General features: G+C 37.1%; 1 pseudogene across 1 annotated transcript; it reads left to right on the plus strand.

The window, feature by feature from the left end:
* Positions 1–12,826: 12,826 nt before the first annotated feature.
* On the plus strand, positions 12,827–26,634 carry LOC308516889 (alcohol dehydrogenase class-3-like; annotated as a pseudogene). Its single transcript has 2 exons — positions 12,827–12,998; positions 25,547–26,634. The product of its transcript is annotated as an alcohol dehydrogenase class-3-like (transcript).
* Positions 26,635–72,089: the final 45,455 nt, after the last annotated feature.

Raw genomic sequence — 72,089 nt, forward strand, 5'->3', positions numbered from 1 at the left:
GAGACAGTCCCTTTCCACACTGTTCAGAATGATTTATGAACAATGAAATTAGGAATTTTAACTGGTGACAGGTCAATTGATTATTTTATATGAGATATAATTAATATAAATAAATTAATGTCTATGCGACTATCTTCTTAGATCAAAGAGTTATTTTAACACTAAAAATAACTACTTTAGGGAATTAAATGTTCAAAGAAAGGAAAGTATGGAAAATTGCTTATGGCATATATTTATATTTCTGCTCAACTTCTATATTGGGTGCACTTAATTTTGCTAACAATAGTATGTCATCCTACTATTTAAATTACTATAGTTTAAAATAAAATATGTTTTTTATTGTAATTTTCATTGCTTGGACTGTAATTTTAAAATGCTAAAGTAAGTAATGCTATGTAAAGCAACCTTGTACAAGATGAAAACTAATTAATGTGAAGTACTATTTGAAGATATATTTTTATGTAAAATATCAGATATAGAATACTCTCTTAATGCATCATTAGCCAAATAAAATCTGTGAAAACAAAAAAAATTCATAAAACATTGTTTGTATAGTAAAATAAATATTGGATTCCAAGGGATTATATAACATAAGAATATTTCATTAAAATTTTATATTATGTAAGTAATTTTGAAAATAGCATTGCTGTATTACTGTAAAATGAAAGCTAATCTCTACTAATTCATGTAAAATTACTCCTCTGTTACATTAGTGAATGTAAAATTAACTGATTTAGAAAAATCACAAAGAAAAAGGATAATAGACCATTCGGTGGTCAGAATCTGTTGAGTGCCTAACATGTATCAGTGATGGAGTCATGAACAAAACTCCAAAGTATTTGCCCCTGTGAAACTTACACTTTAAATAAAAAAATACAGAATAAAATTAACAAAATATAGTACATCAGATCGTAAGCACTAAGAATAATAGAGCAGGATAAGGGATAGAAAGTGATGGGTCTGAGGAGAGTAGTGTCCTATGTTAGGTAGTTTAATCAGGGAAGATCTCTCTGAATAGGTGCTCCTTAAGCAGAGCAGAATGAAATAAGAGAGGGTATCAGGTAGATATCCATAACAAAAATATTCCTTGCTAAGGAACAGAATATGCAAAGCACCTGAGAAGGGGGAGGCCATATGGCATTGTCATGAAACATAAAGCTAGCCAAACAAAGAGGGAGAGTGAAAACCAACAAAGGTAAAGAGTAGGGGTAGGGTAGGTGAAGATCCTGCAGGACCTAGAAGCCCATGGTAAAGACTGAAATTAATTCTCAGGAATATGGGAAGCCATCTTAATGTTTTGAGCAGAGAAGTGACATTTTGTCTTTGGTTGTAAAAAGATCATTTTGACTGTTTTGCATAATTAGATACATAATATGAAATTATATTGGTTGTTGGTACATAGAAAAGTAAATCCAGAATGTCTCATGCTATGAATCATTATAAGAGAGTAAGACAAATCTGGCTCAAAGGTTCAATTTAATAGGCCATTTTCAATGCATTTTATGGGTCTAATTATTCTCAATCTTGAGGCCTTATCATTATCATAAGCCCTAATGTCAAATATGAAAATTGGAATTTCTCATTAGGGAATTCTGAAAAGTTCTTGGATGATCTTCCATTAGCCTCACTTTTACTTCAATTTATAGTTTTGCATGTCTTTCAAGGTCTAAATTACTATTAATCTAGCTCTCATCCTGCTATAAGTAATTTCTAATAGACACATCCCCAGTTAGCTTCTGCATAGCAAAAAGCATGTGATGTACTAATTGAATCTCAATTAGCTTACATCATGTCTCTTCCGGAAGTTCAAAACATGATTGTTACCATATTAAAGGTTCAGAAGAAGAAGGACAAATATTTCTCTACTATATTGCTACAAAAGAAATCCAACCACATGTACAGGACTCAGAGTTTTATTTATATTAAAATGTAAAAAGCTTATAAATTAAAAAAGGTATAAGGTGTCCCCTTTTATGAGCTGTCAGAGAATACCATAGAGCACAAGGTACATTTATTTTAGAGTACAGGTTCAGGTAGTAGTATACACAGAAAGCCAAACCACAGACTCTCTTCTGTGCTCACATATGACACTATGACATGCTTCAGTTCCAAACTAATTAGAATGAATTGTGGTTCCTTATTGAAAAATTCCTCAGTTGGCTTACTTTAATCTCTTTTAGAGTTTGTTCATAAAGAAAACAACAGAGTAGCATTCTGGCTGACAATGGAACAGCCAATAAGTTGAGAGGAAAAATAAAGCAAAGCAAATCTCACTCATTTATGGAATATAATGAACAACATAAACTGATGAACAAAAATAGATCCAGAGACAGAGAAGCATTGATCAGACCATCAAACCTCAGAGGGAAGGTAGGGGAGGGTGGGGGTAAGGGGGAGAGATCAACCAAAGGACTTGTATGCATGCATAAAAGCCTAACCAATGGACACAGACAACAGGTGGGTGAGGGCATGAGTGGGGGCAGGGGGGCCATGGGGGATAAGGACACAGATGTAATACCTTAATCAATAAAGAAAGAAAGAAAATTAAAAAATTGAAAAGTTAGAGAAAATTAAGCATCAGATGATGCAAATTAATTGCAATTTACACAGTATATTGTACTCCCTATTAGAATTGATAGTTTTTTTTAAAAAAAGGTACTGTAAAAGGGGAACGTATTATTAAGCCTGATAATCTACAAAAGTTTAGAAATTCTTAAAGAAACGCGATGTATAGGCCTCAAGATATTCTCTATTGTTTGCTCAACTCCCCCAAAGTTTTTGGTGAGGTGATGCAATATTCTATTTTGTATATGAACAATCAGACATTTCCTATTAATAAAATTACTCACTATCACAAAAATAGTAAAACAAATAATAAAAATTCAGGCAGAATTTAAAACGAATTAATGAATAATAGCCTTATAAGTTAGTCAGGAAATGTGTGATGAAGAAAGGATCCCCTAACAACTACTTTGCAATTTAACTAACGTAAACATACATACATATATATTGACACTATTATTTGACAGGAATTATTCTGTTTTAGAAATACAGCTTTGAACAAGAAGCACTTGTTTTCATGAAACTCATATCTAGTGCAGAGAGACATATTGTAAACAATTAAATAAATCAATGAAAAAATATCTCAGAAAGAAATGAATGCTATAAATAAAGTAAAAATAGGGAAAAGTGGTGAGATTTATTGGTTTAATTAGGTCATACTTTATTTTATTTTTTAAAATATATTTTATTGATTTTTACAGAGAAGAAGGGAGAGGGATAGAGAGTTAGAAACATCGATGAGAGATAAACATCAATCGGCTGCCTCCAGCACACCCCCTACTGGGGATGTTCCCACAACCAAGGTACATGCCCTTGACTGGAATCAAACCTGGGACCCTTCAGTCTACAGGCCAATGCTCTATCCACTGAGCCAAACCAGTTAGGGCTAATTAGGTCATACTTTAGATTGAGAAGTCAGAGAAGGAGTTTCTGAGATGTCAAGCCAATTGAAACTATATGAGGTGAAGATAGAGTCATCAAGTAGTATTTTAGGCAGAGGACATGGTAAATGGAAAGACCTAATGAGAAATAAAGCTTGAAGCAATAGTAAAAATTGATTCAGAAAATCTTAGCAGGGATCAAAACTTGAATTTTATTTTAGTGTATGCGAAGCTACTGGAGGGATTTATTCTGAGGTGAGATCTGATTTGATATATATTATTAAAAAGTTATTCTGTTTCAGCTCTGACTGAGGTTGGAATATAAGTTAGAAGATTAAGGGCACAGTCCAGATGAAAGACAATGATGTCTTGGGCTAAGAAATTTAAATGAAGTGTCAGAAGAAAACATCTATAATAATAAAAGTGTAATATGCTAGTTAGACCGAACGTCCTTCCGGACATCCTTCAGGATGACCTTCCAGATAAAGCTGGGGCTGCAAGGGAAGCCCGGGTCCCAGGTGCCAGAGGGAAGCCAGTGCCAGCAGCTAAGGGAAGGAAAGCCTACTCTTGCATGAATTTCATGCATCGGGCCTCTAGTTTTTACTATAATAAAGAATAAAGTATTTGAAACATCCCTTAAGCACTTTAAAAGCATCCCTAACACATGTACTGTTGATGTGCTAATTACAGATCATTCTGAGCTTTTGATTAATATTGACTCCCTAAGGAATTTTATTAAGAAAATAGTTGTGCTGAAACCAGTTTTGCTCAGTGGATAGAGCGTCGGCTTGCGGACTGAAAGGTCCCAGGTTCGATTCCGGTCGAGGGCATGTACCTGGGTTGCGGGCACATCCCCAGTGGGAGATGTGCAGGAGGCAGCTGATGGATGTTTCTCTCTCATCGATGTTTCTAACTCTCTATCTCTCTCCCTTCCTCTCTGTAAAAAATCAATAAAATATATTTTTTAAAAAAGAAAAGAGTTGTATTATTAAAACACATTGATTTTCTGTTAGGCATAGGGGTTAGTTCTTTTTACAAGCAAATATATCAAACATAAGAGAAAGACCATGTAATGAACATTATCTATTACAGTTACCTAGACATCATCAGAGTCCTGGAAACTAGGAGAAAAACATATTGGGAGCATGATGTGAAATTACAATTACCTGTCCTTACTTTATCTTTAGTAATAAATACTTAAGAAACTTATAATGATGTTGATTATGATAATGAATGATGAATATGCTGTTGTAGTAACTTTACCAAGTGCTACCCATTCTGGTTTAGCATCTTGTTAAGCATCTTAATTTTTGAATTGTTTTCTATTAGTAGTGATAGATTTAGGCCAATTCATCTATCACTTTATTATAGTCTCTGTTGTGATAAATGGCAAGGAGCTTTGTGTTAGGAGTTCAAGATGAGACCAAGGAGTAGAAGCATAAATTTAAAGGAGACCAGGATCCTGATTGTGTGTGTGTGTGTGTGTGTGTGCATGCACACATGTGAGCTTGCAGGTGAGACAAAAGGGAAAGAGGCTATAGAGATTTTACCAAGTGCTACCCATTTATACTATTTCTTCACCTACTTGTATCATTCAATCAGAATGAGACAGATCACATAGATTGCAAGCATATCTTCAACCCAAGGCCAAATATATTATTTAGTGTAATTTCTATTCAAATTTTGGATTATTTTTTAAAGAAACAACTAAATAAAGGTAGGTAATGTGTCATGTCCTGATCCGCCTTGTACTGTAATCTGGAGAAGGGCAAGAAAGCATCAGCATACAAAAGAGTGACTGGCACAATAAATATCTGTTAAAAAGTTAACAGAATCAGCCCTCAGGCAAAAGAGAAGGAAGACTAGGGTGGTTGAAAGGGAACTAACCCAGTCTGGTTGCATACTAAAATCTCTTGCTAGCAACAACTGAACAGAAAGAAAAACCACTCAACAATAAAAATAATTTTTAAAAAAGAAAGAAAAATCATAACCACTGGATTTTGCTGTTGGAGGTGAAAGGAGTTTTAGAGATAAAATAGACAGGTTTAGGGAATCTTAGAGAATAAAGAGAGTTCATGGGGGAGGAATGCATATGTGAAGGACAGGGGTATCTCTGGCCTGAGGATTCAAAGCAATTATAAAGTAGATCAAAAGCAGCCCTGACCTAAGCATCTTGGAGATGCCAAAATGCTTATTTTACTTGTACAAAGGATAGAAAAATGCCACACAATAAGGGGGCAGGAAGTCATACATTCACAGAGGATAAAGGAAAATTACAGGATGATGGGAAAAAGGAAACGATTTTCACAGAGAATAGAGGAATGTTTCAAAATAAGGGGGGAGAGAAAGAGAGGGGCACCAGGTGGGCTTTGGCCTTTGAAACTGATATTACATAACAAAATAACCAATGAGGAGAGCATGGGGGCCCTAAATTAATGAAAGGTCCAATTAGAAAGGGTCAGGTTCAAACAAAGAACTGCAGCATATATAAAGTGGAGACAATGGGACATGAGGCAGGATTTTTTTATTTTTCCAAGAACAGGTTTTTCCCATTTGGGGGTCCCTCCCCAGGGGATCCCCTTTGGGATACCCTTGCCCACATGGAGTTTGTAAATGCTTCCAATAAACTTCTACATTTTTATTAAATAAATCTGTTAGTCCAAGATGAATTTATTCTTCATCTTTGTCAAACAGGAACCCTTGAGAAGAATTCTGTACCCCCAAACCCCACATTTCACAGGGATTATGGATCAGACACCATAAATGAAGTCTATTATTTCTTCAAACTATGATTAGTGGGTAACAATCACAAAGTTTTAGATCTGGAATATGCTTGAAGCAATACATTTAACACATGTACCATCCTTTACAAATTAGAAAACTGTAGTCTAGAGAGGTAATTCACCTTACCAAAGCTAACACAGCTGGTTAGTGATACCTAGACCTCTTGACTTCAAATTAATAAAATACTGTTTAAGCTACTATCAGCAACCTTATAATCAATAAAATAAGGCATCTATAATATTTACTTTCTTATATAGTGTGCTTATTGAGGCATTTAACTTATTTTGTAATTTTATAAATATAAAATACTCTAATACATTAAAAGATAATGAATATCTTTGATTTTTAGCAAATAGTGAAGAGTAATTTAAAATGATCAAATGGATTTACCAGTTCGGTTGAGTGGATAGAGTGCCAGCCTGCAGGCTGAGTGGCCCCAGGTTCCATTCCAGTCAAGGGCACATGCCCAGGTTGTGGGCTTGATCCCCAATAGGGGGCATGCAGAAGGCAGCCAATCAATGATTCTCTCTCATCATTGATGTTTCTATCTCTCTCTCCCTCTCCCTTCCACCCTGAAATCAATAAAAAATATTAAATAAATAAATAAATAAGTAAATAAATAAAATGATCAAAAGTCTACACTAAACAGTAATAATTATAACACCAAGTCTTTTTTTTAAGTCGTAGGCTTTTAATTTGTCTATTTTACTCTTTTTAAATGTTATGAATTGGCAGCCTTTCCATATAAAGTCAGTTTACTTATATTAGCATATATACTTCCTTTGTATTTGTTTTGAATTTCAAAATAGAATGGTAAATTTCTTATGGAGATATTAATTTAGGAATTAGGATCCTATTATGTTAGGTATACAAAGGTTATGCATTTCTCTTAGTATATTTCTGATATGAGATTTGAGATTGAACTAAAATGTTTAATTAATTAAGTGGTCTTAAGTAATTATTAATTTTTAGATATTTTACCAAAATTATCATCATGGCAATTTTCAAAAATGTTGCTTTCTAAAAAAAATACATTCTGCCTTCCTTTTTACCCACTTTATCCACATTTTTTATTTGCGATTGTATTATATATCTATTTGCATTTCTAGATACAAATATAATGAAAATTTCCCCTCCTGTAGAACAGTTTAGATCTCCATGAATAGAAAACACTTAGGTACAGCCATGGCTACACTGGGGTGAATAGTAAGTTCTGCCATTTACTCAGCAATGCCTCACTGAAACTGCTCAATGCTGGAAAATCTTAAAGCTGGAAAAGCACACGTGGCACCCAAAAGGCCTTCAGAAATCTTCCGTAAGCAGTGCTGCTCACCCACCACACTCAAGGAAGCAGATCACACTGTGTTGGCTGGATGATATTGCACATCACTCAAGTGCATTGCCAGGGCTCACTTCTATTTACAGTCTGCGAGGCTCCTTTATCAAGATTAATTCTAGAATTTATTAAAACAACACATGTTTTCAACATATCAATACAGTATATGAAAAAAAAGTGTTATTGCGTCCTTACTTCTGTTGAGGTGCGTCAGCTGTACTATATTGACTTAACCAGAGAGGGCTTATTTGCCCCTCAAGATAAAAAGAGTTGTGTCTGCCGAACCAGTTTGGCTCAGTGGATAGAGCGTCAGCCTGCAGACTCAAGGGTCCCGGGTTCGATTCCGGTCAAGGGCATGTACCTTGGTTGTTTGCACATCCCCGGTGCGGGGTGTGCAGGAGGCAGCTGATCGATCTCTCTCATCGATGTTTCTGACTCTCTGTCCCTCTCCCTTCTTCTCTGTAAAAAAAATCAATAAAAATATATTAAAAAAAAAGAGTTGTGTCTCTGGCCAGGTGATTCAATTGGTTGGAGTGAAATTCTGCACAACAAATGTTGTGGTTCAATTCTTGATTGGGGTGCCTATGAGAGGCAATAGATTGGTGGTTCTCTCTCACATCAATGTTTCTCTCTTTCTCCCTACCCCTATCTCTAAAAATCAATAAACACATATCCTCAGTGAGTCTTAGAGGAAGCAGTTTAGACCTGATAGAGGAGCTTCACAATGTCATCACAGTGGCTCTTTTTTGCTTTTAACCTCACTCTCCATGGAGTTCAGTACTTATCCTCCTGCTCACAAGACAGTTGCTCTATTTCCAAGCATTGGAAAACACAAGGGCAAACAGCAGAAAGCAGATTTTAGCCAACTCTTTCTCCTTTCAAAAACTGTGCTCAAAAATTAAAAATGGAACTTCCATTTGACCCACTGATCCCACTTCCAGGAATATATCCTAAGAAACCAGAAACACCAATCAGAAATATAGGCACCCCTATGTTCGTAAAAGTACAAATTACAATAGCTAAGATTTTGAAACATCCCAAGTGCCCATCAGCAGATGAGTGGATAAAAAAGCTGTGGTACATTTACACCATGGGATACTATGAAGTTGTAAAAGAGAAAGAACTCTTAGCCATTGAGACAGCATGGAGGTGAATATTATGCTAAGCAAAATAAGCCAGTCAGAGAAATATAAGTATCACATCATCTCACTCATACATGGAACCTAATGAACAAAAACTGATGAATAAAATAGATCCAGAAATATAGAACCATGGAATAGACTGATGAATTTCAGAGGGTAGGTAGGGGTGGGTAGGGTGGGTGGGGAGCTATTAACCAGGGAATTTATATGCGTACTAGAAGCCCGAAGCATGAAATTTATGCATGGGTAGGATCTCTAGGCCTGGCCTGTGATCAGGGCTGAACTTCCTGGGCTGCCTGCAGCCAGCCCCGCCCCACATTGCCATCATTCACCCTCTGTGTGTGGGGCAACTGGTGGGGTGATTGGGGCCCCACTCACACCCGCCTTGGCCTGGCACCCACCCCTGGTTCCCTGTTCCCCAGCAGGTGATCGGAGCCTGCCGGCTGGGGGTAGGGATCGAGATTTTGGTGGGCAGGCCCTGATTGGGACCTGCGGGCTGGGGGCAGCTCCTGTGTTGAGCGTCTTCCCCCTGGTGGTCAATGCACATCATAGCGACTAGTCGTTCCGCTGTCTGGTCGATTTTCAAATTATGCTTTTACTAGTGTGTGTATAGATGATAGATAGATAGATAGATAGATAGATAGATAGATAGATAGATAGAGATATGTATAGCCCATGGACACAGACATAGAGTGGTGAAGACCTGGGAGGGGCAGGTTGGGTGGAGGGGGTCAATAGAAAAACAAACAAACAAAGGGGATATCTGTAATACTTTCAGCAATAAAGATAAAACAAAAACAAAACAAAAAAACTTTTGCACGAAGGCTCACCAAGTGACATCAACCTGTATCTTGTTTTCTAGAACTGGATCGTGTGACTATGCCTAGTTTAAAAAATGTTCAAGAAGGTGAGCACTTAATGCCAACTTGAAAAAAAAAATCCCTAAGTAAAGGGAAATGGGGCAAATGATACTGACAGACAATTAGAATTTGCTGCCCCTTCCTCATTAGGAAATGTTTGTTTAAAAGGTTGTTAACTACAACTTTGTTATAGAAATTTTTAATATTACAACACATATAGTGCTTAGCAGACTTTTTCAAATCAAAAGTCAAGTATTTTACCCAGGACTCCCTAATGTTTTCCTTTCTCCTTTTCTTTATGTTTAGAGGCAAGGGCACCCCCACATCTAAAATAAAACTACTCAACAATCATGATTTCAATGTGGGGAGCAGGAATACACATTGGTGGAATGAAGAAAGGAACCCTTTATGTTTTTTCCATTTGGGTCAATACAGGGTGGGCAAAAGTAAGTTTACAGATGTTCCTATGGAAAATATGATAATTAATGAATAATTAATAATATAAAAATAAACTCAGTTTCACATCTCAAAACTGTAAACTTACTTTTGCTCCACCCCTGTGTTGTTAAGCCTAAAAAAAGGAGAGGATTCTAATCATGGCCAATCACATGGTTGGGTCAACTTCAGAAGTATTCAGCTTCTCATCTGGAAGCTAAGTAGTTCCTGTGTGAGTGACAGAATGTGCAAGCTCCATCCCAGTTACACACAGGCAACTTCATACAGAACTATGCTGGTCAGAAGTGGGGGTTAACCTTAGCAAACTTCTCAACCAACTCAGTCAAACATGGGTAGCCATAGATGCATGAACAGCATGCTTTGCACTTGCATGAAATTGAAAGTGGAGCTTACTATACGTAACATGTTTCTAGGCCACCTTCAGACTGAATATAAAGTCATAATTTTAGATAGAGATCTTTATGTTTATAATATGCTGGCTTCTCAATATATTTCTTTTGAAAGGTGCAGATTTTCAGGAGTTACCAGCATTAATATGCCAATGTATCTTTATCAGTGTGTTGATGATATTTTATAGAAAAGTCTCATTATATATACCATATTAAGGAAGATGGCTGAGGAGTGTCATTAAAGTCATTCAGAACTGAGTTTAATTTTTGATGTGGCTACTTCAGTCAGTGCAAGCTTGATATCTCAGTTTTCTCATTTTTAGAGTGGCATAAAAACACTTGCCTCGTATGATTGTTTTGAAGCTTGAATAAAATAATAAACATAAAAGCTTGAAGCAATTCTGGCCTAGATTACATGCTTAATAAATGGTTTCTAGAATTAATAAACTAAACTGAATGGAAATAAGAAATGGCTGTCTTCCAGGATTTATCTATAGTCAGAAGAAATTAAAGTTTGGAAAATGATATTAAATATTATATTTCACATCATTCTTTTTAATGGTTTCTAAGTGTCCTGAATAAAGTCAGATGAGCAATTGAAAATACATAGTTGTATTTTATTCACAACTATGTCATAAAAGTATGTATTATCAAGGCAAAACTAATTACTTTATTAGACACCCCCCCCAAAAAAAAATAAATAAAAGTAGTTAGAAAATAAGGGAAGAAGATGGTTATCAATGAGTATTATCAAAGGAAACATGAAAACCAAAGAAAAGTACATAGTGGGGGAAATATCTTTCTTATGATATAAGCTTTGCTTAGGACAAAGTGATGTGAGCCTGAGAAATCTAAGAGTAAGGCATTTGTGTGCATCTTACCATTGTGCATATCAAGAAGAGGGCTATGTGTGTGAACAGTAGAAAGCTTCAGAAAGTATTTGATGCTATAAAACAAACAACCATTTGTGCTTTCAGCTTTACTTGTATTTGCTATTACAGGACCATAATAATATGAAACACCTAACAGGAGACAGCATAATAGGCGCTGGTAATTCATAGCAAGAAACACCCTTCCACAAATGAAACTCATTCCCTATTACATCTCAGATGAAAGTATCTTTCAATTTTAAAGCATTATTGCTAGCTAAAAAGGCTCATCCAATATTTAGAAAGCAACAATTTTCATCTGAAATAAACTGCAAATGCTAAAGCCTATTGTCTGAATCTAAGAGTTTCATGATTTTGAGGAATATATATTGGACAAATGTAATTGCTCATTGTAGATTCCTCTGTTGTCTCTTTCCAGATAACTATAATTTGAATCTAAAGGAAAGCTAAGTAACTTATTTTTTTTTCAGTTGGAATAGATGATTATTATAATATGCTCTATTTATAATATAATTAGGCATATAAATATATATTTATTATAATTTCTATGGCAAAGATGAATTAAGAACTTGTCCCCTGCTTTCTGGAAGCTATATTTTAGTGGGAGAGTGAGTCTGAATATTATGTTAGTATTGACATCTTCTATACTAATAATAGCCTAAGGCTGTCATGACCGGATGGACAACCAAACACCTGGGTCACGGCAGCGGCAGCAGGAGTCAGGCCTGGGTCCTGGAGGCAGCAGTGGCGGCAAGAGTAGGCCTGGGTCCATCACCAATTAGAAGGCACCTCAGGGTGAGGACCATCACCTCAGCCAGAACTCAAGATGTTCACCTGGCCTGGCCTGGCCCCTCCTCAGAGGCAGCCCCTTTCCTCCATGTTCACTTCAGAGGACAGACAGGGATGCCTAAGAGGCTGGGGCCATGGTGCCCCATCCCTACCCTACTCCCCTGGCTTCCTTCACCTGTGGCCCCACAGAAGGGTAGGTATGAGAGCCCTTCCCCTGCTACCTCTCACCACTGGCTCCGGCCATCCCTCAGCACACAGGAATATTGGCTTTCAAACTTGCCCTACTCATTTCCTGTCACCCCCTTCCAGGGCCTCTGCTCTGGATGGGGCCTTTGGAATCCAGGGCTCTGGGGTTTTACAACAGAGCTGGGGTGGGAAAGGATAAACAGCACAGAAGATGGAAGATATGGCCACCCACCTCTGACTCAGCTTGGCCAATTAGTTCAGCCTCCGAACATGGCACTCAGACGGATCCCTACTTCCCCAGCAACAGCTCTAGGGCCTCGGCCCCAGTACCAACCTCCTCTCTCCCTTGGCCCTCCCCATACTGGTGCTTGCTGCAGCTCCGTGTGCCTTACTTAACCACCCCTCCCTTCCCTGTTCTTACAAAGGAGGCTGCATCTTTGTATGTTATATTCATATAAATGTTGTAATACTTTAGAAAAACAAACAAAAAACGATGATCAAGAGAATGCCACAGTCAACGTCCAGAGAGTCCGGCTCAGGAGAATGTAGAGATGGGAGAATTCCGTAAATTGGCAGATGCGAAGATATTTCTGAGTGACTGCCTGGCGTGTGACAGTTGTGTGACCACAGAGGAAGGAGTCCAAGTTTCTCAGCAGAACACCAAGGACTTCTTCTGTGTTCTGAACCGTTGCTTTGGTTTTAAGAATTCCCCGCTCTCCATCTGTTGGCTCCTTCCCTCTGAGGGGCACTGTCATCGTCACATGGGTGCAACTGGAATATTGTATCTAGAGAGGATTGCCCCAATGTATGTATCCTTTTATCCAACGATGAAAAAATCCCAAAGAATAAGAATGGACACAGACTACTGTCCTTTAGGCTTAAAAAAACAACAACAACCCCGAAGTGTCCTGCAAAGAGCTGTCTTAGTTCTGTCCATGTGCCTCAGAGAGATTGGATGAGGAAGTGTCCCAGGTTGGCCCTGACTTTACCCACTTATGTTACTCTTGAAGGTGTCTTTGCCACAATATGAATAAACTGCCACCTTTTGGAATAGGGGCTCATACCAAAGTCTGCATTCCTGACTTTTCTTGAAACAGATCTATGTTCTGCAGCTGTGGCCACCGTCCTGAGACCAGGTCCTGTCTGGGAATCAGGGGGCACTGGAGTGGAGGCCCCCTCCCTGTGCCCTTTTACATTCAGGAATTGACCTGAACTCCTCACTTTGAGGGAGGCCTACAAGGTTGACATGTGTCACAGATAGAAGGATGAAGAGGCAGACAACCTGCTTGGTCTCTCCCTGGGTGGGGTCAGGCAGATGAAGGCCAGCCAGCTTGCCCCACAATTGGGAAAGATAGTGTCCCCTGTGTCCACCTCACACCCCGTGGGCCCGGCCACTCCCCTCAGCTCCGGGCAGCCCTCTGCGTTCCATGACAGCGCGCTCTGCCCTCACATGCTTCTCGCCCTAAATGAGAAGGAAGAGAGCAGTTGGCCCACAGACAACTACACAGAAAGATAAGGCTCACAGCTGGCGAGCACAGTGGTGGTAGCGGGAGCCTCTCCTGCCTCCATGGCAGCGCTAAGGAGTGGTGCGCCCGGTGGTAAGGAGCAGCGAGCAGGCAGGCGGACATCCCCTGAGGGGTCCCGGACTGTGAGAGGGTGCAAGTCAGGCTGAGGGACCCCTGCTCCAGTGCAAGAATTTCATGCACTGGGCCTCTAGTAAGTACTATAATGAAGGAATAAAACATGGGAAACTAGAATAGAAGAAAGAGCACATTCCTGAGGTATTCACAGGATTAGACAGGTAAAACAGGTTGAAGGTTTTCAGATTACTACAGCTTATTACCTGGAAGAATAAGAGACCAAGTAAGAAGAAACAGTCTAGAAGGCAGTGTCTTTTGGGAGTGGGGAAGAAGAAATAAAATCTCCAGAGTTATGGCAGTGTAAAACCCCCAGTAAGGAGGAGACTCTTGGGTAGACAAAGCAGATGCCTACTAGTGGAGGGAAGAATGTGGTTATGTATAACTAGTCTCTAGGGGAGGTGGGCTGTTGTACAATCCATTTGCAGACCTTTGACATAAGCCTCAGGAAATCTTATAGCTACAGACGAAAAACACTTTTCATCCTAAACATTGAATTTACAGAACATTGGTAAAATAAACTATAAAGGGCTATTTCATCAAATAACCAACTAAAATATATGGGGAAACATGAATGTTTCCATTGTTTACCTTTTACTTCTTTGTATTTTAATTTTATGTATTTTTTTTAATTTGGATATGATTCATGTACAATTTGTTTCATTTGGATGTTTTAAATTTATTCAAAATGCATTTTTAATATTTATATTTTATAATTATATAGTTTGATTATATAAATAGAATTACATTTGTTTACTGATATTATATCCTGCAACCTTGATAAATTCACTCATTAACTCTAGTTTAATTTTTAGATAGGTCCCATTGAGAGTTTTTTAATTGCAACTATGTCATACATAAATAAAGACAGTTTTACTTCAGTTAATAAATGTTTTATTCAATGAGTTTTGCCAATTGTACACATGTAGCAATAATGCAAGGTAAAATAAATAAATTTTTCATCACTCCAGAGAATTTCATTTTGCAACCTTCTGGTCAATCTCATCACTCCTGAGGCACTAATTATTGAGATTTGCATTACTGTATATTTGTTTTGTCCGTTTTTGGAATTTATATAAATCATACAACATGTCTTCTTTTGATTCTGCTATATTTTGCTTAGCATTATGTTTTGGGATTCATATATGTTGTTGCATATTTTAGGAATTAATGTATTTTGGGTTGCTGAGCAGTATTCCACCACAACTTGCTCATTTTCCTATTGACAGATATTTGGGTTGTTTCCAGTTAGGGGCTATCATAAATAAGTTACTACCTACAGATAGAATCACCTGGTCATAAGGTAAATATAGATACTTGATTTATAAAAGATTGCAAACAGTCTTCCAAAGTAGATACACTTTTATACTTCTCGTCAGCAATGTATGAGCTTCCTAGTTGTTTGTACCCTCTCCACTGTCAGCAGATAAAAAGAATGGATGTCATTGTGGCCTTAATTTTAGTTGTCCTCATGATTAAAAATATTGAGCAATTTTTCATACATTTGTTGGCCATTTTATACCTCACTTGTGAAATGTCTGCTCAAGTTTTTTAACCTTTTTTTTTCTAATTGAGATGTACACCCTTTTTTTTAAAAAAAAAGGATTTATAGGAGTTTTATGTGTTTTGAATGAGTGCTTTATTAAATCTACATATTCCTAATAATTTCCCCTAATATGTAACTTACATGTTTTAATGTTGTTTAGATGAGAACAAACTTAAAGTTTTAATAAACTCCTATTTACAATTGTTTTCTTTTATGGTTACTAATCTTTCAATTCAATCAAGAAATCTTTGTCTACCCCAAGGTAATATGTATATATTTCTGTGTTTTCTTCTAGAAACTTTGTGGGGCTAGCTTTTGGATTATATCCATGGCCAATTGGAAGTTACTTTTTTGCAAAAAGGATGAGGAACAATCAAACTTCATGTTTTTATGTAGATATTTATTTTATTTAGCACCATCTGTTAAAAAGACTTTCACTCATTGAATCGATTTGGTGCCTTGGTCAAAATCAATTGACTAGCTATGCATAGGTCTAATTCTGAACTCTCCATCTGTTGCATTGATCTTCACATTCTTACTGTTGTAGCTTTAATAGAACTGTTGAAATCAGGTAGTGCAGGTCTTCCAAATGTTTCTATACTTTGAAAATTGCTTCTCCAGGTAAATTTTAGAATAAGGTTATCCATTTCTTTAAAAACTCCAACTGGGATTTTGATTGGTATTCTGTTCAACTCATATATCCATTTATGGAGAATGTGCATTTAACAATATTGATTCTTCTAATCCATTACTATTTAAATCTCCATTTGTTTCCATTTCACATAATTTTTCAGTCACTTTTGTTAAATTGAATCTTAAGGATTTAGGTAATTAAAATTATTGTTTATTAAATATAGAATATAACACTGAAGCCATGTGATTTCTAACATAATGATCAGATTTAGATATATGTTTTACATAATTAAGTTTCTTGCAATGTATTGAGTCTTTCTTTATAGATAATAATATGACCTATCTGGGTGAACATTGCCTACGGTGTTAAAAAATGTGCATTCTGCAGATGTAGAATGGGGTGCTATGTTAATGCCAACAAAGTCAAGCTGGTATTTATTTATTTATTTATTTATTTATTTATTTATTTATGGTCTACTTGTTCTACCCATTACTAGAGAGATGTGTTAAAGTCTCCAACTACGATTATGGTTGTGTCTATTTTTTCCATTATTTCTCTCAACTTTAATTTCATGTTATTGAAATTTTATCATATACAAATATACTTCGAATTGTTATCACTTCTTGATGACTTGATCCTTTTATCATTATGATGTGCCTCTCTTTTCTCTGGTAGTATGTATTCTGCTTGAAGTATATCTTATTTGAAATTTATATACTAGTAGCCACAATGGCTTTATTATACTCAGTGTTGTATGATACACTTTTTCACTAATTTAAACCCCTTTATATATTTACAGTACAATTTTATTACACAGCACATAGCTAAATCTTGCTGTTTTACCTAATCTAGCATTTCTCTCTTAATTAAAATATTTATTCCAGTTCTACCTAGTGCAATTATTGATATTTAGATCTGTCATTTTATGTCTTTGTTTTCTATTTATTCCACATATTCTTTACTTTTCTGTTTCTCCTTTCCTGTTACAATTTGGATGACACAAATATTTTGGGGTTTTTTTCTTTCACATTTTGGCTATAATCTGTTGTGTTTTTTATGTGTTATTTTAGAAAGCACAATATGTATCTTTAATTTATCACAATACACCTTTGACTATTTTTATACTACATTATAAGACAACAGTGCACTTCCATTTATCCTGTTCCATCCCTGTGCACAATAAGTCTTATATTTTACCTCTCCTTGTGCAATAAATGACACAGCTCGTTGTATTCTAAGGAAGGACACATCCTTCTCTTGTCAGGCTGCTATTAATGTCAGGGGCAAATCAGTCTAATCTGGAGTTATACTATATCTGTGCTCTGCTGCAGCTGTAGCTAGATTCCACTGAGCTCCAAATATTACTTCTAAAACTAAGATGAACCTCTGAATAATATCCTTTGCATAAAATACACTTAAGGTCACTAAAATTTTTTTCAGCTCCCAAATTCACTTAAATGTTACCTAATAATTGAGCAAGAAAAACTCACAGGGGACACTTTTTATGTTAATGTGCTTTCATTTTAGTAATTTTTATTTAACTTTCTATTTACCCAATCATATTAGATTGCTATGCAGGTATTCTGAGTGAAGAAACATAATCCCAATGACAGTCTTAGATAATTGTACCATACATAAATGTTAATGAGGAAGTGAATGTATGCATTAGAGTATTAGCAAAATAAAACCCTTAAGAGGATGCATTCTAGAATCAGTCAGTTTCTATCCTGATATTCACAATTTGATCTCAGACAACTTCCTTAACACCTTCCAAGCCTTGGCTGTCCCAGCTGAAAATGAGGATTATTGGTACCTATTCCATAGTGTCAGCTTAATAATTAAATCATTTACTAATACCAAACACTATTAAAATGTTAGCTTTCATCAGGAAGTGTGACTTATATATAATCTGCTTGTGCTAATTTAATCCTCTTTATTATCTATTCATAATTAATATTATGCATCTAGTATATTGCCACATTTTTTAAAAGACCAAAATAGTTTAGTTATAACTTCAATACCCAAAATATGATAACTTACTTAAATAAGTTAGAAACCACATCACATTCTTAGCCAGAGAGTAGTCAAATAACATAACATCACCAGCAAACATACAACCTATTATGCACTCACATGCACATGCATAGTTAGTGCAGCACATTCAAATGTCTAGCAAAATATCTCATTTGATCCTATCAGCACTGAAAAATAGGGAAGCTAAATTTATAAAATTATTTTTAAATGAATAAATGAAAGCAAATCATAATTTACCAAAAATCTCATGAGAAATCCATGGCAGATATCAGACATGTAAACAGACATCTCTGCTGAGAAGTCTCCTTTCTCCTAATTACACCCAGCAGTTTTCCCTATATGAAGAAAACAATTTTCCTTCATAATTTATTACATTTCTTAAGACTTCTCTAAAAATATCATTTGCCTAGAATGTGTGACAGTGATTGGTGCCAGTAAAAATTTATCACTTTCAGATTATTTTTTTCACTTTATATTATAATGGAAATTACGGTTTAATATTTTACTGGTTTTATATATAACTCCCCACAAATAAAGCAGTAATAAATTATTGTACAGTAATAATAAGCAGCTGAGAGCTCTAAGTAATCATAAATAGTAATGACTATCTTCACTGTTAGTATTTGAATAATAATTTATAAAAACATAATGAAGTTCTAATGAATCAAAAGTACAGTATCAAAATAGTTATTTTGGTAAGGAAATACTTCAGCAAAAGTAGAAGTTATTGTTTCAAATTTTATAAAAGCATCCCCCAAATGTTTTTTTGTTATTTTTTTTTAATTTATGAAAACGTTATGTGAATGTATCCAAAATTTTGGATATATTCTTACAAAGAACAGAAAAAAGAAACAGCTGGGATTCAAAACATTTAAAAGCATATCTTAACATACATGAACTGCTCAGTTTTTGTCAAGTATTATAATGGTTCTCTGTTTAAAAATTAGTTACTTGTAAAATGAAGCTACTGAATTTTTTATAATCATGTGTCTTGAATAGAGAGTATGCTTATTCATTATGATTTAAAATGCTTCATCTACGCTGAGTTTTAAAACAAGTAGAGAAACAGATGTCAGACATCTAATGTTGCTATTCTCAATCAGAGATCATTTTTAGTTTAACTGTTCCTCCTCTCTGACTGTAATAAATGTGCTTTCACATGCATTTCTGGTCCCAAGAACTGCAACCCCTGGAAAATGTGAAGCAAGCTGAGATTTGCAAATGCCCCAGACATTGTTATGCAAAGAAAGTCTCTGTCTCTCCTAAAAGTAAGAATTTAGGTGTTAATTAGAAGTTTGTTTGAGAGTTCTCTAACTTCTAGGAAAATACAATCTCTTAGAAGAACTCTTCCTGAAGCCATCCAATAAATGCAATACGGAGCTCTTCTAAAACTGTTTGAAAAACATAAAAGAGACATAGACATTCTTTTTGGTTTTTATTTCCATGTTTGATATATACATTTCAAGAATTGAAATGATACCATTGTAATTAGTTAATTATTAATAATAGGACATGAGTAAAGGGAAGTCCAGACATTATAGGCATGTCAGTTAAGCAGCTTCACCAGGAAGCTGCAACTTTGCACTCCCGCAGGGAATCACCAGCTTATTTCCTGCAAAACACGGAGGGAAAGGATCCAACAAAGGAAAGATGGATGCATGCCCAGTAAAGTTGGGCTGACATAGGGAAGGTACTGGTCTGTCAGTCATACCTGAGAACAGAAATAATTGACCAGAATGGGCATGTCCACTGCAAGACCACGGAAATATGGAAACACATAATCTCCTAAACAAAGGAGTGATCTCTCTTGTGCTCTTGAATCTCTCTTGGTTTCCTTGCATTCACCTCTATAGCCTATGGCCATGAGGACCCCACAGGCAATGGATTATTGTACTGCAGCAGGGAAACACAAGCAAAGATAGGCTGATGCTGCACTGGACCCAGCTCCAACATGGAAAGGAAACTCTGGACTCTGTCTCTGATTTTAGCTTTATTGAAGCCCCAGCTTCACTCCTCCAATTGCAGGACAAAGGGAAATGAAACTTTTGGTATAATTCCATGGAAATAAAGCCTTCTATTGTATCTAATCTTCCCATGTGAGTGTCAGGTAATTACTTTTTTGGGGATATTACAAGAAATCCACTCCCACTCACAGCCTGAGAGGCAAGACCCTCTCCCTCCATTAACAAATGAAAGGGACAATCTTTATTTTCTGCAAACACCCTTTGATATCTGTGTTAATTCAACTAAGGTAAAGAACGGGGGTCCAGTAAATATAAAAAAATGTTAGGTAATATAGTGGGTGTGGCTGAATGTGCAGTGTAGTTTTTAAATTCTTCAGGCAGATTCCAAGAAACTTTCTTTCTACTGATTTACCGCAACTATTTTCTAACCCACATGCAATAAATGGGATATTAACATGTAAATAGTGTTTTCTTAATTCTTTCAAGTTTCTCATTTTTTTATAAAAAATGTATTTTCTCACCCCTGATTAGCACCTAAAATACTGTTCTCATAACTATATAAAACCATGCCTAACATAAAACATTACATAAGACTATTCCACTCTCAGCATCTGCAAGGGAATTTAGTTACTGAGATGATAGAAATATCATATCAAGATAGTCCTGCCTATAACATCTGCATGAAACAGGGATCCAAAGCAATCCTATCTAATAAAAGAGAAACATGGTAATTAGTGTACGGCAGCTACCCTTCCCATTGGCTAATCAGGGCGATATGCAAATTAACTGCCAGCCAAGATGGCAGCCGGCAGCCAGGCAGCTTAAAGCGAAAATGAGGCTTGCTTGCTTCAGTGATGGAAGACTCCAACGTTCCCCGCCTACTGCTGCCGGCCTCTGAGCTGCAACTCTAAGCAACTATGTTACAAATATAGAAGCTAAACAAAACCCCAGAAACCTGTTTTAGTTGCCAGGCTTCAGCCAGCAGGATCGCAACATTGTTTCAAATACAGAAGGTAAACAAAGGCCAGAAACCTGCTTTCAGCAGCCGAGGCCTAAGAACTGGAGCCTCAAAGCTAAAGTTGGCCCAAAATTAAAAAAAAAAAAAGAAAAAAAGGTGCGGTTGGGAGCTTCAGTCACCCACCAGCCTGTAAACAACCCTCAGCCCCTCACCCAGACTGGCCAGGCATCCCAGTGGGGACCCCCACCCTGATCCAGGACACCCTTCAGGGCAAACCAGCCGGCCCCCACCCGTGCACCAGGCATCTATCCTATATAGTAAAAGGGTAATATGCCTCCCAGCACTGGGATCAGCGGGACAGGGGGCAGCGCCCAAACCCCCTGATCGCCCTGCGGCTCTGTGTGTGACAGGGGGCGGGGCCACAACCTCCCTATCCGCCCTGCTCTGTTCGTGTCAGGGGAAGGTGCCCCAACCCTCTGATCAGCCCTGCTCTGTGCCTGATAGGGGGGAGCTCCCCAAAAGCCTGATTGCCCTGCGGCTCTGTGTGTGACAGGGTGTGGCACCTCAACCCCTCCCCCCCCACGGGCCCTGCTCTGTGTGTGACGGGGTAGAGCCATAACCTCCCCATCGGCCCTGCCCTGAGTGTGACAGGGTGTGGCGCCCCAAGCCCCTGATCCACCTGCTCTGTGTGTGATAGGGGGTGGTGCCCCAATTCTCCTATCGGCCCTACTCTGTGAGTGACGGGGGGAGCTCCCCAAACCACTGATGGGCCCTTCTCTGTGCGTGACAGGAGGGAGCTCCCCAACCCACTGATCGACCCTGCTCTGTGCGTGACAGGGTACGGAGCCCCAACCCCCTGATGGGCCCTGCTCTGTGAGTGACAGTGGGCAGCGCCCCAACCCCCTGATTGGCCCTGCTCTGTGCGTGACAGGGTGTGGCGCCACAACCTCCCCATCAACCCTGCCTTGAGTGTGACAGGGGGCGGTGCCCCAACCCCCCAATCAGTCCTACCCTGAGCGTGACTGAGGGTGGCATCGCAACCTCCCAATCCACCCTGCTCTGTGCATGACAGGGGGCAGTGCCCCAACTCCCCAATCAGCCCTGCTCTGAGCCCGACCAGAGGCTGCACCTAGGGATTGGGCCTGCCCTCTGCCACCCGGGAGCAGGCCTAAGCCAGCAGGTCATTTTCTCCCGAGGGGTCCCAGACTGCGAGAGGGCACAGGCCGGGCTGAGGGGACCCCCCCCCCCCCTCCGAGGGCACAAATTTTTGTGCACCGGGCCTCTAGTCTTTTATAATAAAGGCCTAGTGCATTTTTTCCTATTTTAACCTGGATTGTATTTATGTGCATTTATATAAATCCATGTAAAATATGCAAAGTCCACCAGATAACCACATGCTGATAGTGACTGTTAAGAATCGTATTTCAGGAGAGAAAAAGGCATGCTTTTGAATTCAAATATGGTTTTATATTTGCGAAGTTGTTCTACAGCTTTCTTGTATAACCTCTTATCGAAAGCCACATGTGCCTTCTAACAATGGGGTAATATAATTTTTAATTATTTAGTTATAGCGATCTCTGGCCGAGAAACTAGAGAGCAGCCTAGAATCAGGTTGAAGCATGTGAGAGGCACAGTTTATTTATAACATATTTATGAGAAACTCAGTAGTAAAACTCAGCCTAATAAAGGACCAAAGTCAGTGTCTTTGCAATCCACAGTATATGTTACATATAAAGGCCACTTCAGCAATCATTCATGAACACAAGAGAAAGACCCAAGTTTTCAAGTCCACTTTTTAAAAAGTCATTTAGTAAGGTGATAATCATAAATAATCCTATATAATAAAAGCCTAATATGCTAAGTGTTCAGTCCTCCAGTGACAGGTCAACTATTCAACCAAAGTGTAATATGCTAATGAGATGCTAAGGCCGCTCAACCACTCGCTAAGATGTGCACTGACCACCAGGGGGCAGATGCTCTAACTGGTAGGTTAGCTTGCTGCTGGGGCCCAGCAGATCAGGACTGAGCGAGATGGGCTGGACATGCCCTAGAGCCCTACTGCAGTCTCTCCCCCACCCCGATCGTGCATTGGTGGGGTCCCTCAGCCTGGCCTGCACCCTCTCGAAATCCGGGACCACTCGGAGGATGTTGGAGAGCCAGTTTTGGCCCAATCCCACAGGCCACTCCACTAGGGAGGGCGCCAGACACAGGACTCATAGCTGGCGAGCGCTGCTGTGGCCGTGCGAGCCTCTCCTGATAGGGACTGATTGGGCGCGTGCCCATAGCAGGCACAGTGGGTCCAGGATGAGTGAGAATGTCAAATAGGAGCTGCAGGTGGCGTTGGACTGCAGGTTTTGGCCTGATCCTTTCAGGCCACCCAGAGGGACCCCATCCATGCACAAATTCGTGCACCAGGCCTCTAGTATACTAAATAAACTAGTTTAACTCATTTGAATCAAAATTTGAATAGGAAATTAAACATTAAACTCTAATCGTATAAATAACTCCATATAATTATTCCAGATCTAAGAAAAAATATTTTCAATTTGTTTTATCAAAAATTTCATCTAAACTTTAACTAGGATTCCACCCCAAATAAAACAAAAGTTCACATTAGAATGAACACAAGCAAAGGCAGAAACCAGAGGAATGGAAAAATACCAATACGAACAAGACGTGTGCCTAACTTACCTCACTGAAAATTCTAATAGCTACTTCAACAACCTGAGGAGGTAGTTTTCTCTCAAGATGAAAGCATAGCCATATCTTTAATTCTGCAGACATTGGATAATCTATCAATATAGTTCAAGAGATTTATACACACTCTTAACTTTAGGAGCAAAATTAGTCTACAGGTAATGAAATACTTCAATTTACTAGGTTGACAAATATAGCATATCCATATAAGTTCAGCATAATGATTGCAAATGAGATATAATAAATTTTTAAAATACATTATTTTAACACTTTGTATATGATTATTAATATGGTGTTTTGATAAAATATAGATATAGCATTGTGTAATTATTAAAATTTATAAAACATAAGCTATATCCCAAGCACTTTGATTACATTTGTGAATCAGACTTCACAACAAACCTGTGAGATTGCTAGCAGTAGCCCCTTTAAAAACTGAAGAAACTGAGAGCCTTATAAGTTAAATAATTTAATCAAAGTAACATAGCTAATATTAGGTAAATGGGTCTCCCTACATACCCATGAGGTGGTATGTATGTATTTATGTATGTATGCATGCATATTTATAACAGCATGGCAAACAATAAAGGCATAATATAGAAACATAAGTCTGTGAAATATTGGTATTCCTAGTTTATATACTAAAACACCCAAAAGATTATAATGTGGAGGCACGTAATGGAAACAATTCATAAATGTGTTACATAGAGGAAGGTGCCTTCTACATCAGAATCCTAATGGAGTTAAAGAACATAAAATAAAGATTAAGATTTAACAGCCCCATTCCATGTATAGTGAATCAAAATATCCAAAGGGCAGGCCCAATACACTGTAGAATTCATCAGGTGGTTCTGATGTTCAATCTAGTTGGTGAACCACTTGAGCCAAAAGTCTCAAAAGTCTGCTAGTTTCTCTATTTATTATATTCTGTGAGGCTATTATATTGATCTTCAACTTAGGTAAAATTAAGAATAGGAAAATAATTCTATTTTCAAGTTATCTTTTGGGAGAATAATGTGCAAAAGTTATGAAGGTAGGGGATTATTTACCATTACCATAAAAAGCCAAAATTTAGGGCTCTTGACATATATATTGTGATTTATATATTACTTTCTTTTTTCGCCTTTAGATAATATAGAAATGAATCCCATGACTGCTATTCAGCCACATGTGATATTAGTAAAATTATGTAAAATTTCTATACCTCATTTCTTTATCTATCAAAGAGAACTCATATTACACATATCATTATTTTATTGTGACAATTGAGGAAAAATTCTTGTAAATATGCTTTGTAAAATTGAAAGGCCTATGCAATAACAAATAATGTAATGATTATTGATTTATAATAAAACTAGTGGCTCAGTGCACGAATTCATGCATGGGTGGGGGCCCTCGGCCTGGCCGGCAACCAGGGCCAATCTGGGCCTGCTGGCCAGAGGGAGGGACCACAGGAGGTTGGCTGAGAGAGCACACTGACCACCAGGGGACAGCTCCTGCATTGAGTGTCTGCCCCTTGGTGGTCAGTGCGCATCATAGCGATCGGTTGTTCGGTCCTTTGGTCACTTAGGTTTTTATATATATAGATAATAACATTAAAATATATACCATTTTATTCATATTTCTAGGACACATTCTTATATGCCTAAATCATCTCCTTTGGTCTTATAAGGTTGTAAGGGGACTAAGATAAGAATACAGGCTTCTTCTGATAACAATAATATAATTTATTTTCATAAATCAATTTGTATAAAATTAAACAACAAAAAAAGATAGTGAGGCCCATGTTCCTACTGTGCAGCCAGCCCTGGATGTCCACCCACACTAACCCTCACCGAGGTGAAGGTCAAGTGCAAGGCAGCGGTTGCCTGGGAGGCTGAAAAGCCTCTCTCCATAAAGGAGGTAGAGGTGGCACCCCCAAAGGCTCATGAAGTTCGAATTATTACCACTGCAGTGTGCCACACTGATGCCTAGACCCTGAGTGGGGCTGATCCTGAAGGGAGTTTTCCCGTGATCCTGGGACACGAAGGTACGGGAATTGTGGAAAGTGTTGGCATAGGAGTTACTAAAATTAAAGCAGGTGATACAGTCATCTCACTTTACATCCCTCAATGTGGAGAATGCAAATTTTGGCTAATTCCTAAAACAAATCTTTGCCAGAAGAGTCACTCAAGGGAAAGGTTTAATGCCAGATGGCACTAGCAGCTTTACTTGCAAAGAAAAGACAGTTTACATTACATGGGAACCAGCACATTCTCTGAATACACAGTTGTTGCTAATACCTCTGTTGCTAAAATGGATCCTTTAGCACCTTTGGATAAAGTCTGCCTCCTGGGTTGTGGCATTTTCACTGCCTATGGTGCTGCTGTGAACACTGCCAAGTGGAGCCTGGCTCTACTTGTGTTGTCTTCGGCCTAGGAGGAGTTGATCGGTGGTTATCGTGGGCTGTAAAGTGGCCGGTGTGTCCCAGATCATTGGTGTGGATATCAATAAAGATAAATTTGCAAAGGCCAAAGAGTTTGGAGCCTGCGATGTATCAGCCCCTAGGACTTAAGTAAACCCATCCAGGAAGTGCTCATTGAGATGACCAATGGGGGAGAAGATGCTCCTTTGTGTGTGTTGGTAATGTGAAGGCCATGAGAGCTGTGCTGAAGGCCTGCCTCAGATCGTCACTCGGCCCTTTCAGCTCCTCTTAGGAGGCACGTGGAAAGGCACCGCCTTCGGAGGATGGGAAGGTGTAGAATTGTCCCAAAGTTGGTGTCTGAATATATGTCCAAAAAGATAAAAGTTGATGAATTTGTGACCCACAATCTTTCTTTCGATGAAATTAACAAAGCCTTTGAACTGCTGCATGCAGGAAAGAGCATCCGGACTGTGGTGAAATTTTAAATTCCAAAAAAGCAAATGCGTCCATCCTTATAACTGAATCATGTGAGCTCAATGGAGCAGCCAGGCAAGCTGGGAGAAGCTCTAACAAGTTCACAGACTCTTAGATGTTCGGTAACCCACTCCAGGGAATAATTTTTTTTCTGTATAATTAATATGTCTAATTAAGGACAGGGCTAATATAGTCATAAATCTGTTTTCTGGACTTTTCTTCTCATGAATAATTGCTAGCTCCTTAAGGAAATTTTTTAACAAAATAAAAGTAATTTCTGAAGAAAATAAAAAAGATGGTGAATGCTATCTCATCAGTGTTCCTATTTGCTTAACTTAAGTCTTGCCTTATTTCTCTTTGGCTTTGGAAAGCAAGTCATTATTTGCAACACTTTTCATATTTATCCATATCTTAAATATCTGATAAAACATAAACTTCCATTAAAATAGTTAATACTATCAGACTTCCATGGTCTCTATCAACTTCCAAATCATTAAATATCATATTTTAAGATTGCTATTTATATGGAACATTATCAAATAGGTAAGAAAAAAAGACAATTTGAATTTATAAAGCAAACAAACTGAGCACTGCTGGTATAAGTCATACTATAAAATATCACACAGATTATGACGCAAATAGAGAATGCTTTCTTCAACAAGAAAACTTCAGTTATTACTGCAAATATATTTCAAAGTACAAAGCCTGGATATCCACTAAGAAAAATGTGATGTTCTCTATGTGTTAAAAAGAAGAAGAAGCAAGAATTGATCAATTGTGGAAAACAAATATAAACAATCTACTTATATAAAAACCATGGGTGGTGTTCATCACGACCAGAACAGAACCGCGACCAAGAGGAAGGAAGTCAGAGGTTGACTTGGCAATGGCAGCGCCCTCCCCCAAGCTGTTTCCCGAAGCTGTTTTTTGTAAGGGCAGGGTTTGAGGCAGGAACCTGCCCTCGGAGCATAGAGGCTGATCTTTCTAAAGTGTGCCGCACAACAGCCCAGCCAGGGGTGAACCTGAGTCGGGGAAGCTGAAAGGCTTAGAAAAGACAGATAAGAGAATGAAAGCTGGATCTCAGTGGGACGCTGCTTCTCTTAGAGACAGCAACCATGCCCACAGCCATCCCTTTATTTTATAGCAGACGCTACTAGGCAAAGTAAGGGCGTGACCAAGATGTTTACAACACTCTCCTGGGTTTCAATACTACTCAACTACAGGCACCTGAACTCTATCAAGCCTACACCATTCAGGCACGTGGGGCCAGACCATAGGTTCAAGCTTACAACTCAGCTGTTGGCTATAATTGTGCTGGGAGGGCCCTGCCCTCCAAGCTGGGACTTGCATGTAGCAATGAGAGGACTGTGCCCTCTCATCAGTCCAAGGTTTGAACCTGTCCAAAACACTGTAGCAGCTCCCCACAATAAAGTTTTAATTCTGTTTCTTTGTTACTACTGTCATGGCCCCACCCCATAACAAAGAAACAATTTCCAGAGGATGAGGCCCAGGAATCAGGATTTTAAAAATATTCCCGGGTGATTCTAATGTGCAGCCAAGGTTGAGAAACACTGCTATAGATAATATTAAAAATATATCTAAACATGCAATTCTTTGTCCAAAAAATGAGAATGTTCAAAAATTAAATGAAGAAAATTTGGATATACTCGATGGAGATTTTCACACATATTTGAGTGATGATTCCATTGATTCCACAGGTGATGCTGAAAAGGAAAATTTTCCCATCAAATTTCTTAATAGTATTACTCCTTCAGGAATGCCGTGTCATAAATTAAAATTGAAAGTGGGTGCAATCATCATGCTATTGAGAAATCTCAATAACAAATGGGGGTCTTTGTAATGGTACCAGATTTATTATCAAAAGATTATGACCTAACATTATCTAAGCTGAAGTATTAACAGGATCTGCAGAGGGAGAGGCTGTTCTGATTTCAAGAATTAATTTGTCCCCATCTAACACTGGCCTCCCACTTAAATTGATTCGACGACAGTTTCCCGTGATGCCAGCGTTTGTGATGACTATTAATAAATCACAAGGACAAACTCTAGACAAAGTAGGCATATTCCTACCTGAACCCATTTTTGCACATGGTCAGTTATATGTTGCTTTCTCTCAAGTTTGAAGAGCATGTGATGTTACAGTTAAAGTTCTAAGTACTTCATCACAAGGGAAATTAGTCAAGCGCTCTGAAAGTGTTTTCACTCTTAATCTGGTGTACAGGGAGATATTAGAATAAGTTTAATCACTTTATCGCCATTGTTTGCATCACTGTTGTTTTTATATCGTGTTTTTGTTGTTTTCATATCATGTTTTTGTTGTTTTCATATCGTGTTTTTGTTGTTTTCATATCATGTTTTTGTCATTTTTATATCATGCCTCTGTTGTTCTATCCTTTTCTTACTGTTTTTTTATTAATAAATTTGTATATGATTTTCATATAAATTTTACTAATTTCCTTTCATCTCTCACACTTCTCTTATAGAGAAAGGGCAAATAGCAATATTAAAATATCTCTGCTAATTCCCTTTTTAAAAAAATATATTTTATTGATTTTTTACAGAGAGGAAGGGAGAGGGATAGAGAGTTAGAAACATCGAAGAGAGAGAAACATCAATCAGCTGCCTCCTGCACACTCCCCACTGGGGATGTGCCCGCAACCAAGGTACATGCCCTTGACCGGAATCGAACCTGGGACCCTTGAGTCCGCAGGTCGATGCTCTATCCACTGAGCCAAACTGGTTAGGGCAATTAATTCCCTTTTAATGTGCACGAATTTTGTGTACCGGGCTACTAGTCCAGTATAAATGACACAAAGCAAAGCAATTACCTTTTGTTATATAAAGTTTTTTTTTTTCTTTTTGGTGAATTGAAAAAAAAGAAAAAAAAGATCCTCAGTAAAAAAAGTTTAAATCCTTGTCATTTTTATGACAGTCCCATTGATAATGGGTTTTATTGGAAGATTTTCTCCATGTTTTCTCAAGTTTCTGCATCATATCAAATAATAGAGGCACTGATATCGTTTGTTTCAGAATACCTTTTCAAGGTGTTTGTATAGTGCACAGTCTTGAAAAAAGTAAATAGCCCATCCCTCATAGGTTTGCTTATAGCCTTTGAAGTTATAGATACTTTCTCTCTCTCTGGAGCAAAGGATAAACACACTTATTGTTGAGTATATGCACAACGTTACTCTTCTATAAAGTAATCTATCAAATGTGCAGGTATTCCCTAAATCTCTTCATATGGTCCTGTGAAAATTGGGGTATTAGAAAACTGACACAAGAAAAATATTGTTGTCATTGCTACTACAATTGCTGTAAGAAAATTTCCTTTGATTGATGCACCTCTTGCCAGACTCACCAAGAAACAAAGAGGACACAAAAAGCAAAATCAAATAAGAGAGGTGATGTAACAACTGACCTCACAGAGATACACAGGATCATAAAAGAACAACTCTATTCGAACAAACTAGACAACCTTGAAAAAAAGTACATATTCCTAGAAAAATACAATCTCCCAAAACTCAATCAGGAAGGATCAGAAAACCTGAATGGCTGATAACTACTGATGAAATTGAAGCAGTAACAAAAAAACAAACAAATAACAACAACAACAAAAAGCTTCCAGCAAATAAAACACCTGGTCTAGATGGCTTCACAGGAGAGTTTTACCAAACATTCAAAGAAGAACTAACACCTATCCTCCTCAAGCTATTCCAAAATATTCAAGAAAAAGGAACACTTCCAAGCTCTTTCTATGAGGCCAGAATTACCATAATTCCAAAACCAGATAAAGACACTACAAAGAAAGAGAATTACAGGCCAATATCCCTGATGAACATAGATGCTAAAATCCTCCACAAAATCCTAGCAAATCGGATCCAGCAATATATTAGAAAGATTTTATATATATACTATGACCAAATAGGATTTATTCTGGGGATGCAAAGCTGGTACAATATCTACAAATCAATAAATGTGATATAGCACATTAACAAATTGCAACACAAAAATCACATGATCATATCAATAAATACAGAAAAAGCATTTGACAAAATCCAACACCTTTCTTGATAAAAACTCTCAGCAAAGTGGAAATTGATGGATCATACACAACATAATAAAAGCCTTATATGACAAACCTACAGCCAACATCATACTCAATGGGCAAAAACTATAATCATTTCCTATAAGAATAGTAACAAGACAGGGATACCCACTTTCATCACTCTTGTTCGACATAGTACTAGAAGTGCTAGCCATAGGAAGAAGAAATCAAAGGCATCTAAATTGGAAGGAAGAAATAAAATTGTCATTATTCACAAGACAACACGATATAGTACATAGAAAACCGTATAGACTCGCCCCCAAAACTACTGGATTTAATAAACGAATTCGATATCATAGCAGGGTATAAAATTAACACCTAGAAATCTATGGCATTTTTATACACCAATAATGAACACTAAGAAAGAGAAACTAAAAATAAAATCCCATTTATCATTCCAACAAAAAAATTAAGATACTTAGGAATAAACTTAACCAAAGAGGTAAAGGACCTGTATTCAGAAAATTATAGGATGTTGAAAAAAGAGAAGAAGATATACAAAAGTTGAAGAATATGCCATGTTCATGGATTAGTAGAATCAACATCATTAAAATGTCCATGCTACCCAAAGAAATCTACAGATTCAATGCAATCCATATTAAAATACCAAGGGCATATTTCACAGACCTAGAACAAATACTCCAAAAATTTATATTAAATCAAAAAAGACCCCAAATAGCAACAGCAATTTTGAGAAAAAAGAACAAACTCGGAGGGATCACAATACCAGATATGAAGTTATACAACAAAGCCATTGTACTCAAAACAGCCTGGGGCTGGCACAAGAACAGACATATAGACCAATGGAACAGGAAAGAGAACCCAGAAATACACCCAAGCCATTATGCTCACTTAATATTTGACAAAGGAGGCGAGAGCATATAATGGGGTTAAGAAAGTTTCTTCAATAAATGGCTTTGGAAAAATTGGACAGATACATGCAAAAAAAAAACAAAACCCAAAAAACAACAACAACAACAAAAAACTAGACCACCAAAATAAACTAAAAAAAAATAAACCCAAAATGTATAAAAGACTTAAATGTAAGGCATGAAGCCCTAAAACTCCTAGAAGAAACCATTGGCAGCAAAATCTCAGACATCTCTCACAACAATATGTTTACCGATGCATCTCCTAGGACAATGGAATCTGAGGAGAAAATAAACAAATGGGACTACATAAAAATAAAGAGCTTCTGCACAGCAAAAGAAACCACGAACAAAATAATGAGAGCCCACTGCATGGGAGAACATATCTGCCAAAGATACATCCGTTAAGGGGTTAATCTCCAAAATTCATAGGGAACTCATACAACTTAACAAAAAGAAGACAAACAATCGAATTAAAAAAGGGGCAAAGAACCTAAATAGACACTCCTCCAAAGTGGACATACAAAATGCCAAAAGGCATATGAAAAAATTCTCAGTGACTAATCATCTGAGAAATGCATATCAAAACGGCAATGGGGTACTATCTTCACACCTGTCAAAATGGCTATCATCAACAAATCAACAAATGACAAGTGCTGGTGAGGATGTGCAGAAAAGGGAACCCTTGTACACTGCTGGTGGCAATGCAGGCTGGTGCAGCCTCTGTGGAAAACAGTAAGGAATTTCTTTAAAAAATTAAAAGGTGGAACTGCCATTCGACCTAGGGATCCCGCTTCTAGGAATATACACTAAGAAATCAGAAACACTAATTCATAGCAGCACAATTTTCAATGGGTAAGATTTGGAAACAGCCTAAGTGCTCATCAGCAGAGGAGTGGACTAAAAAGCTATGGCAAATCTATACAATGGAATACTATGCAGCTTAAAAAAGAAAGAACTCTTACCATTTGCAATAGCCTGGATGGACCTGGAGAGCATTATGCTAAGAGAAATAAGCCAGTCATATTAAGATAAGTATTTCATGGTCTCACTCATTTGTGGAATCTAATGAACTACATGAACTGATGAACAAAAATAGACTCAGAAATATCATGGAATAGACTGTCAAACCTCAGAAGAAAGGCAGAGGAGGCAGTGGGGGGGGGGGTTGCTGAAAGAGATCAACCAATGAACTCATATGCATATATACATAACTCATGGACACAGACAATAGAGTGGTGAAGGCCCGGGGTGGGGGACAGGGGTCAATGGGGGGAAATGGGACATATGTAATATTTTCAACAATAATTTAAAAAATAAAATAAAGTCATAAAAATGGAAAAGAAAATGTCTTTTGTTTCTGACCCAGTTGTTTCATGTCTTCTGCCATGAAACTGTTGCAAGCTAACTTGACAGCTTAGTAGGGTAAAATCTCAAAACCTTCCCAGTTCTTGACATTTTCCAGATATGAAACTTGATACCTTAAGCACATTTTAAAAATTAAATTTGAAGCTCATACTTCTGGAATAATAGTTTCTAAGTTTAACGTGAGGCTTTGCCAACTATTACCTGTATGGTCTTGAAAGTGTCATATAATTTCTCCAGGACTCATTTACATTATCTGTAAAATAGGGGTAATAACGTTTCTCCCATGTCTTAGGATTGTTGTGATGAGTTAAATGAGTATATGAAGAGTACTGAGAAGAGTGGCTCATATTTACTAGATGTTTAATTAATGCTAGCTATAATTTATTATGTTTTATAAAATTGTGAGAATAGGGATATGAAAAGAAAATATCCATAGGTACACCATCAATTTTACATGTTGTTACTTTTGGGTAGTTTTTTATGTTTTGATCTTATATTTATTTTCATAATTATTAGTATATTTAGAACCAATTTCAAGCAGATTATTTTTCTTTTGTTTCTATTTTATTGTTGACATTATTACAGATGTCCCCCATTTCTCCTCTGGGCAGAGACCCTGCCTCTCCTCCCTCTGGCCCTCACCACATCATTGTCTGTGACCATGGGCTTTGCGAATATGCTGTTTGGCTAATCTCTTCACCTTCTTTCATCCAGCCTGCCTCATCCACCTCCCCTCTGACATCTGTCAGTCTGTATCATATATCTATACCTCTGGTTCTATTTTGCTCATCAGGTTATTTCGTTCATTTTACTCCACATATAAATGAAATCATATGGTATTTGTCTTTCTCTGACTGGCTTATTTCACTTAGCACAATATTCTCCAGGTCCACCCATGCTGTCACAAAAGGTAAGAATTATTTCCATTTCAGAGCTGCATGGTATTCCATTGGGTAAATGTTCCACAGCTTTTGTATTCATTCATCTACTGATAGGCACTTCAGCTGTTTCCAAATCTTGGTTATTATAAATAATGCTGCTATAAACATAGGGGTTCACATATTCTTTCTGATTGGTGTTTGGGATTGTTAGGATATATTCCAGAAAGCAGGATAGCTGGGTCTAAAGGAAGATCCATTTTTAATTTTTTGAGGAAACTCCATACTGTTTTCTATACTGACTTCATTCCCACCAGCAGTGTACTAGGGTTGCCTTTTCTCCACATCCTCAGCAACACTTATTGTTTGTTGATTTATTGATGATGGCCATTCTGAAAGGTGTGAAGTGATATGTCATTGTGATTTTAATTTGCATTTATCTGATGATTAGTGACCTTGAGCATTTATTCATATGCCTATTGGTCATCTGTATGTCCTCTTTGGAGAAGTGTCTATTCAGGTCTTTGGCCCATTTTTTAATTGGGCTTTTTATCTTCCTAATGTTACTTTTATAAGTTCTTTATATATTTTGGATATTAACCCTTTATCAGATGTATCATTGCCAAATATGTTCCCCCATACAGTGGGCTCCCTTTTTGTTTTGTTGATGGTTTCTTTTACTGTGCAGAAGCTTTTTAGTTCTATGCAGTCCCATTTGTTCTCTCTTTTCCTTTGATTCCCTTGCCCTAGGTAGGAGATATATTGACAAAAATATTGCTATGAGAAATGTCTAAGATTTTATTGCCTATGTATTTTAGGATTTTTATGGTTTTACATTTTACATTTAAGTATTTTATTCATTTTGGGTTTACTTTTGTGTACAGTATAAGTTTGTGGTCTAGTTTCATTTTTGCATGTTCCTGTCCAATTTTCCCAACACCATTTATTGAATAGACTGTTTTTACTTCATTGTGTGTTCTTGCCTCCTTCGCCAAATATTAACCGTAGAGGTGTGGGTTTATTTCTGGGCCCTTTGTTCTGTTCCATTTATCTGCATGCCCATTCTGAAGCCAGTACCAGATGGTTTTTATTGCAATGGCCTGTAATATAGTTTGATATCCTGTATTGTGATCCTTCCAATTTAGCTCTTCTTCCCCAAGATTTCTGCAGCTATCAGTGGCATATTTTATAGATCTAGGGAAAATATTTAAAAAATTTGCATGGAACAAAAAAGGACCTCAAATAGCCTCAGCCATCAAAGGGGATATTTTAAAATTTGATTACATTGGTTTTATTTAGGTCCCTTGGCTTCAATGAATAGACTCATGCATGGTTTGAATCCTGGCCCCATACCCCTTACAAATGTAACAAAACTCTTACACAGTAAGTAAGATCATCAGGATGGCCCAATTTTGATAAGGATTCCATATGTATCTGGTTTATTGAGAAATCTCAACTCTTTGGGCCATAAACATAGACTAGTGACTTAAGTTGCTTTTAATGTTGGTATAGCAAAGCTCCCTTTCTATTATTTTATAACATTCCACCAGACCCCATAAATTTTTGCACACTTTTAATAAATAGCATCACCCAGTCATATAGCTAATTCAAAGTCTTCACTATTCATACTTCATAGCAATTTAGATTTGTGGTTAGATGGAGTTGAGCTGCACCACACCTTCTTTATGGACAATATTTGCTAGTGGTAAAGCAGGAAGGAGTAATAAAGAGGCAGATATAGAACATAATTGGTTGTCTGTGGATATGGGATGTGACTCTGCTCTCTAATTTAGTCTAGTTTACCCTCATACTAATGGGTTCCTCATAGGCTATGCCCATGGTATTCTTAGGGTAATCTAAAGCTTTGCCCTTGCTTTTCCTGATGCTGAGGAACTCTCTTAAAAATAAGTACACCGATTTACCTTCATTTTTTTTTCTATTAGTAGAGGTCTCTAATTCTCCCTTTTGTTCAGTGGTTTGACGATTTCTGCATTTTAACATAAATACTTGAGATGTTAATTTAGATGTCACATTTTTCCCCTTTTAAGGCATAATTTAAGTAGTTATTCAAGGACAGCTCCCAGCCTCCTATCCGAACTTAACCAGAGCAGTTCTGGCCAGAAAGATAGCCTTTCCCCTCAATTACTATCCTCCCCACAGTGAATTCTATTTTATTTTCAAAATTTTATTTTCTTCCCCAGTCTTTATATAGACTAATGTTGATTATGTGGGGTACTATCAAGTGATGTTGAATAGTGTTAAAGAATTTTCTATAAGTCTCTGAAGTCTCAAGGGCAGTGATTTGAAGTGGGGAGTTTAATACTTTTTTGGTTTTAGCTTTCTTCCTCGTCTATCATCCTTGAACATTTGAGAGTCCAAGTGAAAATTCTCTTACAATTATACCATATTAGTGATATAATAAACACAATTTTAAACATTAGATGGCATAATGTAAGAGCCTACTTTTGGAAAAATACAAATCTACAAAACGTTATACTGCAAAAGGATTTTCTAATATTGTTAATTTTCCCATAATCAATGACCTGTTATTGTGCTGTTCTTCCCTACTTGGTCCCAGTGCACATGGCCACATGCCAGAACAGGGTGGGGTATGACAAAATACGCTATTTGTTTGTTTGTTTTTTACCGATTGTCATTTTATTTATTTTTAACAGCAATAATAGCACATTTATTGTGCATTTAATTCTATATATCATTTAGTCTTCATGCCAATCCTAGATACTATTTTTTTTCATTTTTTTTTAGCAATATTGAGATATAGTTGGTATATTGCATTGTTTAAATTTAAGATATACAAGGTGATTTGATATACATATATATTGTGAAATGATTACTACAATGAGATTAGTTAACACATTTCTCATCTCACATAGTTACCATTTTTTGTTGCTGTTGATGATTTTGCTATTTTGAATCCACAACTTTTCAAAAACTATAAAATAATTTTTGGTAAAATAAATAGAAAAAATAACTTCCATTGAGTGTTTCAGATTTGAATAGCAGATTTTATTATAACAGGTAAATTTCAAGCACACAAGTCCTTTGTTCTGAATTATCACATCACATTCTAAACAGGTTTGAATTTGTAAATGTTAAATACACCTCCTCATTATTTAAAAAAATGGAATGCACACCCACTTCTATACACCCACTAATGACAAAATTTCAACAGAAATTTTCTAAATACTTTAGAACTAACATAAATAGAATAAATAATTATTTTGTATTAAGTAAAAATATTCTAATTATGATGTTTCTGTCTGTTCTTCAGTACCTAAGGCATTAATAAATCCTGAGGTAAAAGAAAAATCTATGCCTTCTTAGAGTTTGGAAACATAGAAGGTGAAAGGAAGGTTATCACAGTAAAATCAGAATATGAATCAGTACTTGGGTAGTTTATCTTCCACTTATTTTGCTGAAAACAAATCTAATTCCCAGCAAGGACTGCTAATCATAAAATGATATAATCCATTTTTTTTTTGTCTGAATGTTATTTCTCAATAGGTGTTCACCTACAGAAATCTATGAACCTTTGGTTCAAATGCAGGCATAGCATTCTTCCAGCTGTGTGTGTGTCTATCAAACTGCATCACCCTCACATTAGGGAGTATACCATTATGCTTTTATTCCAAATTGATGCAAAGTGCCCTGTTGTAAAGGAGGCCGCAAAGGGAGTTCGCAGAGTAATCTCTTTTGCTTTCATAGTGTCACTCTATGAGTGTATCAGGCAAATTCTTGCCTTTCTGATTGGTGAAGAGATGGGTGAAAAATCAAATTTCTTAACTCCTTTAGGAGGATGTAAAATGTAGGTTAAATTCTCATAGTATAATTGACTTGAAAAACTTCTCTGGAAACCCCAATGGAGAAAAGATGATGAATGAGTGTCTGTGAAACATTGTAATGGTCTAAGTTATCTGGTAGCTCTGGACAATAAAATATGTCTTTTTTATATACATTGCCCACATTTCTAACTGCTATATTATGCAACTGTCGGCTACATATCATTAGACATGATTTTGAAAGCCAAAAGAGTAATATTTCATGAAATCAAAACCAGAAAGTAATTTAAAAGTCAATGACTCCCACTCTGAAAAAAGTCTTGACCTCAGCTTTCAAAAAAAAATAAAAGGGATAGCTTAGACTTAGTGCCAATGCTCCCATGTAAGATTTATTGCCCATATTTTTTGTTTTTTCTTAGTGTTTTAAAAATTGTCTCAGAATTATAAAAGAATGTTAGTGCTAGTACCTTGGAGAATTAACATTCTTTCCTTCAGAAGTTGCTAAATGCTTTAAAAAAATAACGAAACAAATACAAAGAATCCTTCTAATAGAGGTCCCAAGAGTGTAGTTTCCAGAAGGACAAGGCTGATCTTTCCTGTGCTTCTTCTTTTGTGTGATCAAAGTCTGAGCTAATTGGCCTATTAGGACAAAGCCTGATCCATCTTAGGACCCTTAGAGAGCCTGCCTTATGGAGGAGGTAAATGGATTAAAGAGAAACTGAGATTACTTGGGAACAGAGAGTGACACTCTAAAAGGAGCACCTTTACATTTAAAATAATAAAGTACCTGACGATACAAACATAGACTTGGGCCTGCTTTGAAGTAGAAATGTTAAAGCAAATACAGTGGATTAACAAAGAGTTACAGAAAAATAACTATGAAAGGAAATGTCATAAAACTTTCAGCAATTAATTTAAATTGAAGTAGGGAAAGGAGACATGGATTAAGAAACTTGTGCTTTGTTCTGGCGCTGCCATTTCCTTCTCTGATGTTCTTGGAGAATCCAGAAATGGTTTTCGGTATTAACCTCAGGGTAATATTTTAGTCCATGGAAGTTCTTTTTTTTTCCAATTAAACTAGGAAAGGTCAAATATATTTTATTCTTCAGGTATATTTTATGGGGAATTTTTTTTGAAAAAAAACATCTCATTTTATCACATCTAGGGAGTCCAGTGCAAATTTTAGCACCAAAAATAGTATCATTGTAATTGAACTAGAACTTAACTTGCTTGTTGGAATACTTCCCCTGTGTTGAAATACGAAACTCTGCCCAGCCTAGATACACACTCTTCACTTACACACTTACATGAACCCACCTCACATTTGCATCACACATTTTGAAGAGTCTGGTCATAGAGAGTGAAGAGAAAAGTGTCTTTCCTAGGCTTTGCACAGGCCTTTCCACGTCTTGGTTCTCCTGAGATCCATGCCTGATCCTGCTGATGTTTCTGTCTTGGCCTCATTCTCATGGACTAGCCCTTCCCCACACAACTCCTTGTATCTTCAATTCCTTTTTTTTTCTCCAAACCATGCTCATTATATCTGATTTCTGCTGCATTCAAACATTAAACTATCATCATAAGAGGTAGTAAAACTTGGGGATTAAGAGCATGTAGGCTTCACAGTTATTCAAATACTGAATAAAATTTGTGCACCTTGAAAGGAACTGTGGGCCCTGAAGCTGCAGTGGGCACAGGGGCAGGTCTCGGCCCATCCTCCATGCCCCCACCTGGCCCCTTCCACTGCAGCCCCCAGTCCCCTGTCTGCCTGCAGCCCCTCTCCCTCCACCACCACTCCCGCATGCTGACAGCACTGGTCCTGCTCACACCTGCAGATGTTGCAGAGCAATTGGGGCCGGTGCCAGCAGTGGGTGTGAGCAGTGGCTGCTGCCCCAATTGCCCCTCAAGAGCAGGCGGACATGGAGAAGCCCTCAGGGGCGATCAGGGCCAGTGCGCCAGGTGTGGCTGGTGCCGGCAGCAGGTGCGAGCGCTGGGAGGGACCAGGGCACACAGGAGCAAAGAATCTTCAGTAACCACCAGAGGCTCACACCAATGACAGTGACCAGTGCCCCGCCTTGGTCTGCCCCCTCTCACCTGCTCCACCATGCCACCACGGCCAATGCCTGGCATGTTCCGCACATGCATGTCATAGTTCAGTTGTTCGGTTGTTCTGCCGTTCGGTCTATTTGCATATTAGAGTTTTATATATATAGGTGAATTGAAATCTAAGTCTAACAATAATGAGTAGTAATTATTAAATTATTTAACTTCAAAAATTATCAATTTCATATATAATTATATGTATGAATATAGATATATATGTGGATATATATATATATATATAAATACTTACAACATTATAATTAAAATGTTAAGAACAGTAATTAATATTGTTGTCCCTCAGTATCCATGGGAGATTGATTCCAAAACCCCCAGGAATACCCAAATCCACAGATGCTCAAGTTCCTTATAATATAAAATGGTGTACTATTTGCAGATAACCTATACTTGCATATAGGCAGGGTGTGCCTACACATCAATGTGTGAGAAATTCACATTTTGCTTTTGAAAATTTCTGGGGTTTTTCCCTACAAATATCTCTGATTTGTGGTTGGTTGAATCCCTAGATGTGAAATCCACAAATACAGTGGACCAATTGTGTTAAACAATGTGCACAGAATCTAAAATATAAATGTTGCTTAAATAGCCATTGCTATCTCCCAAATAATCAACTTTAATCTTTCTCTCAAACCATTTTAACTTGAACACATTATTTCCTAAGTGACATTCACTTTCTTATTTGTTGGTTTCAGAAACTTTGAATGCATCTTTTCATCTTTCTTTTATCCTACATTCTTTCAATTTAATCAGTGACCAAGTAGTAGAGCATTTACTGAAACAAGTCCACATTTCACATAAATTACTATAAGTGCCTCCTACCTGCACTTCATATTTTGGGGATTCCTTGACTTTCAGACTTATAAAGAATAGCTCAAAGAGTATTACTACCTGGCTTGAATGAAAGTAGAGCTCAAAGGATATTACTACCTTGAATGAAAATTCTGATAACCACAATGACTACAAAATTTGAACAGATTGGAAGTTAATCCACATCTTTAAGGTCTTCATGACATCTTTCTTCATTCTCTACACAGGTGGACTCACTTCCTTACTTTTCTTAATTAATTTGCATCACACCTTCAATTCTTATATAATTTATTTATTTGTGTTAATAAATGTTTGGTGAATTAATTCAGTTGTAAAAGCTGAATTCTGATCACTCCTGGATGCAAAAGTAACCTGGAATACCAGTCTATCAAATTTTAAAAGATCTTTAAGTCAAACAAATCAATTATCTTCCAATATGATTATCTTAAAAGCTTATGTAATATTTTTTAAAAAGTAGAAAAAGCTTAAAAAGTTACATATATAGCAAAAATTAATGGAATTCACTGGAATATTTTTATAAAAAAAAGAAAGAATAGTTGGAAGGGGATGAAATGCCCAACCCTGAAAACAGATTCAATTATATCAAAATGCTAAGAAGTAAAATCCAAATTTATGCAGATTTAGACAACTTTTGGACACAATGATATCATAATAGAAGTAATGAATCAGATTTTGCATTCTCATTTTTTAAGTGAATCGTACAAAATTACACCTTCCCCATATTATCTCTAGAGATCTCAAGGACTTTAATTTTCTTTTTTAATATATTTTTATTGATTTCATAGAGGAAGGGATAGGGAGAGAGAGAGAGAGAGAGAGAGAGAGAGAGAGAGAGAGAGAGAGAGAGAGAGAGAAACATCAGTGTGATGAGAGAGAATTATTGATCAGCTGCTTCCTCTACACCTCTCACCAGGGATCGAGCCCACATCCTGGGCATGTGCCCTGACTGGGAATCTAGCCGTGACCTCCTGGCTCATATGTTGATGCTCAACCACTGAGCCATGCCAGCCCAGCTCAAGGATTTTCTTATTTGTACACACACACACGCACACACTCACACACACACAAATCAATTTCCACAGGTTCTCTACTACACTACTGGGTATAACAGCTTCCTCAAGGTTTCATTCTACTTCCAAGTTCCTGAGATCTCACCACACCAATATTGGATGATCTATTGCCTTGCTTTGCCACTTAAATAGCTCTTCATCTATATACATTCCAATTATTTTCAAAGAACTTAAAAAGGAAGTAGGCAGGAGTCACAAGGCCCATCTTCCTAAAGGATTCCTCTCTCTCAGATTTCTAGGTTATATTCTGCAATTTCTCACATGCAAAACTTCATTCTAGAAGGTGTCCATCCCACATGCAAATCAGCTTCTGCAGACAGACAACTGTGTGCTGCCAGTCACTCATTTTTCAGTCAAATACATTAATTCTTCATCTCACTCAGCTGGGGATATCCTGTTACAGATCAAGACATTGAGCATTTTTATCACTTAAAGCAAAGACAAATGGCAGAATTATGCTTGCAACATGCCCTATAGACTGTTTTTATTGTGCTTTCTTCTTGGATAGAAAGCACCAACATAGGTCATTTGTATGTGAGAGTTTTATTGAACAGATATCAAAAGTAATGATTTGCAACCTTAGCTGCATTCAAGCTTGAACAAAATCCACAACTCAGAACTCCAAACTAGAGAAGAGTTTCTGGTAATTGACTACAATATAATTGATTACAAATTATATTTACTGAAAAAAGTATATGTACTTATCTGTGGGATAATGAAACTTGAATACCATTTAATAAAATTTGAGTCACAACTATTGCTGTTTACAAGGCAAAGAACCAAATTACATATTAAACCTATATAAAAATCAATGTTAATGAAATTTAATCATTCTGCATTGGCCTGGAAATCTGTGTCAATACTAAAAATCATGACATCAGTTTTCTCCCATAAATGGTAAATATAGATTTTAATTAGTTTACCCAAACCTTCTATGACATGTTGTCCCCAATACAGACCTGTGTATTTGCTGGACATATTTTGAAAATGTGTAATCCAATGACAATGATGTAAGGGGAATGTTTTGTATGAGTGAGTCTCTTGTAATTTTCCCTGTGTTGGCAGTGTGACACTGACTGTCCTTCATGAAAGACTATATTGATGAGGATGTTTATAGAGCAAACAGCCTTGGAATATATAGACAGCATTTCCCTCCAGTGCAAAGGGTATATATCCTCATAGACTGTTCCCTCCAAAACTAAGAGCAGGCATACCTACTGCCATTTATAGAAGAATTAGGTTCTCTAAACTCAAAGCTCTCCTGAAATACCACCCACTGTTTGTGCAGTCATTTACTGGGCCAATTTGTGTCACTCCCATAGGACTTAGATTCAAGGGGAATCAATGTAAATGTGCATATTTTTGTAATGTTTGCTCTGCTGTGAGTAACAGTTTTTGTTTTATGACCTAAAAGTCACATGTCTTCTGCTAAGATTCATTAAACTGTGACAGGTTTACTTGTTAGTTTGCAGAATCTAAGACCCTTCATAGTTCAAGACAGCTTTTTAGGAGGGGATTTGGAAGGTGACAAAGACATACTGAAAAAGTATCTCACAGGCTGGATAACAAGATTTGAGGGGAATCCAGGGGGTTAATTGTGAATGTGTTATTCAATTAGTTAAACAAGGAGGCCAGTAGAATCATTTTGCTCTGATGCCATGGTGGCCTACATAAGCAAACCAAACCTTAAGGCTGTAAATGCTTAAGGTTACAATATCAATGAGCTAGCAACAGCTAATCACAAGCAGCCAACTAGGCTTTGAGCTATTGCCAATCAAATTATTCCCTTTCTTTGTTTCCAAACTTTATGTTTTCTCCCCCTGGCTCCTGCTAGCAAAGTACCTCTAACCACTTCTAGTTTGGCTCTGCCTAATTTGAATCTATTTTTGCTCAAACTCTTAAATATTTTAATATGCCTCAGTTTATCTTTGAACAATGTTGATCAAACTAGATGGTCAAACAAGCAGTAAGTCTTTTACTTTATTTTCTGTAAACAAAGAGGAAATGAATGGTGGTACTAGCCTTAGTGAAAAAGAATCAAAGATAGATGTTAAAAATTATACACCCTGACTCACTATAAGGGGATTGTCATTCACTGGGATGACTGGAAAGAGAGAACAGCACAGACTACAATAAAACAATGTTTCCAAAAATACTCTCAAAATATCGAACTTGCCCTGGCCAGTTTGGCTCATTGGATAGAGCGTTGGCCTGGGGACTGAAGGGTCCCAGGTTCGATTCTGGTCAAAGGCATATGCCCGGGTTGCGGGCTCAATCCCCAGTAGAGGGTGTGCAGGAAGAAGCCAATCAATGATTCTCTCTCATCATTGATGTTTTTATCTCTCCTCTCCCTCTCCCTTTGTCTGTGAAATCAATAAAAATATTATTTTTAAAATATACTAAAGGCCCGGTGCATGAAATCTGTTCACGGGGGTAGAAGGTCCCCTCAGCCCAGTCTGCACCCTCTGCAATCTGGGATCCCGTGGGGGACATCCCTCTCACAATCCTGGACCGCTGGCTCCTACCTGCTCACCTGCCTGCCTGCTGATCACCCCTAATTGCCCCCCTGCCAGCCTGGTCACCCCCAACTGCCCCCCTGCCGGCCTGTTTGCCCCTAACTGACCCCCCCCCCAGCCAGCCTGGTCACCCCACACAGCCTGCTGTTCAGTCATTACTGTTACTGTGACAGCATATAGGTTTTGTAGGTCATGTAAAGCCTCTAACACATACCATTATTTCTTTATTTCTTACAAGCTTTTAGAAAAGGGAAACACAATCTTAGTTCTGGGGCCATCCATAAAGAAAAACAAGGTGTGGGCTGGATTTGACCCAAGGTGGGGGACCACAAAGGAACTGGAGTAAAGGAAGTTGTGTAACTGAAGAGGACGAGATCTGCCTCCGTAGGATATGATGTGGGCAGGTATTTCCTGGAGATTATATAGTTATATTTTTCTTACAATAATCTACCTAACACTGTTATGATAATATTTCTAACATACTGAATCTGATTATAAATTTCTTTTGATAATTAATAAATTTTCTCAAAGGGGACCATAAATAAAAATTTCAGTAATTCTGACTTTTAGAAAATACAGCAATACCAGATAAAGAACAGGTAATGACCTCTAAGGAGATGGAAAACACCTAAAAGATTCACAATACAACCCATAAAAATTGTTCCTTTGCCTTTCTTTATTTTAATGACAGTTCCCAAATGGCAGATTTGTCCCAAGTATTCTTATTAAGTTGTTTCTACAAGTTAATTACTAACATATAACATATGTCAGGATATATTAGCTCTAATAGTTGCTTCTTTAGTATTTGTAACACGAGCAATGAATTTTTAGAACAAAAAATCCCATTTTATTTGAAATATTGACTTAGTTTTTATGCATCAGCTAAAGGTAAGAATCACTTTTAACCAATGACTACTTGCCTGGCTCTTCTAATCATTAAACCCAACATCCTTCCAAAACCAGGAAGTTATCTAATAATAAAATATCATAATAATCTTTGTGACCTAGGATATGTTTTCTCTAAATGTTAAATGCTTATAAAATGCCAAGATACTCCAATAACTTTAAAGTACATATACAGTAAAGCAGCTTAAGTCCATTCAGGGCTTCAATACTTTAGACTTCACATTACATATACTTTTATACTCACATTATTCTGGTCGGGAATAAATCAGTTGGAATGATAGACTGACATCCAGGGTAGGCTATAACATTCTGACCAAGACAAACAAGCTTTCTTGAACATGGTCAAGGAAGGAAATGTTTGGGTATTGTTCTATCCCACAAGGTTATGCTATCTTGGAGGATAAATGAAATTATCTCTACTGAAGGTTGAGGGAGAGCAAAAGGACAGCTTGCCAGTGTGAATCTTTTTATTAGAATGACATGCAATTGTTTTGAACGCATCCTTCTGTTTTTCCAGTGTTCATGCCTTAACCAGCAAAATTGACAGCCAGTGTTATTGTGCAATTACCTAGCTTTTGCCTTCACAATTATCCTTCTATACACAACTTTAGTTTTATTTTCTTTCCTTAAATCAGTTAAATTTTGTTAAAGTTTGCATCTAGTAGTTTATACAATAGTTTGAAGAGAAATTTTGGTGGCATCAAATAACCAATGATTATAATAAAGTTGAATAATATTTACACATCAAACTTTGGTAAATTTCCTCTAGGTCATACATAGTTGGAAAACAAATATATGATGATATACGCATAACATGCACAAACACTAAACACTTTTAATTTACTATGAATTAACAACCTTGGAGATATAAAAATATAAGATTATTGTGACTGTTAACAAAAATATACACCCAAAAACAGAGATTATAAGAGCACTAATCAAACTCATGCTAAAAGTGGTGCTGCACATAGCATGTCTTAAATACCCTTATGAGTTTAGCAGTGGTCTATAATTTCAGATAAATTATACAGAATGCAGTTTGCTAAGGAGAATAACCATGATGAACAAACTTCAAAAATATCTAATTAGGATGAAGAAATTAACAAACATGCATTAGGTGTCTTGCCTAAGTTCAGATTTCTTCAAAGTGAAGGATGAAGCCCCATATCAATCAATCTATTATCTGATAATATAATGTCACATGCTCAAAACAGGTGACATATCTCGAAACAGTATATGGCTTCAAATATAACTAACTTATTGCTAGTGTTTCATGAGGGTATGTGTGATAAACTCTAAATTTATTTCGTGTATAAAATGGAAACTCTTTAGAAAAGTTTATGTTATCACTTTAATCTACTGCCTAAATAATATTTATCCTTCATTTCATAATCTTATATTCAACTTTCCATATTTTCAGTAAAGTGATCCTACTTTGGTGAACTGAATTTTGTTATATATATATGAATCAGAAATAAAAATCAATTTTAGTTGTCAAGCTGCTTAAGCAGTAGCCAAAATACATGTATATTAATAAGTAAAAATTAAAAGAAAGAACTTGAAGAAAAAAATAAAACTCCAAATTATTTTATTGCAGAGATATGGAAAGAAATAATGTCTGCTTGGTTGGTCATATTGGGAAAGGTAAAAGACAGGAACTCACAACCATTCTATCCAGTGGTGGAATGAAGTTTAGTAAAGGGATGAAGAGGTACCTCAGTTTACTACAGCTACTAGTATATGCATATGGGCTCAAAAACAACTACAAACAACTATTGGGATTTCTTCTCACCTTGTCACATTTTTCTCTTGAAATACTAATTATCATCATACTGTGGGAAGGAAAATACAGATAATATGTAATCAGAGAACAACATGCTCATAGTTAAATTATATTAAATTACTATTCTTAGTTTTACAGAAGCATTAATAATAAATATCATATGGTTAAGAGTCCCCTCAATCCTTATTATTTAATTTGTTGTAACCTTTGTGATTTTTAAACAATATCTTCTACATAATGAGAACAGACTAATATTGGGGTTAATATAGCAAATTAGATCTAAAAATATATATCCATAATAAAAAATCAAATCAAAGTATGTTTTTATGATTCTTCATATTTCTACGGGGTCTGTTGTTATTTTGCCTCTCTAATTTCTGATTTTGTTTATATGTGTCTTTTCTCTTTGCTTCTTGGTGAGCCTGGCTAGAGGTTCATCAATCTTGTTTATCCTTTCAAAGAACCAGCTCTTAGTTTCATTGATCTTTTGTATTTTTTTTTTGTCTCTATGTCATTTTTTTCTGCTTTGATCTTTTATTATCTCCTTCCTTCTCTTCACTCTGGACTTTTCTTGTTGCGCTCTTTTTAATTCTTCAAGTTGCAGAGTTAGATGATTTATTACAGTTTTTCTTATTTTGTGAGGTAGGCCTGTAATGCTATGAACTTCCCTCTCAGGACTGCTTTCCCTGTGTCCCATAGATTTTGGATTATTGTTTTTTCTTTGTCATTTGTTTCCAGGATGTTTTTTATTTCTTCTTTGATCTCTTTGGTAAACCAATCACTGTTTAATAGCATGCTATTTAGCCTCCAAGTGTTTGAATTTTTGTGATTGTTTTTATTGTAGTTTATTTCTAATATTCCATTATGATCTGAGAAGATGCTTGATATGATTTCAATCTTCTTGAATTTGGAGAGACTTTGCCTGTGACTTAATATGTGTTCTATCTTTGAAAATGTCCCATGTGTGCTTCAGAAGAATGTATATTCTGTTGTTTTGGTGTTGAATGTTCTGAAGATGTCAATTAAGTCCATCAGATCTAGTGAGTCATTTAGGATTGCTGTTTCTTTGCCGATTTTTTGTCTAGAGGATTCATCCAGGAATGTTAATGGGGTATTGAAGTCTACTACTATGATTGTATTGCTGTCAATCTCACCCCTGATATCTTCCAGAAGGTTTTTTGTTTGTTTGTTTGTTTGTTTTTGTATTTGGGTGCTCCTGCATTGGGGGCATGTATGTTTACCAGAGTTATATCCTCTTATTGTATCGATCCCTTTAGAATTATGAAGTAGCCTTCCTTGTCTCTTGTTATGACCTTCACTTTGAGGTCTATTTTGTCAGATATAAGTATTGCTACTGCAGCTTTTTTTTTCATTTCCATCCCTTCACTTTCAGTCCCTTGTTCTGAGGTGGATCTCCTGTAGACAGCATATATATGGATCATGTTTTTTTATCCATTCAGACACTCGATGGCTTTTGATTGGAGCATTTAATCCATTTACATTTAATGTTACTATTGATAGTTACTTGTTTGTAGCCATTTCAAGTCTTTATGCCTGTGTTCCTGTCTCCCTTTCTATTTCTTACTTTTACACCATTCCCTTTAGCATTTTTTGCATTGCTGGCTTGATAGTGATAAACTCCCTTAGTTGTTGTATTTTTTGTTTGTTTGTTTATTTTGTTTTTTGTTTTTCTGTCTACAAAGCTCCTGATTTCTCCTTCAATTTTGAATGATAGCCTTGCTGGATAGAGTATTCTTGGATTCAGTCCTTTGCTCTGCATCATTTTGTTTACTTCCTTCCATTCCCTTCTTGCCTGATGTGTTTCTTTTGAGAAATTATTTGATAATCTGATGGAGGATACTTTGTATTAACTCTCTGTCCCTCTCTTGCAGCCTTTAAGATTCTCTCTTTGTCATTAACATTTGTCATTGTAATTATGATGTGTCTTGGTGTGGGTCTTATGGGGTTCATCTTGCTTGGGACTCTCTGTACTTATGTGATTTTTTCTTCCACATACCAGGGAAGTTTTCTGTCATTATTTCTTCAAATAGATTCCCTAATCCTTGCTGCTCTTCTTGTCCTCTGGCACCCCTATTATACGTATGTTACTTCTTTCATATTGCCCCAAATCTCCCTTAGGCTCTCCTCCTGCTATTTTTTTTTTCTTTCTCAAGTTGCTGTTTAGGTTGGGCTTGTTTCTCTACCTTATCTTCTAACTTACTAATTCGGCCCTCTGCTTCTCCTTGTCTACTGTTGAAACCTTCTATCACATTTTTGATTGCAGCTATATCACTTTTGATTTTTTCCTGTTTTTTGCATGCATTGTTGATTTTCTCGTCCATCTGGCTTATTACCCATACAGCCACTCATCTGAATTCTTTTTCTGACATATCACATGCCTTCATTTCATTCAGTTCCTTTCTTGGTTATTCCTCTTTTTCTTTCCTTTGGGGATTGTTTCATTGTCTCCCCATTCTAGCTATCACCAGAAGGTCCAAGTGCCGAATTGTGGGGGCTTGAGCTGTGTGCAGTGGGAGCATCACACAACCCAAGTGTCACTGAAGAGCTCAGACATGGAGATGTGTGGCTTCCGTAGGTTGGCGGAGATCCGTGCACTGAGAATCAGAGTCCCTGCACTCCTGTTCCAAGAATCTGAGTCACAGGTGCTCAGTAAGGCCTTGTGCGTGCACCAAGAATCAGGGTACCCACATGCATGCCAAGAATTAGGTTCCCCATGCACATGCTGAGAATTGTAGTGTCTGGCGTTCCATGCAGCTTCGCGTGCATACCTAGAATCAGGATCCCTGCACGCACTTGCTGAGAAACAGAGTCCCATAAAACCAATTAGCATTATGCTTTTAAGAAATAAGGAATCAATTTCATTATTCATCTCCACCCTTCATAGTTTTTATTGCTACTTCTCTTTCTCATTTTTTTTCTCTTTTTCTTATTCCACTGTCTTCTTCCACACCCTAACTATTATGACTTCCTGTTAACAGCATACATGCACTGACGTTTTTCCTATTCAAGGATTAACTTTACAAAACAGGTACAAATAAGTGTGATGCCCAATTATGCCATAAACAAATAAGAGAAAAGACAAAGTTTTTTTTGTTATCAACAGATCTTCTCTAAGCACTTAAACAAAAGAAAGATTCATTTTTTAAAACTATAAACTATCCTCATTTTTGGCTGCAGCCTACTGTTTTACAGCTTCTATAGATCTAGCAATTGAGTTCAAAGTGACTCTGAAAATATTTACATATTGATACAACAAGGGCAGATTTCTTAAATGTTTTCTGATACATGCTTTAACTGCAGATTCTGCCACCTGTGTTATGAAGAATATGTAGGAGGCCAAAAGAGCTTGATTAGGGAAGAGAGCATGTACTGACCATGTTTTCAGAGGCTAGAAACCTGATAAAGACAAAGGCTTAAAATGGAAAGGTCTGAAAAGACATGGAGGGATCTTAAATTCTTATTACTAAGTGAAAAAGCCTATCTGAAAAGGCTACCTACTGTGTAATTACTATTATATGATATTTTGGACAAGGTAAAACAATAGAGACAGTAAATAGGTCATTGGTTGCCAGGGGTTGGGAATGTGGGAAGGGTAAATAGATATAGCAAAGAGGATTTAAAATGTTTAGAGCAATGAAAATACTCTGCATGATGCTATAATGGTTGATACCTGTCATTATACATATATCCAACTCATAGAATATATAACAGGAAGAGTGAACCCTAATGAACTTTGGTTTATAATGATGTGTGCACATAGGCCCATCAATTTTCACAAAAGTACCACTCTGGTGAAGGATGTTGACTATGAGGGAGTCTATGCATGTGTGGGAGAAGAAGGTATATGGAAAACCTCTTACCTTTCCATAACTGCTCTTTCAAGGGCTTAAAATGAAAGCTCCATTTTACATCTCAAAAATTAAAATGCTCAAAGTCACCCAAGGGATGCAGATCAAAACAACAATATGATATTACCTCACACCTGTCAGAATGGCTATCATCACCAATTAAGAAACAACAAATGTTGACAGGGTCGTGGAGAAAAGGGAACACTAGTACACTGCTGGTGGGAATGCAGACTTCTGCAACCATTATGGAAAACAGTATAGAGTTCCCTCTTAAAATTAAAAATGGAACTCCCATTTGAACCAGTGATCCCACTTCTAGGAATATATTCTAAGAAGCCAGAAACACCAATCAGAAAGGACATATGCACCCCTATGTTTATAGCAGTGCAATTTACAATAGCTAAGATTTGGAAACAGCCAAGTGTCCATCAGCAGATGATTGGGTTAAAAAGCTGTGGTACATCTACACAATGGAATACTACATGGCAATAAAAAAGGAAGAACTCTTACCATTTGCAATAGCATGGATGGACCTGGAAAGTATTATGCTGAGTGAAATAAGCTAGAAAGAGAATGATAAGTATCACATGATCTTGCTCATCTGTGGAACCCAGTGAACCAAATAAACTCATGATCAAAAATAGACCCAGAGACATAGAAGCATGAACAGACTGTTGAGCCTCAGAGGAAAGGGAGGAGAGGGTAAGTGGGAAGAGAGCAACCAATAAACTTGTATGCATATATGCATAACTGTGGACACAGACAATGGGGTGGTGAGGGTCTGGAAGACAGGGTATGGGAGCAGGCTGGAAGAGGTTAATGGGCGGGGAAGGAAGACCTATGTAATATTTTCAACAATAAAGATTTAAAAATATTAGATAAGGTCCTATTAAAAGTAAAACATCTGTTGCTTAATTTTTAAATGGTATTGCTAGGAACATGCTTGATACAAACAATTGCATTTCCACAGAAAACAGAGGTTGTATACTATTACTTATAATTATATCCACTAACTTCTTTTTAGCCTATTTTAAGAAATTATAACCCCAAACGTGAATTTTGATAATTTGACTTATATTTTAACTAGTTATTAAATATACATGTGTGGGAACCATGTCAGAGTATGCCAAATGTCCAAGGCCATTCTGGGCATGGGAATCTTTATCAGGATGTCCAAGGCTAAGATACTACATACAGGTGCAAGGACACAGCAATCTAGACTGTGCAAGCCTGCCCTTCTATAACCCAAAAGACTGAGGTCAGTATTTGCCAAAAAGCCTCTTTTGTCTAAGTAGTATAAAGTATGGTACTGACCAGCAAGTAGCTACCTCAGATAATGGCTGATGGCTGGTGTGACTGCTTAGAGAGCCTGTAGCTCTAAGGATGGCTCTTAAATAGTTCCTATGTTGGAGGCTACTATGCAGGAAAGATGTATTGTGAACCAGCCAGTGTGTGGCTACCTGCTGTATGTGACTGCTTTGAAGGACTGTTTTGTCTAGTGGTTCCATATAAGCAATGGCTACATGGCCTCTAGCTCCTACAATGAAGACTCTCTTATCTATGCACAACTTCTCGTGGCTTCTCCATCTACCACTCAGTGTCCAAGAAGGTCCAGCCCCTGGCAGAGGGACTCAGACCCAACAGTTGGCATAGTGAAGCAGGATAAAGGAACTAAGTTCCCAACAATGACCAAGCTGTTTGCAGATAATGAAACAAACAGCCGTTACACTTTCCTCTCAATGTCCTAACACTTAGTATTTTCCTCAACTTAAGATGCCTTTCTCCCACTTGGGTGTTTAGTTCAGATGCTTTCTTCTCTGTGAAACATAAGGAGATTTTCCTAAACAGACTTTCATTCACTTATTCGTTCAATAAATATATATTGACCAGCATATACATTCCAAACATTTAATGTGGCTGGAATTCAATGATAAATAAAAGAGTTCAGAGACTCTCTCATAGTCAAATACATGAGAAAACAAATGCAGATTTGAACAAACAAAATAACAGAAGCGGAATAGGGTTTTTAGAAAAAAATGGGGATGTAGGAGATGAAAGTAGGCTTCTTTAAATTTTGTGGTTAGTGTAGTGGGTTTATTTTTGAGGAGGTAATATTTGGGCTAAATCCTGAATAACAAAAAAAATCCATTCTTTTTGAATGTCTTCTTGTATAAACAATTTCTTACACTAAGTAGACTTTAAGCTCACGAAGATAAAGGACCAGGTGTTTTCATTATTGTACTCTCAAGAATGAGAGCAATATTTGCTACATATGCAGGGTAATTAATAAGGTTTATTGAATGCATCATTTATGAGTATACATATGTTTTCTTAATTTACCAAGTGCTACACAAACAGAGAAACTTGAGGTAATATTTTTTCTACTCATTTATTCAACATGAGAATCATGACACAGCAAGACATCTACAGATGGGAAAGACAGTTAAGAGTTATTGCATAGCTAATGTATGCCAAATATTGCTGTTGGCAGTCTATCTACAGTATCTCAATGATTACAACCACTTTCTCGGTCAGGTACCACAATTTGCATTTAACAAACTCTGAAACACTGGTTCCAGAGAGGTTATGTAAGCTATCCAAGGTCATAGGGATCTTATGTGAAAACTAGAGGACTGGTGCACAAAAATTTGTGCACTCAGGGGAGTCCCCCAGACCGGCCTGCACCCTCTGTCAGTCTGAGAGTCCTTGGGGGATGTCCAACTGATGGCTTAGGCTTGTGGCTGAGTCGCACTTTCCCTTTGGGAGCACACTGACGACCAGGGGGCAGCTCCGGCCCCACTCCCCATTGCCCCACCATCGCTGCCACTGGTGTCCTCCCTCTGCAGGAGGTGACCAGTGGGGCAATCAGGGGGGTGATGCCGGCCACTTGGTCACCACCGTCTTCTGATTGCCATCCCCTCACTCTGCCCATTGGCACCCACCTTGGCTAGCCTGGCACCGCCTGCTCACCAGCCCCATCCCCCATCAACTGGTCATTCCATTGTTCAGTCGATTTGCATATTGGGCTTTTATTATATATGATGATGCCAAGATTTTTGGAAAGACTCTTTACTCAAAGACCAACACTAATAAACCATTAGTTCTTAAAGTGTGTCCCCAGGATCAACAGCATCAGCATCACCTGCAAATTTCTTACATAGGCGAGCTCTTGGATCTAACTTCAGACCTCCTGAGTTAGAAAATATAGGAATGGGCCCCAGCACTCTGTTTTGACAAGCCCTCCAAGTGATACGAATATTCACTGAAGTTGGAAAACCACTTCACTCTACAACAACAAAAAACCCACAGAATTCCCCACTCAGCTCAGACCTTCCTTCTATTATATAACTTATTTTTGTATCCAGTGTAATGTTTTACTATATTCATTGTGTAAAAATCATTTTTAATGCACTAACTATATTCTCAAGGGAAAAATTATATGTTTATGTGGCATAAAGAGGTGGAGAGTATTAAATTACATTTCTTGGATAGAGAGTACAGATTTCTCCCCACCCACATTCAAAAACCAAATTAATGTGACAGTTTTAGAAACTTGTAAACAGCTTTTACCCATCAAGATTATACTGTCTATAATAAAAAGAAAATCAGAAATATATTTCTTAAATTTTGTGTAAGATATAAAACCCAGGAGACTAATAAATTATGATTAAATGAAACTTAGCAGTTTAAAAATATAAGAACACAAACCCATTTGAATTTTTTTAATGTTCTCCTTTATTTTATTACTAATACAAAATTTTAGATATAGAAGCATGGAACATACTGAGGAATCTCAGAGGGAAGGCAGGAATCTCAGTGGGGGAGGGGCGTAGAGGGAGGTTAACTGGGGAACTTAAATGCATACTAGAGGTCCAGTGCATAAAAATTCATGCACTCATGAATTCATGAAGGAGGGGGGTGTCCTTCAGCCCAGCCTTTGCCCTCTCACAGACTGGGAGCCCTCAGGAGATGTCCGACTGATGGCTTCGGCAGGAAGCGGGCCTAAGCTGCAGTTTGGCCTCTCTCTGCAGGAGGCAACTGGGCAGGCTGATCAGGGGACAGAGTTGGCCTGTGAGAAGCCGGCCCCACCCTCCGCTGCCACAGCCACAGCCACTGCAGCCACAGCCGCCACTACTGGTGGCCTCCCTCTGTGGAGGCAACCAGACGGACAGATCAGGGGACAGCACCGGTCGGTGAGCGGCCCACCCTGCCCCCACCAATTGCCCCTCCAGCCCTGCTGTTCACCACCATCCCCCCCCCCATCGCTGTCCCCTCCCTCTGCCGGCATGTTCCTTGGCTGTCCTGGTGCCACCTGCTTGCCGGTTGTGCTCCCCACCAACTGGTCATTCCACCATTTAGTTGATTTGCATATTGTACTTTTATTATATAGGATATGCTTAGCACATGGACCCAGACAATAGTGTGGTGAAGGCCTGGGAGGAGTGGTGAGGGGTACAAGGGGTTAATGGTGAAAAGGGGAACATCTGTAATACTTTCAACAATAAAGACAAATTTAAAAGAAAATTAGAGTAATTTATAGATTTTTTTAAACTGCTATTTTTCTCAATATAAACAGATGTGGGATAGTCTTAAATTTGGGGTCATAAAACACCTTTATAAAGATATATATTAATAAAAGCATAATATTCTAATTAGACCAGACAGCCAAAAGACCTTCCAGACAAAGTTGGGCCAACTTTGTCTGCAACGGCCAACGCAAGCCACTGTGGCTGCAAGGGCTGAGCCCCTTGCACAAATTTTGTGCATAGGCCTCTAGTATACATATATATACATACATATACATACATATATATGATGTATAGAAAATATGAAACAAATTATATTCTCTGGCTGAAACCAAAATCCCTCTTATGAAGTGACTCTAGGCAAAGGACAAAGGAATAATTTTTCTTAAAATTCCTTCATTCATGAAACACAAAGATAACTTCCCATTTTGCCATTTACAATAGGAATTAATGAGTCAAAATATAAATCTATGCTTTCTATTTATATTTTTGTAGTGAATAGATCATCTCAAGAGTTTTCTTCATCCAGGCAATATAGTTTAATAGTCTACTTGTTTAAATAATCTAGGTATTATTTAAACAAATAGTTTATTTGTTTAAATAATCCAGATATTATTTAAATTTCTCTGGATGTGAGATGCAGACAGAAGTTTGATGTGGGATGGTTGATGCAAAATGCTTGGATATCAACAAATATTCATCATAGGCTGACAATGTCAAATCATGGGGTTAAAACCAAGCAACAAGGAGTCTAGAGACAAAAAGAAAATAAGAGGCAGATGGGATGAAAGTCCTCAAGAAATAAAACAAGATGGGATTAAGGTTAGACTTAGCAGCCGTGAAGGGAGGTTACATGCAAAAAGTAGAAGCTTGTCGTTAAAAGAGTTTCAGAGTCAAAGCTGCAGGAGTGGCTATATATATAAGGATATAAGTTATTTATAAAAGCTGGCAACAAGATTCCTAAGGTAATTTTAACAAATGATAAATATTTTTTTTAATTTCCCTTTATTTTAATCATTTTTTCTAAAAAAACACACATACCATGCAAATACTTAACTCCTATGTTTAGAACCAAAAAAAAAAAAAATGTTATAGAACCACATTTTAACTTTATTATTTAAGATAACTTGCTTAATATTTACGTTTTTACTGAGTTCTTAGTACATTACTACCAGTGGACTCAAAATACTTATTCAAAAACCTTTCCTTAGTTATCCCATTTGAAGTGGTAGAAAAGCTTCAAACTGATAAATCCTACTGAAGGCAACTATAAACAACATTTGATTCATATATACTGAAAGTTGTAAGTAATGAATGATTTAGATAGAACACATTTAACACTGTCTAGCAATGAACATTTATTATTGGAATATCATGGCAGATGAGCCTGTGGTAGATAGTAAACCATAAATCAGATGTGATCCCACAACAAATTGTACCTCATCAACTGCTTTAATATGTCACGAAGCTTCCAAATAGACATCACTAGTCCATTTGTTAAACCCAAACTACTTTTTCACTGACAAAGCAAAAGACATTTGGTATTTTCATTATATGTAGTATCAAAATGAATCGATGAGATCTAGTCATCCAAAGTAGAATTTCTATGAGGATGGGCTATTGAAATTCATTCCTTAGTTTTTTTCACCCAAATGACTTTAGGATAGTCTTTTATTATATTTTTTACAAATGTTATAAGAATGAGTATTGCACTTAGATTCTGAAACTAAAAATACCAACATTATTATTTAAAAAAATATGTTTCTATTTAAGCAGAATTGAAGGAAAATGTATTTTCCCTTTACATTTGTTATAAAACTAAGTATTAAGGCATTCCCAAATGACACTACAAAAAGAACAAAAAAGCTTGGTTGAATGCTCATATACTCATACAGGCATGATAAGTACACTATTAAGAAACTGTGCTACAAAAAAATACTTCTTGCAAAGAAAATCATAAGAAGTCTAGTTTTCTGATATTAAAAAAAATCCTTTTTATTCCTTCTGTCACATTGATTATTCCCCCATCATGTTGATTAGTTATGAACCTTGCTTATCTCTGCAGTTAATTGAGCTCATTTCTATCTCTCCTTTAGATATGCATAATTCTGTTGTACATTGTGTTCTTCCGTGGACTGTACGGTGCTTTAAGTGTGGACAGCCTTCCTCATCTGGTTTCTGTTCCATTCCGCCCCTCTCAGTTCAATGTACAATTCTTATACGCATTCTATTACTCCACAATCATTGTTCAAACATTTAAAAAAATCTACAGGGATATATGAAAATGTTGATAGTGATATTGTTTTAAAAGTACGATCTCTTTAAATTTAGTATTCAAATAAATGGTTTTGAAGTACACATTTTGCATGATACATTGGATTCCTGAAAGCCAGATCCTCTTGTTAGTAGACATTTGAAAATGCTTCATGTGGTCACAAGGAATGCTAAGTTATAATGTCTTAAAGAAATGCATCACTGCTCCTGCAAAAGCAAGAGACCTCTAAAAGGATTTGGAAAAAAAGAGCTCGAGTGAATTTTTTTCTCCCCAATTAGGAGTGTTTAACCTGAGGAAAGGTTCTTTTAAAATTGGAGTAAAAGTTTCCATTAATTTTTAGACATCAGATTATCACGAACCCCATTTCATGTTAGTCCTTGCTGAGTCTGCCACACCACAAAACAAAACTCTCCCCTGACTCTGAGCGGTTCCTGCAGCAGGACGCATAGGCCATTAAGAAGGTCAGCATGACTACTTGATTACCTTACAAGATTTGCTTCCCCTGTTAGGGGGACAGCATATTTGCTGTGTGCTTTAAAAAATGTGAGTTCCCAAAACTGGGTCTCTTTGCTACAGTATCATCTGCCCTGTTGTATCAATCTGTGAGGCTTGGGAGTAAAAGATATAGAACATTCACACCCAGGCTCTTGCTGTAACTGTGCCGTGCTGAGAGTGCAGTTTGTTAACTGGCTTGCTCTGATCCATTGAGACTTTTTTCTACTTTGGGGAACTGTGACATTCTGGTAAACCAATCTGCATGCTTGCTCAGTCATCTTTTTTGGGGTTTTGTTACTTATTGCCATTCTTTATTAGGTCGGAATTTTTCTATGGCAATTAATGGCATATTCTATAAAAAATAAAATGATATTTTATAATGGGAAACTAATACTAATTTAGAGAAAAGTTCTCAAAAGTAATTAAAAAACCAAAAGCTCAATGGTTAGCAAATTTTCCAATTACTGTAATTAATATTTTTGGAAATATCTTTAAATGATTTAACAGCAAGATGCTGCTTTATTTCTATTTCCTATAACCATACAATCAGAAAGTCGGATAGGAACAAAGAGATAATCCCTCTTAATAGGTAGTCCTGCATACTCTCCTTCAACTTCTAGTGACAATATATATCAACTAGAGGCCCGGTGCACAAAAATTTGTGCACTCCGGGGGCGCGGGGGAGGGGGGGGTTCCTCAGCCCCTCCTGAGCCCTCTCGCAGTCTGGGACCCCTCAGAAGATAACGACCTGCTGGCTTAGGCCTGCTCCCCGGTAGCAGAGGGCAGGCCCAATCCCTAGGTGCAGCCCCTGGTCAGGCTCAGAGCAGGGCTGATTGGGGAGTTGGGGCGCCACCCCCTGTCATGCACAGAGCAGGGCGGATTGGGAGGTTGCGATGCCACCCTCAGTCACGCTCAGGGTAGGACTGATTGGGGGGTTGGGGCACCGCCCCCTGTCACACTCAAGGCAGGGTCGATGGGGAGGTTGCGGCACCACCCCCTGTCACGCACAGAGCAGGGCCAATCATGGGGTTGGGGCACTGCCCCCTGTCATGGACAGAGCAGGTCCGAACAAGGGGTTGGAGAGCTCCCCCCTGTCACGCACAGAGCAGGGTCAATCAGGGGGTTGGGGAGCTCCCCCCTGTCACTCACAGAGTAGGGCTGATAGGGGAGTTGGGGCACCGCCCCCTGTCACACTCAGGGCAGGGCGGATCAGGGGGTTGGGGCGCCGCCCACTATCACCCACAGAGCAGGGCCGATCAGGGGGTTGGGGCGCCGCCACTCTCACACTCAGGGCAGGGCCAATGGGGAGGTTATGGCTCTACCCTGTCACACACAGAGCAGGGCCCGTGGGGTGGGGGGGTTGGGGCACCGCACCCTGTCACACACAGAGCTGCAGGGTGATCAGGGGGTTGGGGAGCTCCCCCTTATCAGGCACAGAGCAGGGCCAATCAGGGGGTTGGGGTGCCTTCCCCTGTGAGGAACAGAGCAGGGCCGATAGGGAGGTTGTGGCCCCGCCCTCTGTCACACAAACAGCTGCAGGGCGATCAAGGGGTTTGGGCGCTGCCCGGTCAAGCTGATCCTGGAGCCTGGAGGCCTCACGGCTCCACTGATCCCAGTGCTGGGAGGCATATTACCCTTTTACTATGTAGAATAGAGGCCTGGTGCATGGGTGGGGGCTGGCTGGTTTGCCCTGAAGGGTGTCCTGGATCAGGGTGGGGGTCCCCACTGGGGTGCCTGGCCAGCCTGGATGAGGGGGTGATGGCTGTTTGCAGCTGGTCACACACCCTTCAGGGTGGGGGTCCCCATTGGGGTGACTGGGCAGTCTGGGTGAGGGGCTGAGGGCTGTTTTCAGGCTGGCGGTGACTGAATCTCCCAACTGCTCCTTTTATTCTTTCTTTTTTTTTATTCTGGGACAGCTTCACCTCTGGCTCCAGCTCTGATGCCTCTGCTGCTGAAAGAAGGTATCTGGTTTGTTTCGGTTCTATAATCAAAACTCTGTATCAACTCCAGCTCTGAGATCCCAGCTCGCTGAAAGCTGGTTTCTGGGGTTTTGTTTAGCTACAATATTTGTTACAATGTTTCTTAAACTGCAAGCTCAGAGGCCAGCAAGGCAGGTGGGGAATGTTGGAGTCCTCCGTCACTGAAGCAAGCAAGCCTCATGTTAGTTTCAAGCTGCCTGGCTGCCGGATGCCATCTTGGTTGGCAGTTAATTTGAATATCTCGCTGATTAGCCAATGGGAAGGGTAGCGGTCGTACGCCAATTACCATGTTTCTCTTTTATTAGATAGGATGTCCACAAGATAGACATGTCATGCTCAGGAAATTCTAGCCCTTTGGGCAATATTTTTTACATTGATCAAAAATATGGAACTTCTTAAAGCATCAATTAATTTAGCTAAGCATCTAGAGCAGGAGTGGGCAAACTTTTTGTGAGTGCGTGCCAAAACCAGCAAAATCTCTGACTCAAAATTCTTCTGCGTGCCAACCCCAATTTTTTGAGAACATGTTACGCCTACTTGATATCTCTTAAGGTGTACATATGTGAAGAACCTTTAAGAAAGAATACAATTCATTCAAGCAACAAAAACACAGTATATGATGATGAAAAATACATTTATTTTTTAATGTATACATGTACACTGATAGTCCAACAGAAAACTTTATGACTCCATTTGATATTATCAGTGGGACTTTTGCTGCTGCATCCCTGATGACAGAGATTTTACATCAGGTTTATATTTTGTGACCTTTAGAGATATGCACGAGCTACTACTTTCATTGTCAGGTTACTCCTATTACAACACCTAACAAAATTCATCACTGAGAACAAAGATTCTTAAGCGTATGTGGATGAAACCAAAACACTGGTCGGATCTATGAAGGCAGGGAGAGTTAAGGCAGAGGCATAGAAATTTCTCTTCCCCTCTCTCCTCAATCCATGTCTATGGTCTTTAAGATAACTTGTTATGTAAATTTATTTATTTATCTAAGATGCACCTACACTGAATTCATCTGAAAAATAAAAAAGTTGATATTAAGAAAAAAATTGTAAATGGAAGATTATGAGAGGGTTTCTCGTGCCAGAGGTTGCCCACCCCTGATCTAGGGCATCTCTTCTCTTTATCTTTGAAGTACCAGACTACATTTTTTCCATCTCTCCATTTGACTCTAAAAAAAGTTATCTTATTCCTCATTTTCTAGAATGAGCCTATACTTTTTAAAAAGATTCTTCATAAGGATTGCAAATTTTCAGCACCCTATTTGCTATTGTCTATATGTTCTTTATTCCACTGTTTAAACAGCAATGCATAGACCATTTACTTTTTAAAATGTGCATATATATATGAGTATAGCCAAAATATGGATTTGCCTTTCTTTTAATCTTCACATCACATTGCCTGTTTAAATTAGAATATTTTTCACAAAAATGATGTCAGTGATGTTTAAACTATTCAGAACTAATCTACAGGGTTTATATATTGATGTGGGAGAATTTTTTTTCATGTTGGGCTCTGGCCTTCATTATCTACTTTCAGTGTATAAAATGTTCATATTAAATATTGATTAGAAAAATCAAGGAATGATTTTCAATACATTTCTGCTTTTTATGGTATGAATTGTGACACTGCTGATCATCATTCTTAAATTTAAAAGCATGATTTTTCATGTAAATTGAAAATAAAATTGATAAAATATGTACTTCTAATATTAAATGAAAAGATAATGTATAAAATGTACATTTGTATTACTAAGGAATATATATATATATATATATATATATATATATATATATATATTTATTTAAAATGTACTACCAATAAAATAAATTTTAATTAAAATAAGAGACTACTATATATTAATATAAAATTGAAAAAATAATTTTATACTATTAACAGTATATCTCATTAGTCATTCAAATACAATTTTGTTCAGCATGTAAGTTGAAAATTTTTTATGCAGTGAGCTTTGGCATTATAAATACAGAGCCTTAAAACAATCACACCTTTTGAGATAATAATCCTACTTCTAGAAACCTACCAAGAAGAGAATGATCACATTTATGCACAAAGATATTTTTAACAGAATAATAGTGCAAAATTTGACACAATCTAAATTTAAGTAAAAGAAAGTATGATACAAAATTATATATTTAAATTAATAATTCTGTATATATATATTATGACACACACACACACACACACACACACACACACTGAGTGGCCAGATTATTATGACCACCTGACGTTTGTAGGCAAATTAGCTATAATTTCATGCTGAATTTGCTAGAGGGCCAGACCATTATAAATAGGGAAGCAGGTTGTTTACCATGACAGTAGAAGTGGATTTTTTCTGAAGATATGGGTAAACAATGTGATTCAACAGCCTTTGAACGTGGGATATATATATATATACCAGATTATTATGACCACCTGACCTGATATTTATAGGCAAATTAGCCGTACACTGCATCCTATGGGATATGGAAGGCGAAGGCCTGTTCAAACACCTTTTCTGTCTTCAGTTAACAAGATAAAACGTCTCCAATTCGCACAGGAACACAAAGATTGGACAGTCGAGCATTGGAAAAAAGTCATGTGGTCCGATGAATCACTTTTCCAGTTGCATCATGCAAATGGCAGAGTGAGAATTTGGCGGAAACAGCATGAAAGCATGCACCCCACATGCATGAGTACAACCCTTCAAGCTGGTGAGGGCATTGTTATGGTTTGGGGCATGTTTTTTTTTAAATATATTTTTATTGATTTTTTACAGAGAGGAAGGGAGAGAGACAGAGAGTTAGAAACATCGATGAGAGAGAAACATCGATCAGCTGCCTCCTGCACATCTCCCACTGGAGATATGCCCGCAACCCAGGCACACGCCCTTGACCGGAATCGAACCTGGGACCTTTCAGTCCCCAGGCCGACGCTCTATCCACTGAGCCAAACCGGTTTCGGCGGGGCATGTTTTCCTGGCATGATTTGGGCCCTTTAATTCGTGTGGAACAACGTCTGAATAGCACAACATACCTAAGTATCATTCCTGATCAAGTTCATCCTATCACGTTGATGGCATATCCCAATGGAGATGGTTTCTTCCAACAAGACAATGCGCCATGCCACGGTGCTCGTATTGTGCAGGAGTGGTTTCAAGAACATGAGGGAGACTTTACCTTGCTTAGGTGGCCCCACAATCACCAGATCTCAATCCAATTGAGGATTTGTGGGACGAAGTTAAAAGAGCCATCAGGCAGCTGGTTCCACAACCATCAAATCTCACAGAACTGGACAGTGCTATTCATCAGGCATGGTCAGATTCCTCGCATCACCTTTCAACATCTTGTGGAGTCAATGCCAAGAAGAATCGCCACAGTATTGAAGGCAAAACGTGGCCCAGTGAAGTACTGATGGGGTGGTCATAATAATCTGGCCACTCATGTTCAAATATATCCCACGTTCAAAGGCTGTTAAATCACATTGTTACCCATATTGTCAGAAAAACCTCACTTCTATTGTCGTGGTAAACAACCTGTTTCCCTATTTATAATGGTCTGGCCCTTTAGCAACTTCAGTGTGAAATTACAGCTAATTTACCTACAAAGGTCAGGTGGTCAAGTGGTCATAATAATCTGGCCACTCAGTGTGTATATATATATATATATATATATATATATATATATATATATATATATGTTTATTATATAACCTAATGTATCTGTTTACCAGTATGTATATATATGTGGATATGTATATATTTTAGTAGTTTTCTTGGCATTCAAAAGTATTGGGCAGGATTGAAGTGATTATTCTTAGGGAGAAGAGTTATAGTAATTTGGGTTTCTCTTTAACACTTTTCCCAGCATTTTTATGTAGATTGATGATGTGTTATTATGAAAATGAAAATTAAATTGACCTGAGGTTAAGTTTATCTAGGAACTAACCTCTTCTATAATGCTATGATAATTACTAAAACTCATAAAGAACTCCTAGTTGCCAAGACTAAAAATTTCCAGAAATTGCAAAATATTCAGTGTCACAAAACTTCACCACCAAATATTTTTTCATGATCTCCAACATGCTTTGTCCTTAGTTGCCTAATGTTTCTGAAATTCTTTAAAGACCCAGTGTTCATTTCTCAGTTGCTTAGAAATATATTTTCTACAATACTCTCAGATCAGAATAATTAAATTCTGCACAGTATTCTAATTGACCATACTTTAAAGCTTGTCTTGGCACAGTTAACCATCCCTTTTTGATCAAGGAACAATAATGCTTCATTTTCAACATCTTTTCAAATGTTATCATATTTAAAAATCTCATGGGAACATGATTATTAACAGTATCAAAACAAAGAATTAAAAATATAATTATGTGTCTATGCCTTAAGTGGCTTTCATGAACAGGCAGGTGAGAAACATTTGACATTAACTGCTTTGGTATATAGATTGACTAAAATACAGACAATGGTATATATCATCCAGGCTACAACTAAACTCATTCACTAACACTGCTTCTATCTGACACTCCATACATTTGTAAAGTAGGATTAATATTACTTTTAATTCAAACTAAGGGACAATTGGGGAAAAATGGCATAATCAGAATTCCCTCTCAAAGTATTCACAATTTCATTAATTATTTACAAACCTAAAATGCATATGTAAAAAATAGTATGTTAAGTTTATTCTACAATATAATGAACTAGAGGCCCAGTGCACAAAATTTGTGTGGGGGCGGGGGGTGTCCCACAGCCCGGCCTGCACCCTCTCCAATCTGGGACCCCTCGGGGGATGTCTGACTGCTTCTTGCAATCCGGGCCCACTGGCTCCTAACCACTTGCCTGCCTGCCTGATCACCCCTAACCACTTCTGTTTGCCTGATCACCCCTAACTGCTCCCCTGCTGGCCTGATCGCCCCTAACCGCATCTGCCTCACCCCGCACCCAGGACTCAGGAGTCCCTCCTTTAGCCAGTCACAGGCACCCAGGACCCGGGCTTCCCTCCCTCTGGCCGGCTGCAAGCACCCAGGACCCGGGCTGGCTTCACTTGGACCAGCCACAGCTGCAGGGGACCATGGGCAGGTGGCTTTTCCTGGGCCACCACTGCAAGCGCCTGCGACCATGAGGGGGAAGGCTTGTCCCTCTCCTGCTGCAGCCTGATCCCTATTCCTCCCTCATGAGCTCATTTGTGCCTGGCTGGCCCCCATTTGTCTCTCACGAGCTCATTTGTGCCTGGCTGGTCCCCATTTCTCTCTCCCCAGTGTTGAGCGTCTGAGCCATTACTGTGTGATGGCGTGAGGGCATGATGACCATTTGCATATTAGCTCTTTATTATATAGGAGGATGTGAAATTCTGCTGACTTCTTTTTTGCTTTGATACTATAATAGTTGATATTCATAATGATGACCCTGAGCCACAGTGATGTCTCAGAATATAAAAATATACACAAGTTAACAGTGTAATATTAAATAAAGTGTTGCATTTAAAAGTATTTGAGGTTATTTTATAGGCTATCATATTTACAATGATTGATCTGTTTGTGATATTTCTATTAACATTAAAAATTTATTTACAAAAATGGGGGACATCTGTAATAGTGTCAAAAATAAAAAAAAATCATTTTCTGAAAACCACATTCTCAGACTAAAGCAAATAACAGGAAAATTGCATTTGCAAGTGCTTTTTTTCCTCCTCAAGTAGATGGGGATGAGCATTTTTTTAAAAGAATATCTCACTTGAAATCAAACAAATTTTATTTTACCAATTAAAGACACTTGTTTTCATATACTTCTTTAAAACTTCCAGATTCACCTGGACATTTAGGCATATTTTAAATCTGCAAACTCTATGTAAATTACTTAAAGATCTCTGCCTTAAATAATCAGCCCATAGTGAACATATTATTTGTTAATAAATTTAAAGGATTAAAGCAATTATCAATTCCTTAAATGAGAGAGAAAAGCCAATTTATTTTTCTGTCCCATCAAATTTTCAATCATACCCATTTGTAGTGACATTTAGGAATCATCTTAACTTAGTAGTTGTGCAATATTTTAAGAATGAATTTTATTGTATATTTAAAGTGTACACAAGCAACCCCATGAATGAGTCCTGAATGGAAAAGAGCACAAAGCTTTATTTCAAGTGGACCCCATGTATTGTGTCTCCATAGAATTTATTCATCCCCTGAGGTTTCTGATACTATAAAAGTGACCTTTTTCTTTCTTAGTGTTTAACTCTTGGCAGCTCAAAGTACTACCCATGTTTTCTCCTATAATATCTCCCTTTAAAATGGGTTCTGATAGGAGGGAAAAACATAATACATTGACATTGAGTATTTCGTAGAAGTTTGAGTGGCACACCAAACTCATCAATTGTGACAAGGACAGGTAATTTTATTGAAGCTGTGTTGCAATCCTCAGTAGAACTTCTCCTGTTTCTCCATGTTTATGTATTATTCAGACCAATAGTGACCTAAAGTAGAAAAAAGCTTCCTGCCTCTTAAAACTTTTATTGAGAGGAGTTCAAAATGCACACATTTAAGTGCTATTCTGTGTGTATTTAATGTAGAGTGAAAAGCTGTTTGGTGCCCATTTTAGATTCACTGGCAACAAGACAGACAACAACGCATGTGCTAGGAGTCATAAAGATATATATATATGAAAAATTAAAAGTTTAAAATTAATTTGAACTTATAATGTAATGCACCACGTGGAAATCTAAAAATCAACTTCCAAATGAAACAGCTTGAAACTTTTTCTTGCCATCTGGTTTTGGACTGGGCTCATTCAATTCCAATTTTGCCCTTGTGAATGCTCCAATTTTATATATACTATATGGGAACGATGATCTACATGCCACCTAAGAATATCTTCTTGGATTTCCTAAAAATATAATTTCTTTCTACAGCATCAATGTTTCCCAAATAACCTATTAATCATGGGCATACTTTTCCTTATTTTAAGTCAGATGTGATATTAGTATTTTATTTATTGACTTGTTGAATGATTGTATTTTATTTGACTAAAAATTATATATATGTACATACACAGATACAACTAACAGTTTTACATATTTAATGAGTCTAAAATACAGATTGATGAATTCAAATGAGGAGAGAAAAAAACAGATTTGGCTCTTTGAATAGCAAAGTAAGAGAAAAAGTAGGGCCTAATATATAGACATAGGATTAAATAAGATTATGCATGAAAAGCATTTACACCATTCTGGCATACAAATAGTACTCAGTAAATGTTAGCAATTAACTTTTAGCTTTGTGTGTGTGTGTGTGTGTGTGTGTGTGTGTGTGTGTGTGCAGATAATAATAAATAAAATATTTGATCTTATTTAATTTTTATGGATAAAATATTTAGTAAAAATACTGTTAGTAACTTCAGATATATTGTCTTATTTTTTCACACAAAGTAATATAGTGAGAATGCTGAGAATTATAGGAGTCAAACATAGCTAATAAATGGCAGAGATGTGGAGAAAATATTGATTTATTTGTTATACCTTTATGACAAAATAAAGTGTAGCAAATGTGAGCAACCATACCGTAAAGTTGTGTTTAAATATATCTGCAAGATATTAAAGCCAAGATTTTTGTAATCAAAATTACAAGAATTTAAGCTACAATAGGTACATAAGAATGGATCTTCTCAGTTTTACTGATCATTTAGTTCTTAATAATCTAGTTAGGTTTAATTGAAAGTAGATGACATTACAAATAAAACTGACTTCCAGTATCTTTATATAATGCCTTTAAAAATAATTATTATAAGTTAAAATATTTTGATTTAGAAAAGTATTAAATGATTTTGTGTTACAACTATAATAAATTAGTCTCTGTATGTATATCACATAAAGTTTAGCAAAGTGAGCTACCATGCCATAAAGTTGTGTTTAAATGTATCTGCAAGATATTAAAGCCAAGATTATGTACTTAACTAGTGCATCCAGTCACTTGCTTAGATTCTTCAAACAGTTCAAAATCATGCTTTTCTATATATGCATAATGCATTTAAAATTATAAAAGTAAATCTTAAAGACCATCCAATACTTTAATTATGATATGAAGGACTTTTTTTAGAAAACATATATTGAGGCTTTAAGCTACATTTTTGAATCTCTATGAAGCTTCTGTTAAAGAGTATGGGAGGAAAAGGGGACATATGTAATACTTCCTACAATAAATATTTTAAAAATAATAAAAATAAAAAATATATAACTTAAAATTGATAATTTACATAACCACATAATTTATACACATATAGGTAAATGCAATAATTATAAAAGACAGACTATTTATATATGGGACTAGTGGCCTGGTGCACAAAATTTGTACACTCAAGGGGAGGGGGTTCCTCAGCTCAGCCTGTGCCATCTCACAGTCCAGGAGCTCTCAGGGGATGTCTGACTGAAGACCTAAGCTGGCAGTTGGACATCCTTAGCACTGCCACAGACATCCCACCACCACCACTGCGCATACCAGCCATGAGCCCAGCTTCTGGCTGAGTGGCGCTCCCCCTGCGGAAGCACACTGGCAATCAGGGGGCAGCCCCTGCATTGAGTATCTGCCCCATGGTGGTCAGTGTGTGTCATAGTGACCAGTTGTTCCATTGTTCGGTCAATTTGCATATTAGCTTTTTATTATATAGGATATTAACTCATAAAGATTATACTTTATTTTATAGATATACTCTCACAGATACCTATATATAATGTATATATTATTATACACACATACATACAGAGACTAATTTATTATAGTTATAACACAAAATCACTTAATAATTTTGACAGAAAGTATTTTGAACTGTCAAATAAACCACTTAAAAAGATGATTTTTGCATAACACACTATGTATTAGGAACAGTTTTCAGTAAAAAATCTCAATAACAGTGACATTTTATATTAAACTCTTCACAGTGAGAAGACCCCATCACAACCTGAACTTTTATTCTAGTGCATGATTCTGTGTCACTGCTTTTGTTTTTAAGATACCAAATATATCTCGCAAATATAATGAGGCAAGCTTTCTACAGGGTTATGGTTATCTTCAAAATACCCAGGTAATCGGCACCATTCATTGTTCCTTAAATATTGCAGTCATCATATGACTTGTCTTACTAAGTCCTACAATGGCCCATTGTTCCCAAATTCTACAAATGTTAGTTCTCTCTGCCTGATTCTCAAAGCCATACTTAACTTACTTAACTAATTCTGCTATTTCCCACTAATTTCCCACATGCTACTCATCTGCATCAGATTGATTACTTGATTATCCCCCAAATGTATCACACTGTTTGCCTGGGTTACCTGGCTCAAAAATATACCACTTGATAACTGTAGTCAAGTTGTTACTCTCATATGACCAAGGAGATTATAAAAATAGAAGTATCTTTCACCTAGGGTTGATGCAAGCATTATGCCACAAAATTTAAAGAAATTATATAACACAGAGCCTAGCACAGAGTATGTGCTTAAGAAATAGGAAAGAAAAGGAAGAGAATGGAGAGAAGGGAAGGGAAGGGAAGGGAAGGGAAGGGAAGGGAAGGGAAGGGAAGGGAAGGGAAGGGAAGGGAAGGGAAGGGACTCAGTCTGCATATATATATAACATACAGCTCTATATCACCATGTCATTGTTATTATAGTTGTTATCATTTGAAATATATTTTATTTTTATATTTACCTATCAGAGCCTTAAAAACTAGAGACACATAATTTACAGCCATGCATTGCACTAGTTATTTTTCCACATGTATCTTTATGCTTCGCTAACCATTTAAATTATAAGTTTCTATTGGGAGCATTCCATAAATATTTATTTATTTGAATGAATATAATATAATTAATATAATATAATATAATAAATATAATATAACATAATATTATATTATATTTTAGGTTTCCTACTGTATAAGCAAAGTATAGAGATATAGTTGATATACATAATTTTTTTCTAATAATACAAGAAATGTTGCATTTTGAATGTACAAATTACTGCCGTAATCCTTTGAAGGCCTAGAGTGGAAATGCATGATCAGCAAATGTTTTCTACCTAACAGCGCTTCAAGTTTAACTCATCACACTTGGCAGTCAACAACTTCAGCCCCAAGTCCTTGCATGTGTCCCTGCACTGATCCATGTAATCCCTAAACAGGAGTGGGGCATTCTGTTAGAGAAATGAAAATCTGCTCGCGGTAGCCAGAAGCAATTCTCATATCCCTATGGATTGTGGAAGAGACTTCAGTTACATTCTGGATGCCCTAAAATAAATTATTTATTAGCTGCCAACTGTTACATTAGAGATTTCATGATGTGCCCCTGCCTCCAGAACATAATCTTGGACTTTGCCCAGATTGATAACTACTTCTTTGATGGCAGAGCTTTTGACATTGATATGACAGAGATTCTACCAACCATATGTAAGGTCTGTCCTAATAGTCTATGTGGTGAACTCGTCATACATTGACAGAAAGAATTAATTTCTATACTTATTCTGGCAACATACCAAGAGCTATAAATTGGCAGTGCTGAATTAAGTTATTAATCTATTTTCCTCAATAATACCAGGCAAATATTTTTTCTATGTGAGAATACAGACTGTAATTTGGTAATTTATACAAAGAATTTAAAATGCAACCATTTCAATAAATATTATTGGAAAATGTATACGAAGTTTTTTTATTGTTGTTTCTGCATACTACTATTGATTGGATAATACCCTATTAATATCTACAAAAGAACTCCATTACAAAATGGAAGCTGAAGCACACAGGGTAGACTTAATTTGACGTAAGGGAGAATGCTTTAGCAGCAAACTGGACTAGATTTCAAATGGAATCTGTTAAGTATAAACCACATCCTTCCTAGAAAGGTAATGGATTCACAACTACTTTCCCCCTGTGGTCAAAAACAGCAGGTTTCCTTCAAATCCTGTATAGCCACACCAGTGCTAATATAGACTGTTTCCTAGACTATATAGTCATGCCTTTCCACAAACCAAAGATCCCAAATAGATTATTGAGATTTATAGGTTAAGGTGAACTGACACAGCTATCCCATAGCTAACGGTACTTTGACATATCACATAAACAGGAATAGGAATGCTATTTGTACTTTAAAAGACAATTATCTCTCATTTAAAAAAAAATTGCACAAATGGAAAAGACAAGACAAACTAAAAAAAAATCAGTGTGAATCATCCAGAAGTTAATAAGTGACTTTTAAAACATATTGAATGGAGATATCCCAATTTTACTTTAAATTGAGGTAGCATTTATATAGTGGAAGATAACTTTAGAATATAATTTGTATATTTGTACAGTATCCTCCAACTTTTGTTTTTAACGTTACATTCACTTACTTCAGTGGGAGACATACCAATTTAAGGGAAGAAATATCTCCTTCATCCCCAAAATAAAAGTCCTCACACTCATAGATTACAATTTCCCAGAGGGTAGAAAGCTCTATATATAACATATATATTTTTTTAGTGTAGTTGATAGACTAAATTTTGAATACCTATTGTAATAAATGGCCTTTAAAACCTAATATGAAATCAGAAAAGAAATTCCTTTCATTTGTGAAGCTGTATATCATTTTAAGTTACTAGTTAATGACTTTGGATCTTTGATTTGACTTTAACTATATAACTAAAATTGTGACTCTTTAGTTACATTTCTTAAATGCTATTCCTGGCTAAAGGCAGTCCTAAGGACTAGTGTGGCTAAACGGCTGAAAGACAACTTTAGATGAAGCCATAGGCCCTAATGTGTTAAAGTCTGGTCTTGGAAAATACTAGTAGAATGGAATTCTGATGTAATAGGCTAATTTTCTTCCTTTTTCAGGGAAATATCACCTACTGTTGAATGACCTTGGTTTCCTAATCAAACAAAAATCATTCACAGATAAAAGATCCCCAGCCTTGGCTGATCAAGGCCACTATTTAATTCACATAATATTCAATTGACTTAGACCTTATTACAACTCACATTTAAAATGTTTATTTTAAAATTTTAGTTCTTTTGCA

The sequence above is a fragment of the Myotis nattereri genome (genome assembly GCF_964212035.1).
Source record: "Myotis nattereri genome assembly, chromosome: 3".
In the NCBI taxonomy this organism is placed as follows: Eukaryota; Metazoa; Chordata; class Mammalia; order Chiroptera; family Vespertilionidae; genus Myotis; species Myotis nattereri.